The sequence below is a fragment of the Citrus clementina genome, unplaced genomic scaffold (assembly GCF_000493195.1).
Source record: "Citrus clementina cultivar Clemenules unplaced genomic scaffold, Citrus_clementina_v1.0 scaffold_4, whole genome shotgun sequence".
Lineage (NCBI taxonomy): Eukaryota > Viridiplantae > Streptophyta > Magnoliopsida > Sapindales > Rutaceae > Citrus > Citrus x clementina.
The window spans coordinates 13,683,568-13,755,277 of NW_006262274.1; the positions used below are offsets into that span (position 1 = coordinate 13,683,568).

At 33.6% G+C, this 71,710-nt stretch overlaps 4 protein-coding genes across 8 annotated transcripts; all 4 read right to left on the reverse strand.

The window, feature by feature from the left end:
* Positions 1 to 32,239: 32,239 nt before the first annotated feature.
* On the reverse strand, positions 32,240 to 32,855 carry LOC112099117 (cytochrome P450 714C2-like). The gene is made up of 2 exons (XM_024186217.1): positions 32,620 to 32,855; positions 32,240 to 32,534 (listed from the first exon to the last, which is right to left on the reverse strand). Exons 1-2 carry the CDS (start codon positions 32,853 to 32,855, stop codon positions 32,240 to 32,242), a joined length of 531 nt encoding a protein of 176 aa, XP_024041985.1.
* Positions 32,856 to 39,740: 6,885 nt separating this feature from the next.
* LOC18045331 (formin-J) lies at positions 39,741 to 41,285 on the reverse strand. Its single transcript, XM_006436861.2, has one exon. It carries the CDS (start codon positions 41,045 to 41,047, stop codon positions 40,085 to 40,087), a length of 963 nt encoding a protein of 320 aa, XP_006436924.1. The 5' UTR covers positions 41,048 to 41,285; the 3' UTR covers positions 39,741 to 40,084.
* A 666-nt stretch (positions 41,286 to 41,951) lies between these two features.
* LOC18045332 (sialyltransferase-like protein 2) lies at positions 41,952 to 47,374 on the reverse strand. Of its 4 annotated transcripts, none has more exons than XR_002906053.1 (14): positions 47,121 to 47,374; positions 46,953 to 47,023; positions 46,752 to 46,841; positions 46,471 to 46,548; positions 46,271 to 46,371; positions 45,514 to 45,706; positions 45,328 to 45,418; positions 45,188 to 45,252; positions 43,606 to 43,760; positions 43,426 to 43,507; positions 43,015 to 43,124; positions 42,594 to 42,920; positions 42,065 to 42,241; positions 41,952 to 41,966 (listed from the first exon to the last, which is right to left on the reverse strand). XR_002906053.1 is itself a non-coding variant. In XM_006436862.2 (12 exons), exons 1-12 carry the CDS (start codon positions 47,206 to 47,208, stop codon positions 42,734 to 42,736), a joined length of 1,311 nt encoding a protein of 436 aa, XP_006436925.1. In that variant the 5' UTR covers positions 47,209 to 47,374; the 3' UTR covers positions 42,248 to 42,733. The 4 variants fall into 4 exon arrangements, 1 of the variants encoding a protein (XP_006436925.1); XR_002906054.1 differs by having other exon boundaries at positions 42,065 to 42,246; XM_006436862.2 differs by lacking the exons at positions 41,952 to 41,966; positions 42,065 to 42,241 and having other exon boundaries at positions 42,248 to 42,920.
* Positions 47,375 to 67,933: 20,559 nt separating this feature from the next.
* Positions 67,934 to 71,143, reverse strand: LOC18045333 (transcription factor bHLH137). 2 transcript variants are annotated; one of them, XR_002905888.1, is made up of 8 exons: positions 70,399 to 71,143; positions 70,104 to 70,289; positions 69,902 to 69,967; positions 69,693 to 69,761; positions 69,506 to 69,601; positions 69,227 to 69,387; positions 68,935 to 69,063; positions 67,934 to 68,680 (listed from the first exon to the last, which is right to left on the reverse strand). XR_002905888.1 is itself a non-coding variant. In XM_006436866.2 (8 exons), exons 1-7 carry the CDS (start codon positions 70,807 to 70,809, stop codon positions 68,968 to 68,970), a joined length of 1,113 nt encoding a protein of 370 aa, XP_006436929.1. In that variant the 5' UTR covers positions 70,810 to 71,143; the 3' UTR covers positions 67,934 to 68,680; positions 68,935 to 68,967. The 2 variants fall into 2 exon arrangements, 1 of the variants encoding a protein (XP_006436929.1); XM_006436866.2 differs by having other exon boundaries at positions 69,227 to 69,415.
* Between the last annotated feature and the right edge of the window lie 567 nt (positions 71,144 to 71,710).

The window sequence follows — 71,710 nt, forward strand, 5'->3', positions numbered from 1 at the left end:
TGAATAGGTGCACACAATATAGCTAGCTATAAGGTTATATAAGTAATTGTAATTATGGACAATGAGCCAAAATACAGTTTTCAGTCTTTCAACTACAATCATTGAATTGGCAAAGCTTTACAAATATTTTTAAAGAAAACAATTTATGGAAAGACAATCATTTTAAAGTCATTTTTAAAACAATTTAATAAAACATTTTAAATAAGCTTTTAGTAGTTTAATAAGAGTACTTTAACCTACAATAACTGTCAATAGGTGCACACAATACAGCTAGCTATAAGGTTATATAAGTGATTGTAATTATGGACAATGAGCCAAAATACAGTTTTCAGTCTTTCAACTACAATCATTGAATTGGCAAAGCTTTACAAATATTTTTAAAGAAAACAATTTATGGAAAGACAATCATTTTAAAGTCATTTTTAATATAATTTAATAAAATATTTTAAATAAGCTTTTAATCAAAATATAATTTATTATCATAAATTATAGGACTAAAATAACTTCAAAACCATAAAATGCCACTCCATATGAACAACATTCTTCTTTTTATACACATTTACATATATAACTATAATAAACATTATGTATAAATTCACTTACCTAGATTTGAACAATCAATAATAACCCCAATCACATGAGTTCTTGGCCTATATTTATCAAGATAAGATTCTTATCAATATCTTATTCAATTCTAACTTTGATAGGACAACCCAAATATCCTTAAACCACTAACTCTTATTTAAGGACATCAATTCACTAAACTACATTTGATCATCTTTTAGGAATTGATTTCTAACAATTTATAACTATGTTGAAAAACTCACAAGTATCACAAAAAGCTATTATGAACATGTTGGCATTTAATATAAAATTTAGAAGATTAATTAGAGTCCACAAACAACTCTAAAAACTAGTTTTCTATAAAAACATCAAAACTATCCAAAGATGATATAAACAAAGGACTATTGATTTAAAAATTCATAACTTTATTTACACATATGTTCAAAAATAGTAATTCAAGTTTTGTCTATTAGAGGAAACAAATAAGAAATCAGAACTAAAAGTTGTCAGGCATCTAGTGATGAGAAAGTAACCCAAACTCGCTTCAATATCAGCCCTTACAATTCTAGAAAATAGTTTCCAAGATTGCAGTAGCCTAATTCTATGATTTTTAATGATTTTTATATAAAGCCAAAAATTGCAAAATTAAATATATAGAAACTAGAAATATATATGTACAATAATAAAAATTGCTAGAATTTTTAGAGTTTGTTTTTATGAAATAAATTATAGAAGTAAGAATTGCTGTTGAAAATCAAAATTTTCTAACACTAGTGTTCCAACTTCGAAAAATCATTACAATTAATATACAATAAGTTTTAAACAATGAATATATGGGTAAAAAGATAAACATGACTGGTTTATTGAGTTATAAAGTTTTACGGATGAGACTCAATGAAAACAACAGTCGCATAACATTCAATATATACTATTCATAGTTTTCAAGATAACATAATAGCAATATTTTCACTCTTTAACAACATAAATCAATATATAATTATGCTTTCACAATTTTATCAATGTAGCATACATAAAATCATTCAATCAATCACATAAAATTACAAATAGAACTAGAAGTTCAAAGGATTATAAATTCTTACCTACCTTCAAAACAAAATCAAAACTTAAGAATTTCTTTAATGGAAAAATAGAAATACAATCATAATCTTCCCTCATCTTATTCAAAAGCATGAGTTTACTATTGTGCGTGTTGTTGTATTCTTTTTTTTTTTAATTAACCTCTAAGGTTTTTGAAGAACAACTAGTAAGAGGAGTATTTATAAGTCAGGCCTTTTAATACCCTTAGGGATTTATTTTCCTTATTATTTAACTAGGTATCTAATAAATTGGTAAATAGGATAAAAAAATAAATTAAAATATCCTTAAGTATCAATATCGTAAGTACTATATTCTATAAAAGAGATATATAATAATAATGAAAACAAGCACAATGAGTGTTGCATACGAGTCCTCAACTTCACAAACTATTGGAAGATTGAAATCAGCCACCATATGAGAGCCAATTCGTTTTTTCAGTAAGGATATGTGGAAGACAGGATGTATTTTAAAGCCTTCTGGTAACTTCAACTTATATGCCACAGGTCCCACCTTCTGCATGATTTCCTAAGTTCCATAAAAAACCTTGGCGATAACTTAAGGTTTCTTTTAAAGCTTTTATTACTGTGCTTGGCTTCATATTTCTTCTCCATACGATTCTGGGCACAAGACAGCTGCTCGCTTAATTCTTTAGTTACTTCATCTTTGCTCCTTTGCATATGATCAACACCTTCCGCCCGAGTAGTTCATGGAACATAAGTCAATAATGTGAGTGGTGGTTTGCCATATGATCTGCTTTGTTGATGAGTGAATGCTGGTCTTGTATCAAACTTTTGCCTATGGAATTCATTTGACCTATTGCTTTGGTTTGTGGCTAGTGAGGCGCCATAGATACATCTTAATTATCTTGTTCACTACCTCCATTCGTCTGTCGGTTTATGGGTGATAAGCAGAGCTGAAATTGAAGTTGGTTCACTTACAGAGAAGACTTAATCAATTCACTTCGGGGATAAACTTCATGGTGTTATTCTTTTGGAATTTCCTATTCTTTCCAAAACAAGCTTGTAATGTTGAGTCTCAGCCACACACAATACTTTTGACACGCCTTATAATTCTAAGACTTGTTCAAAGCACACTTGAGGACAATGATTGCAGTTGTGTAAGGATGGGATATTGGAATGAAGTGGCTATATTTGGACAATCTATCGCCAACTAGAAAGATGCTTGTCTTCCCTTTAGAATGAGGGAGGGTATCAATGAAATCAATTAAGACGTTAGTGTTAGATTTATTTCTCACATTATGTGGACTGACATAAATCATTCTAATTATTTTTTATATTTTACCGAATTAATACGTGACTAAAGTCAAATATTGTTGAGCAATTTTGACATACCATGTACAGTAGTATATTATGGACAAATATATTTTTAATTGTGTTATTTTCGCCCATAATGGGATGGACAATTTTGTACTAACACATGAGGGGTCCCTGCACTAAACCGCTGTATTTAAGTAACTTCAGCCCATTGGGAGTTAACTGTTGAAAAAATCAGTGGCATGAGTGCAGTGCACCTCTCTCTCTCCCTCTCCCTCTTTTCTCTCCCGTGAGTGTGTGTACAGCAAATTTTGAAGCAAGCCGATCCTTGAACTGAGGCAAGAGAAAGGAATTCAGAAGCTAGATCAAGCAACTAGCAACTCTCTTGAGGCTCCATAACAAGCTTTCAAGGTCGGATTCATGGGAGATCACGGTAATTTTCGAAATTCCCGAAAATATGTGTTTAATTTGGAAATGCACGATTAAGGGCATAAAGTTTGTGTTTGTTTCATCAATTGGTATCAGAGCCCATGGTTATGCGTTTCCTTGTAAACCATAGTTGTTTTGTTGAAGAAATCTCACTCATGGAATTTTTTTTATTATTTTCGGATTTTTCGAATTCTTCGAATTTGGACATATTTCCTCAAACGGTTGTTAAATAATGCATGAGTGATGATTTTGGAGCAAAGATATAATTTTTTCGTGTTTTTTTGGTGGCCAAAATCGGGTTGGTATGGATGTGGATGCTGTAAATGTACTGTACAATACTGTAGCAACAGCCCGAGGTTGAAGATGATGGGACAATTTCATTTGGATCCCTAAATTTTGTGAATTGTCACTATGGCCCAAAATCTTTGCAAACTTTTCAAAAGGGTCCTTGACCGAGGGTCAACTATGTAAAAGATCATTTTGGTCCCTTAAATTTTGGGAAATTATAGTATGGCCCAACAGTTTATTTTATTGTATTTACAATTTGGGCCAAAAGTTTTAATAGTTAAAACAGTAAACATAATTCTGAAAATTGTTCATTTTAGTCCAAAATCCTTTCAATTTTGGCGATTTTTCAGAATTTTAAATTTTAAAATAATCCATCAGTTATTGAATCTTATGGGCATATCATTTATATATTTTATTGAGGCATGTAGATATTTTATTTGATTTAATATCTTGTTAATTTCATTTGACAAAATTTATTTAGCCTCAATTTTGTTAATATACGAAATATATATATGATGCAAAACTACAATTTAGAGTGATTGTGTATCTGCTTATCGTAGGACCAATCATGATAAATTATTTGATGTTTTGCAATTGGTTGTCCATTTATAATTATGAATTATGGATTATGTGATGGATTATTATTGTTATTACCAAGATCCATACGGGTGATGATACTGCCCTGTCGGCAAATCACTACTTGGTAGGATGCTTGGGAAGAGAGAGTTGTTGAGTATTTTCTACTGAGTGGCTTAATTACCCTGTCGGTAATAAGTCAATGTTGGTGTTATATTCAACTTGTCTGCTTTATCTTTAGGTTAGTGCATTCCTATATTGTTAAAGGATGCCTAACATATTGTGTTGCTATTGGAGAAACTTAGAATGAGGAGTAATTGATTATAGCATGATTTTTTAGTTTTGCATGCTTGATAATTCTTTTGTTATTGCTTCCTCAGCTCTAGATATTCTCTCATTTCTCCAAGTAGCCTCCCTCAAGAATTTAACTTGGACAAATTTTGAGGAATGGCGTGAGTCCATTTTGTTTTATTTGTCTACACTGAATAGAGACTTGGCATTAAGAGTTGATGAACCAGCCAAGCCCACAGATAAGAGCACTGCTGCTGAAAAAGCAGAGTGGGCAGCTTGGGATGAATCCAATAGACACTGTCTGGATACAATGAAATACACAATTGATAGAACAACTAGAGATAGCATCCCTGCATGTGATAAGGCCAAAGATTACTTGGCAGCTGTTGGAAGAACTTTTAAGAAGGTAGATAAGGCAGAAAAGGGTAACTATCTGAGGCTGCTTGCTAACACTCAGTATGATGGTGTTTCTGGAGTGAGAGAGCACATCCTTAAGATGACCAGTTACCATAAGAAGTTAAAGGACATGGATGTCAATCTGCCTGATGACTACCTGGTCTTCCAAATCCTTGAATCCCTTCCACCACAATTTGGCAATTTGAGAAGCCAATACAATACTCAGAGAGACACTTGGAATATCACTGAGTTGACTGCTTATGTGGTTCAAGAAGAGGAATCATTGAAGAAGGGGAAATCTCACACTGTCATGGTGGCCACTACTCAAGAGAGTGGGAGTGTGAAGAAAGGCTCTTCAAAGGGCAACAATAAGTTTTTCAAGAAGAAAAAGTTTGGCAAGAAAACTTCACGTGGTACTTCTTCTACCACTTCTGGTTCCACTTCTGAGAGCTTTAAGGGAAAGTGCCACTTTTGTAAGAAACCTGGGCACAAGAGAGCTGACTGCAGGGGATTCAAAGCATGGTTGGAAAAGAAAGGTATTCCTGTAGCCTTTGTAGGCTTTGAATCTAATCTTATTGATGTTCCTTCTGATACTTGGTGGTTGGATACTGGTGCAACCATTAATATAACGAATTCCTTACAGGAATTCAGAAGCAGGAGGGAGCCCAATGAAGGGGAGTTGATAGTTCAGATGGGCAATGGAGTGACAGCCAAAGTTGAAAGCATAGGAGTTGTCAGACTACATCTAGCCACAGGCCATGTTTTGGATCTATTAGATACAGCTTATATTCCTTCTATTAGGAGAAACTTGATATCTGTATCTATTTTGGATAGATGTGGCTATACTTTTCATTTTGGTGATAGAAAAGTTTACTTATTCCGCAATTCAGAGTTAGTTGGTTCTGGCACTCTATATGATGGCTTGTATATGATTGATTTATTTTCTCGTGCTGTTGAATCATCATCCAATGCTCATGTTATGCACGTTGTTAGCTCTAATCGTGTCAGGGTTGATGAAAATTCCTCTATTTTGTGGCATAAACGGTTAGGTCACATTTCTAAACAGAGGATGGAGAGGCTTATTAAAGATAGCATTCTACATAAGTTGGATTTCTCTGATTTTGGCACTTGTGTTGATTGTGTCAAAGGCAAACTTACTGCCAAAACCAGAAAAGAGAGAACTCAGAGGAGTCAACAGGTGCTGGAGTTGGTACATACAGACATTTGTGGGCCATTTACTCCTATTGCCATTGGAGGTTATAAGTACTTCATCACGTTCATCGATGACTTTTCTCGTTATGGTCATGTTGAACTTCTTGCTGAAAAGTCTGAATCCTTATCTGTGTTTCAAGCCTTTAAGGCTAATGTTGAGCTCCAAAAGGGCAAGCAAATTAAAGCAGTAAGGTCAGACAGAGGTGGTGAGTACTATGGGCGATATGATGAAACTGGGCGTAATCCTGGACCTTTTGCTAAATTTCTTCAGGAATGTGGAATAGAAGCCCAGTATACAATGCCCGGAACTCCTGAACAGAATGGAATTGCAGAAAGGAGAAATCGTACCCTTCTTGACATGGTGCGGTGTATGCTGAGTAACTCCACCTTACCAGATTTTCTATGGGGTGAAGCCTTAAGGACTGCAGCTTACGTTTTGAATCAAGTACCTAGTAAGTCAGTGCCCAAAACTCCTTATGAGTTGTGGTCAGGAAAGAGACCGAGTCTTCGTCATTTTCATGTCTGGGGATGCAGAGCAGAAGTGAGGCCCTATAATCCACAATCAAGGAAACTTGATCCGAAAACAATTAGTGGTCATTTTATTGGCTATTGTATCGGCTCAAGGGGTTCTAGATTTTATTGTCCTTCCCACACTACTAGAATCATTGAGTCTGATCGTGCCATTTATTTTGAAGATGATCACAATGGTGGGAGTTCTGAGCCTCGCAGTCTGACATTGAGAGAAGAACGTGTGGTTTTGCCTATTCCATCTTTTCCGACTTCTGCGATGGGATTACCACATATTGATGATTCTTCTGTTGATCCTGAACCTCATCATAATATGGAGCCCATGATTGTAGAGGATGATGGTACTGATGTGCCATTGAGGAGATCAGAGAGGATCAGGAGACCTGCAATTTCTGATGATTATGTTGTTTACTTGCAGGAGCATGATTTTGATACTGACTCTTCATCTGATCCTATTACCTTTCAAGAGGCCATCAGTTGTTCAGAATCATCATCTTGGATACATGCGATGCATGATGAGATGGCATCTATGTATTATAATGGGGTTTGGGATTTAGTTGAGTTACCAGATGGATGCAGACCAATTGGTTGCAAATGGGTTTTCAAAACCAAAAGAGATGCCAGAGGTTAGGTAGAGAGGTATAAGGCCAGGCTTGTGGCTAAGGGTTTCAGTCAAAGAGAAGGCATTGATTACACTGAAACCTACTCTCATGTTTCTACCAAATACTCTTTTCGTATTATCATGGCATTGGTAGCTCATTTCAATTTAGAATTGCATCAGATGGATGTGAAGACAGCTTTTCTCAATGGGAGCTTGTCTGAAGATGTATACATGGTGCAACCTGATGGTTTTGTTGAGTCTGGTAGAGAAAACATGGTGTGTAAGCTTAAAAGGTCCATTTATGGACTTAAACAGGCATCCAGACAGTGGTATTTGAAATTTCACGATATTGTCACCTCTTATGGGTTCCACGAGAATGCCGTTGATCAGTGTATATACTTGAGAATCAATGGGAGCAAATATATCATTTTGGTGCTTTATGTGGATGATATCTTGCTCGCTGCTAATGACACTAATTTGTTACTTGAGACAAAGCAAATGTTGTCATGCAGCTTTGATATGAAGGATCTTGGTGAAGCCCATTATGTATTAGGGATAGAGATTCTTCGTGACAGACCTAGAGGAATTCTAGGTTTGTCTCAAAAGACTTACATTGATCGCGTTTTGAAAAGGTTCAATTTGCAGTCTTGTGCTCCTGGGAAAGCTCCAATTTCGAAAGGTGACAAAATTTCCAAGTCTCAGTGTCCCGATAATGATGTAGACAAAGCTAGAATGCAAACAGTTCCGTATGCATCCGTTGTGGGTAGCTTGATGTATGCTCAAGTCTGTACTCGCCCTGATATTGCCTTTCCAGTGGGAGTACTTGGAAGATACCTGAGCAATCCTGGATTTGAACACTGGAAGGCTGCAAAGAAAGTACTTAGATATTTGCAAGCCACTAAAGATTTTGTGTTGACATATCAGCGATCTGACTATTTGAATATAGTCGGATATTCTGATGCTGATTTTGCAGGGTGCTTGGAAGACAAGAAATCCACATCAGGTTACATCTTTATGATGGCAGGAGGAGCTATATCATGGAAAAGTGTCAAGCAGACACTCATAGCTTCTTCAACAATGGAAGCAGAATATGTAGCATGCTTTGAGGCTACACGTCATGCTTTATGGATGCAAAATTTTATCACAGGGCTAGATTGTATAGTGGCCGTACCGAGGCCATTAAAGATATACTGTGATAATTCTGCTGCTGTTTCTTTTTCTCACAATACAGGGAGTTCTTCACGTTCCAAGCACATTGACATTAAATACTTGTTTGTGAGAGAGAAAATTGCTCTATCTTGTGTATCAGTAGAGTATATCCCTACAGAACTCATGTTAGCCGATCCACTTACTAAAGCTTTAGCTCCAAAGGTATTTAGGGAGCATGTGACGCATATGGGATTATTTCAATCCACTTATATATGCTGAGTCAGTGGGAGTTCTGGTTTGTATTATGAGTTGCAACTTAAATGAGCTTATGTATTACTCATTTTGTTATTAAGCATGCATGTTGTTATGTGAAATGGATATGCCATATATTGTGTACACATTTGGTTGCGTATGGCATTATATATATATATATACTGAGGATATTATGGTCCGAGACATTTTGCTAAGTCTCAATATGGACATTAAAGATTGAAGCATTATGACTTAGCTTCAGTGTGCTTTCTTGAGACATTTTGATTCAGTCTCATTATGATTATAAGAAAGCACGGCTTCTGTGAGACATCTTGGTATTAGTCTCATTATGATTAAAAAGGAAGCTCGCTTCTCGAGACATTTTGCTATAGTCTCATTATGGTTATAAAGAAGCGATGGTCTAGGAGACATATTGTTTTCGTCTCATTTTGCTAGACATCTGGACTTTATGGAAATGAGCATGTTGATCACATTGTCATGTTATTTCCATAATTATACTTGTATACTACTACATGATCACGTGTTTATAAGTGTCTTGTTATATGGAGCATCCTGTCGGTGCACATATGATTTGATATTTATGGCACATTTTGGACTTGTTTATGTTTTGGGTGATTGCTTGTATTTGATCTTTTGTTATTGTCACATATTGATTAATTCGGTTGTTTTCAAAATATTATTTTATTTTAAATTTATCATTAGAGTGATTTCTGTCGTCCAAGTGGGAGATTGTTAGATTTATTTCTCACATTATGTGGACTGACATAAATCATTCTAATTATTTTCTATATTTTACCGAATTAATACGTGACTAAAGTCAAATATTGTTGAGCAATTTTGACATACCATGTACAGTAGTATATTATGGACAAGTATATTCTTAATTGTGTTATTTTCGCCCATAATGGGATGGGCAATTTTGTACTAACACATGAGGGGTCCCTGCACTCAACCGCTGTATTTAAGTAACTTCAGCCCATTGGGAGTTAACTGTTGAAAAAATCAGTGGCATGAGTGCAGTGCACCTCTCTCTCTCCCTCTCCCTCTTTTCTCTCCCGTGAGTGTGTGTACAGCAAATTTTGAAGCAAGCCGATCCTTGAACTGAGGCAAGAGAAATGAATTCAGAAGCTAGATCAAGCAACTAGCAACTCTCTTGAGGCTCCATAACAAGCTTTCAAGGTCGGATTCATGGGAGATCACGGTAATTTTCGAAATTCCCGAAAATATGTGTTTAATTTGGAAATGCACGATTAAGGGCATAAAGTTTGTGTTTGTTTCATCAGTTAGTCCATACCTGCAAAGGTATGGATGGAGAACTCCTGCTGGAGCTACATTTTCAGCCTTTTGTCTTTGACAAGTATTATACTGCTTGATGAATTCTCTTATTTTTTTCTCATTCCTACACAATAAAATACTAATCTCACCCTCTGCAAAGTCTTGTGGTACCCTTCATGTGTGCTTCAATGTATTTTATTTAAAGTTGCAAGCATTAAAGATCAATCTGCTAGCAAATAAATTCGATTCTGAAATAAAGAACTCCATCTTGATATTTCCAGGGCCCTACAGTTTCTCACTGTTCAAATAATTTACCAACTGCAGCAAAGTTGAATTACTTCGCACTTCTTCTTGGATGGACCTTAGCCAATCAGGAACTGAGGCTGAAATTGCATAATTTTACCATTTTCCTTCCGCCTAGATAATGCATCTGCAACCACATTATCCTTTCCCTTCTTATGTTCTCTGGTAAAATTATAGCAAATCAATTTGCCCTTGTAGGATCGTCTGATCCATTGAAGCAAGTGAAATCCAACTTGATTGTTCTAGGGAGATGACTATTGAAGAAAATTTCTTGGCTGCCTCCTCCACTAGTGTTTCTTTTTCCACCGCTATTATGTGCTGCATTATAAGAACATTGACCTTGCTCACGAGCTCGGCTACTAGACATTGGATCAAGTCGGACATTCATTGCTGAGAACATCTCTTGCATTTCCTTGACCATTCGTTCTTCACTAGCTGCAAGGGAGCTTACTTCAGTCTCTAAGCTTTTCAATCGTGGTTTCTCCATGCCTTGCTCTGATACCATTTTGTTACGTGACAATGTTACTGACCTTGTAATTGGTCTATTTAAGGAATTAAAGCCTTCCAGAATCGTTTGCTTTTGTTTCCCAATTGTAGTAGACAACTAAACAAAGAATAAAGAAGTAAACTTGGTCTATTTCAAGGAAGACAAACGCCTCCAATACTAATAAAATCCGAAGGAAATTAATCTGCTGCCTTCATTCACTCCTGGACTCTAAATTTACACAAAAACTTCAACGGAAAATAATGAAAACATAGCTAAAAGATAGCACAAGTGCTGACTTAGTGGACCACTTTTACAAGTAAATAGCAATAAGTCAGCAAGTAAATAAAAACCAAAGATTTATTCTGACTATAACAACTACCCCAGACGAATAAGACTCTAAAACAGCTCGCATGACACATGGTGGAAGAAGTTTAACATACAATGACATCTGCTATGTAACATTTACTTTGCTGTTAATGGTGACTGTTTGTTTCAAATTGATCACTGCCCATGAATTCAAAAATTTGCAATTGAAACTCCTAATTGTTAAAGTGCAAATGTTAAATGTTGTTCACCTACCTACCCTTCTGCGACGGAGAACTTTTGCCGAAACTTAGTATCGTTGCTTAGTGACTGGTGGCTGATTGAGATATAAGATTGAACATGATTCCATTCAAAGCCATAATGCCTTGTATCCCAATGACTCTGCTATAACAATGACCCTATTGGCCTATTTGTACAGTTGACTGTACCCATGGCATGTGTTTGATCAAGAATTTTTGGAACTGCATGGCAGGTGTTTGATCAAGAATTGTTGGTTTTTTGACTTGCTTATCCAGCTTAAGTTAAATTTCTACCGAAGATGATATATTTTTGCAAGGCTTATCGGAAGCCATAAACCAATTAGGTCTCTGTAATTTCATCTAGTTCTGCTTGTGTGGTGCAGAGCATGGAGTCGCAAATATGGCCGACTGACATCAATTGTATTATCATTTTTGGTCAATTGTATTCTTATAGTTTATACCAGCTTTCATAGAAGAGTTTAAAACTTTGGCAATTGTAAATTAGTAGGATTAAAAATTGTATATATAAGATCAATAAAAGTCTAAGATTACTATTTTTATTCAGCTACAATAGAGAAAGAAACAGATACAAGTTCATGGTGAAGGCTTATCAAAATAAAAGAACAACATCAAAAATTAATTAGTTAATTGTTATCTAAAGCAACTGAAAATGAACCAAATACTAAACTGATTAATTAATCTCGGGGCCAAAACTATTCTTTTTCAACTTCAATGCTCTCACTATCTTTTTTTACCAAGTCATATCCTTTTCAAATATTCTGTTGGTCAGCGCTTGCACGTGTCTCCAATTAGATTAGACAAATGGTTATGAATATCATTTTTATCATTTGAAAGAATTGAAAGGTCAATATAAATGAACAGATCATTCACAGCAAGTTGCTTCATCAATAAGCTTCTTGTTTTGATCCCCTCATGACGACGAAGTCTTTGCTTCTTTTTCATTCCGCTTATGCAACATGTCAACACATGAAAGCAGCACCTAGCAAAGAAAAATGCAGAACGAACAATTGATGGATGTTTATTAGTTGGTCCCGTGCGTGTTGTATTCCCAAGAATATATTCGATGCTTCATTAGGTCAATGGGAAAGCAGGGATCCAATCTAATCTCCTCAAAACGTTTTTCTTCATGCATGGCTATAAATACATGTTTGACAATGCAGAAATCGCAAGCAGCAAATTCAAACTTAGTGACATTTGAAATGAATTTAGAGGAAGAGGGGTCTTGTATGAAGATGAAGAGCTTTGCTTTGCTAGCCAAGGATGACTTGCCTACGTCCACCATTGAGGGTTTTCCAAATCAGAAGAATGAGAGCCCCTATGTGGGTTATGTTTGGCAAGTGTCCTAGGCTAATTGAGTGGCTCTTATCTTGCACACTAGACCAAATTCGCTTCCATTAAAATGTAACGTGTGAGCTTTTGAATGCAAGTCTCAACTTCTCTTCCATTTCATTAACTATTTGTGTTGCTTTAGGCTGCGTGCTCAATTAAATTGATCATACTACAACAATTCTACCAAATAAATCGTTTGGTGAATGACCTATTAATTTTTTTTTCCACCTCCTCTCTAAAAATGTTTATTTCTTTCTACAAGAAAAGATTCAAGTGAAATCGACGTATCAAGTCATTTTCACGGTATCCATAGAAAATTTAGGTGAGTTATGAGTATTTGAAAATTGTAATAAACAAAAAGCCATTAGGTCAATTTATGACATAGTTTAATGTGATTCTTCCTACTTGCTACGGTCAATTGTTTTCACGCTTAATTACTAAATATTTAATTGAGTGTTTTTCAAGTATTTTCTACAAATGATTGTCTTGATTCCTATCTCATAGGGTTGAACTATTTTGAGTGACAAATTCTTCAGTTTGGTTTTAGTGTTTGTTTGTACCTAAGAAAGCGAAAGAGTAAGGGTGCGTTCGGTATTATTTTCAAATCTTATTTTCTATTTTCCGAATTCAGAAAACACTAAATACGTGTTCGGTAAATCGTTTTTGAAAATATTCTTGAAAATGTAAAATTCATTTTACATTTTTAACAAATGAAATAGGAAAACAACTTTTTCTTACTTTTCATATTTTCCAATACAGTATTAAGTTTCAAAGTGAATAATTTTCTTCCACCATCTCACAAAATAATAATAATATCAACAACAACAACAACATGATGATGATGATGATGATGATGATATCAACCACATAATAATAATAATAATAATAATAATAATAATAATAATAATAATAATAATAATAATAATAATAATAATAATAATAATAATAATAATAATAATAATAATAATAGCCATAATAATAATAACAACAACAACCAAAAGAATCAACTTCCCCCAGAATAATCTTTTCTTTTTATATACATTTTAATATTTATGTTCTTATATATTAATTAAATCAACTTTGTAGAGTTTATCATTTTTTCTTTAAACAAAAAAATTAACAAGATCACCTAATTTATTCTTAAAATTAAAATAATCAAATGAATTAAATAATAAAAATGATCATCCATTACTTAATTTTAAGTTTATGGAAATAATAATTCTTTAAAATATTTCTACCGAATGTATTTTACTTTTTTTCATCTTCAAGGTTACTTTTGAAAATGACATTGAACACATTTTTTTGTTGGGTCACTGATAACTCTATGAAATGAGAGTTATCATGGCACTTCTAGACTTAAATTAATAATACTTAGAGAGTAAATGATGTGTTTTCATTGCATTTTTGTTATATTTTGCATAATCATCCATCTTAGTTTATTCTTAATAAATTTTATATGATTTAGAATAATTTGTGTGCTTAAACCATATGCATAATTGTAGGTGTCCGAAAGCTCAAATTTCAAGGAAGGAATGCTGATGCAATAGGCTTGCAAAAGATGAAAAAGAACAAGATGATAGAAAAATGGAATCAAGTCTGGAACAGTACAGTTGCTATAGTCGTTGCTGTAGCAATCCTAGAAAAACGACAGAGAAAATTTTGTAGAATATTGTGATCTACGGTTTCCTAATCTGGAAGACACGCGACCTAGGCTTCCGTTTACCCTAATTTTCAACTATAAAAGGAGCACACATCATAAGGAAAGGGGGGAGCCGTCACCCAAAGAGAAAAACCACAAAGAAACAAAAAAAAAAAAAAACAAGATTCAAGAGAGAGATTGAGGGCTGCACAAGAGGAGAATTTGCATAAATCAATTGGGAACTCAGTCATTCTTGTTCTTCTCTTGTTTTCTTGTTTACTTTTAGTCATGAGAATGTGTTTGACGACTGAAAATTTGTTCTTCATTTTTCTTTTGCAAATCATGAACTAAATTTATTTGTGGTTGAGTGATAAACAATCTTGATGGTTTATTGACTGAAAATATGTGTTGCTGCATGTTTGCTATAGCATTTTTTTATAGTATTTATTTTTATTCATTATTTCGGCTGATCACTCATTTAATGATACTAGCTTAGGAAGAGCCACAAAATGACCTATCTTGGTGGAGCATATCATAGCAATACTTAATTTTAGATTGGGTTTCCTAGATTAAGTTTAACTTGATCCCAAAATGTCATGCTTAATATAAAATTAGTGATGAACTAGACATATGGATTCATCTTGTATGGTAAATAGAACCTAAGCGTGTAATGATATATCTTATGCTGGCATAACAACTAATCACTGTTAGGTTGTATAAAGATGTAAGATATCCAACATGCGACAGCTGAGGATACATAAGAATTCTGCCCAGTGCTATAGCAGATGTTGTAGCAACCGAGCCAAACATTAGAAAAATAGTCAAAACCATTAAGAGAGTTTATTCACTCAACTACTCTATATTTCTATTGGTTTTATCTTTGAGTTTGACGTGATAATTTACTTTGTTGCATTTTATTTATTACGTTTTTATTTTAATTAGTATATTAGTTTCATTACTTGTTTTATTTTAATTTAGAACAAAATCTGCACTATTAAAATTGCTATAGCAAATCCGATAGAGTTCTGATATTTGCCCCGGATCAAACCCCAAGTCAAACCCCGAAACTAAACAAAACAACGTCGTTTGGTTTTTTTTTCTTTTTGCTTCTCCAAAACGTTGTTGTTTGACTTACCATTTGCAAAATGACTCTACAGAATCCAGGCGTCTCTCTTCTTCTTTGTTCGACTTAACAACTGCTTTTCTCTTCATCCTCTTCGTCTTAAGCTGTGATCTTTCTCTTACAAAGAATGTACCCATTTAATAAAGAAGGGGATTAATAGCAGCTGCAAAATTTTTCCGTCAAAGCTGAGTTTCGACGGAACAAGATCAACAGCGGCTGTGAAGTTTCGGCAGAACAAGATTAACTGAGTATTTATTTTTATATTGCATTTTGAATGTTGAATAATGAGCTGGACATTTGTTTGTATATCCCAACCTTATACTGCAATGTTTTTACAAAGGTTGAATTTGGACATGCAGAAATCCACTACTCAAAATAAATGAATCTCAAATTAATAATTTTACCGTGAATTAGGAAGTACAATCAACCCAGAAAAAGAATCCAAAACTTTAAACCACCACAATTTCCTCACCTTATCTGCTACAAGCATAGCATGAAGATGAACAAAAGCATGTAAGGCATCACCCATAACAGCCTCTTTAGACAGATTCTGCAGCTACTCATATCAGTTAGATATACATGCACAAGTGCGTGGGTGCATAAACAGAGAGAGAGAGAGAGAGAGGGCTTGAATAACCTCCAAGCCATAACAGCCTGCCTGGCAATTCCCCTTTTGCTCCTCACTTATACATAGAGTAACCAACACAAACTTAATAAAATACATAATATTAATGAAATACTAACTAGGCAACCCAAGAGGGGGGGTGAATTGGGATTTTAAAAATTATCCTAGGCAAACTACACAACAATTTAATCTAATGCCTTAATAAATTAGAAAACAATAAATTCAATAAAAGCACAATAATAAATGAGTAAGGGAAGATAAAACAAACTCAAGGATTTTTACGTGGTTCGGCAATCCCCGCCTACGTCCACGCCTCCAAGCACACCGGGCTTGAGGATTTCACTAAGCTAGCCTCCCAAGGCTTCAAACGCTTACAATTGACTTCCAAGGTGTCAATGGACCTTTACAACAAGAGATTATCTCCAATCTCTTAACCCAAGTGTATCCCAACACTTACAATCTTTTAACTTGATTTTACAAAAAGATTACAAATGAATTCCTCTCACACAATGTGTTTGATCTCAAGTGAAAGCTCAATGTGTGAATGAATGAGATGAATACAAAGATTTAAAGCTCAATGAAAGTTGTATTCTCAATATTTTGCTCAATGATGATCGTTGGAATTCTTCTTGTTTGAATTAGATTGAGCTTATTTATAGTTAGAGCTGAAAAACTAGCCGTTATAGACTGTCTGCTCGAAAACGGTTCGCCGTTAACCATTAACGGTTAACCGTTTAGGCTGGTCAAAGTTACCGTTGGGCCAATTTTCAAATAAACGGTTAGCCGTTTAGGCTTACCCTTTCGCCGTTAATTTCCAGACACCTGCAAAACAAATTTGGTTTAACCGTTCTTACTAAACGGTTCAAGGTTAGCAATCTGGAAATAATCGGTTAACCGTTTTCAGTAAACGGTTCACCGTTAGTTTCCAGAATCATCATTTTAACAATACTTTGCAGAACATGCTTTCTGGAAATTATCGGTTAGCCGTTTGCTACAGTGATTGCTACAGTAACTTGCACAGTGCACTATTTTTTGAAATTATAGTTTGACCCCAAAACTTTACAAAACTATACTATAGCCCAAAACGTTATGAAACGTTGCAAATAGGTCCAATTTCAGAATTTCTAAGTAATGCTTTGTTAATCCCAAAACTTTTTGAAATTATGTTATAGCCCAAAATGCTATGACACTTTTCAAATAAGTCCTTCACCAAAATTTCAAGCAATACTTGTTTATTTCAAAGTTTTCAAAATGCTTTCAATTAAACCATAAACTTTGAAAAATAACCAATTTCATAAAATCATTTTTCCATTAAATATGAAACATTTATAATGTGAAAATAATGATTTATTTAAAAAGAATATTAAATAATTTGGGCTTAAAAGATTAATCATTCTTAATCTTGTTTGTTATCATCAAAATCAATATTATGGAAACATATATGTTAACAATCTCCCCCTTTTTTATGATGACAAACATTTCATGTATTTAAAGAATGATTCCACAAATTGCTCCCCCTAAATATAATCTTCTTTTACAATTTGCCAATTAGCTAAATTAACATATTTAAATACATGGATTTTTCTCCCCCTCATCATCAAAAAGAAAAACTTAATTGGCAAAGAAAAAAAATAGCAAATTTTTATAAATTTGAAAAACATGTATTCTTCTCCCCCTTCATCATAAAAAATAAAACGTAAAGGAAAAGAATAAAAGTAGCAAATTTGTTACCCATGATGTCTGAATAGAAATTTCAACAAAATCTCCCCCTAACAACAAGCATCACCCCAAAAACAAGATTAGTAATATCACATCCAAATTATTATAGATCACGATAAAAGCCAACTCCATACACAAATAATCACACCAAAATATCATGAACCATTATTCCATTAATTACCAAATCAACAACTCATAACATGAAATTATCATATAAAACACCCATGTAATCAAATCGTCATATCTCAAAATTATCAAAATCATCATCATAATCAAATATCAATTATCAAAATAATTACTCAAAATGCATATTATTCAAAATCATATTGTATGCTCCCCCTAAATATATGGCCAATTTAAAATTTTAACCGAAATGATTTTATCCAAAAACATATCATATTTATCTCCCCTTTCATCATACAAAAAAAAAAAGATAGATAGATGCAATCGAAACAAAATCATTAAAAATAATTCAATGAAGATATTACCCATTTTGTGCAAAAAAAAAAAAATTCGACAAAGTCTCCCCTTTAAAAATGAACAAATCCTCAAATACACAACATGATTAAAAATATATAAGCTTCAACAATTATAACAAACCAATAACTCCATCAATTTATCAAGCAATGCACATACAATCATCAATTACCAAAATCATCAAGAAATCTAATCATTCCAAGTTTATGCCGAATTTATGAAAATTCTTCTTCGCAAAGAGGTTTTGATTTCTTTACCAAATTGGCATGCATATTATCAAATATTCAAGCTCCATAATTATCAATCACATTTTATAAATAAAGACAACTAAACTCATCAAATATCTAATGTGACATTCAATATAACAAAAAAAATCTCATAGACTTAAAATTCTCGAAGTATATGTATTTCTCCCTTTTTCGATATCATTTAAAATAAGTAAGACATATTCAACAATACATCGATAAAGTACAAAAAATGCATTCATTCATTAATCATAGATTGCATAAGATTAAAGCTTCATCAAATACAATGTAATCATCAATGCACATTCTTTATCATCAAAACTTAAGTAAAAACATAAGTACGTAATGGCAATATATAAATCATCAAAATCAACATATGCCAATATATAGATCATCAAAATCAACATAACTATTAAGAAAAACCATAATTATGAGTTAAAGAACAAGTGATCAAATCCGTTATTACAAATGCTCACATATATTTTTAAGTGATGATATAGTAGTTACACCTTGTGATGGATCTTTCAAAATTAAGTTCTTAATGTGAGAAGAAACATACCTCCACTCCTTAGGGAGTGTTTGAGAAGTACCTTCATTTTACTCCGCATTTGTTTCTTCATGTTGTTCCTCTTGATTTTCAAGTGGTGCATTCTTTTGGCTATCCTTTGATAATCTTCTTGTAACTTTTCATCTACATTATCATCAACAACAACTTTCTCCGTAGATGAAGAATTAGACTCATCAAATATAACATGTATAAATTCTTCTACAATCAAAGATCTTTTGTTATACACTCCATAAGTTTTGCTTGTGTTTGAATAGCCAAGAAAAATACCAACATCAAATTTTGGATCAAATTTGCCAAGATTATCTTTCGTACTCAAAATAAAACATTTGCATCCAAAAACTTTGCAATAACTAATGTTGGGTTTTCTATAATTCCAAAGCCCATAGAGAGTATTATTGAGATGATGTCTAATCAATGTGGTCCTAGCCATTTTTTGAATAGACCTATTCTTTCTCTTTACAACTCCATTTTGTTGTGGAGTCCTAAGTGATGAAAATTTATGCTCAATGGAAAATCATTACAAAAAAAAATCTCAAATGCATGATTTTCAAATTCTCCACCATGATCATTTATAATACAAGAAATAACATATAACTCATCTATCATGCATATACATCACACAATCATGAAATATGTAAGTATTCAAAGATTGAGAATTAAAGCATATCACTTATTTGTCATGCTTAGGCATTAAATAATCAAAACAAGTCCATCATGATAAGTTGACAAGCTATCATCTTATATATACAACCATGCATCATGATAAAACACTCAATGTTAAACACATTATCCAAATATAAAACATCCAAATATCAACCAATAATCATCATCAATCCACAATGAAAGCAACAATGCATATGAAAATGTAAGTGCATAATATAATAGAAAACTATGGTAAAATCCATAAGGAGAGCTCATTATAAAAGTGGTAATTTGAAATACTCAAAATGCACAAATTCGGATTTTCAAAATAAAGAGTAAGTTTGAATCAATTAAAATGATTTTAGAAATGAAGAGAAATTTGAATGAAAATAGAGGTGAGCAGCTCACGGTTTTGGAGAGAGAAAGAACATGTGAAGACCGAATGAGGAAGAAAGATGAATAGTGCTAATAAACCTCCGAATTCGGCTTGCCGGATTTGTGATCCGGTTGGCCGGATATTGGCCCGAGAGTGAGAAGCACGAATTCGGCTTGCCGGTTTGCATAATCGGCTGGCCGGTTTCAAGACAGATTTGTGACTCCACAAATTCGGCTTGCCGGATTTTGAAGAACCGGAAATCTGGTTATGTTCCAGAGAGGTCTTCACTTGAATCCGGTTATCCGAATGTTGTCCCAAGAGCAACCAAAGCTAATCTGGTTTTCCGGATTGAAAATCCAGTTACCCGGAATTTGACCCGAGAGAAATCAATAAGAAAGCGGTTTTCCGGATTAGAGAAAGTGATAAACCGGTTTAGTCATTGGAAATCTATTTGGCTCTAATTGATTTTTGGCAAGCTTTTATACTTGAACTACACACACCATTTTATTTTTGGCTTTAAAAATTGATTAATTTTTTAATCATTTTGAGATTTAAAACTTTTCAATAAGCCAATTAGTGCATGAAACATATATGCATACAAGACCAAACATATGAAATCATATCAAACAATGATGTCAATTTTATAAATGAATGATGATATAACACAATTAATGGCATATGAATTCACACATATATAAGAGATGGACAATGATGATAGACAATTAAAAAGATGAAATCATAGACTATACAATCATCAAAATCAAACAAAGGCATCATGATAAATCACTCAATATTATACACAATGATAATTCCATCATGTAAACATACAAGCATACTTTCGCAATTTCATTTATCATGATTCATTCAACAAAATTAATATGGCAAGAATTGTTACCAAAACAATTAAATCATCTTGCCTCATCTTTTTCTCCTAGCTCATACTCAAGTGAATATCCTCACAAGCTTTCATCAAGGAACTTCTCCACCATTCCTTGATTGTAGTACCTACAAAACAAATTCAAGTTGTACCCTTTGGTACCCAAATATTCTTGGGTCCTTGAGTGTTAGCAATGGTTCCTTTTGGAACCCAAATACACTTGACTCCATAATATACATGTCTCTTAATTGGACATCTATTCTTCATATGACCATTTTGATTGCAATAATGACAAACAATTTTATGATCACTTGTGGAGGTAGCCTTAACAAAATAATTCTTATAATATTTTTGTTTCAAATAAGGCTTATACCCAAGTCCTCCTTTATCAAACACACATTTTTGAGTGCTTAGTAATTTTTCTAAGTTCTTTTGACCATTTGTGAATTTTAACACAATTTCATTGAGCTCATTACTCTTTTTCTTAAGCACATCATTTTCATTCATCAATTTATCAACATGTGATTTTTCATGCTCATACGAAATACTTTGTTGACATTTAAATGATGCAATCCTATCATGTAACAATTTATTATTCAACTCTAGTCCTTTAATCTTTTCATTTAATGAATCATTGCATTTCTGTAAAGCATCATTTTCATTTTTCAAGTCATCTACATATGATTCTAGATGCTCATGTGAAGTGCTAAATTTCTCATTTGATAATACAACTCTATTATGCAAGGTTTTATTATCTAATTCTAATCCTTTAATCTTCTCATTCAATGGCTCATTGCATTTTTGCATGGCATCCTTTTCATTTGTAGATTCTAGCAATTTCGTTTTAAGGCATTCATTCTTTTTACCAAATTTCATCAACACATCATGCATTTCTTTAAAAGCATCATACAATTCATCATAGGTTGGATCACTTACCTCATCAAGTTCATCATCCGATTCATCTCCAATTGCCATAAGTGCCAAATTCGACACTTCATGAAATTCCTCCTCGTTTGTAGTCTCCTCATACACAATTTCAAGTTTTCTCCAAATTTCATAAGCATTAGAACAATTTGAAACTCTATGAAATTCATTTTTATCTAATGCACAAAATAAAGCATTCATAGCCTTGGAATTTAAAGACATATTTTTCTTATCCAACTCACTTAAAGCATTCTTTCTAGGAATGAATAAATCATTACAAACAACTTCCCAAATTTCATAATCTAAAGCTTGTAAATAAATTCTCATCCTAGTTTTCCAATAAGGATAATCATTTCCATCGAAAAATGGAGGTCTAGTGATAGATTGGCCTTCCATGATGGTTGAGCTAATTTGGGTTGCTATGGATCTTTAACTCTAGACGGTTAAGTCTACACAAGAGCACCTTGCTCTGATACCAAATGAAATACTAACTAGGCAACCCAAGAGGGGGGGTGAATTGGGATTTTAAAAATTATCCTAGGCAAACCACACAATAATTTAATCTAATGCCTTAATAAATTAGAAAACAATAAATTCAATAAAAGCACAATAATAAATGAGTAAGGGAAGAGAAAACAAACTCAAGGATTTTTACGTGGTTCGGCAATCCCCGCCTACGTCCACGCCTCCAAGCACACCGGGCTTGAGGATTTCACTAAGCTAGCCTCCCAAGGCTTCAAACGCTTACAATTGACTTCCAAGGTGTCAATGGACTTTTACAACAAGAGATTATCTCCAATCTCTTAACCCAAGTGTATCCCAACACTTACAATCTTTTAACTTGATTTTACAAAAAGATTACAAATGAATCCCTCTCACACAATGTGTTTGATCTCAAGTGAAAGCTCAATGTGTGAATGAATGAGATGAATACAAAGATTTAAAGTTCAATGAAAGTTGTATTCTCAATATTTTGCTCAATGATGATCGTTGGAATTCTTCTTGTTTGAATTAGATTGAGCTTATTTATAGTTAGAGCTGAAAAACTAGCCGTTATAGACTGTCTGCTCGAAAACGGTTCGCCGTTAACCATTAACGGTTAACCGTTTAGGCTGGTCAAAGTTACCGTTGGGCCAATTTTCAAATAAACGGTTAGCCGTTTAGGCTTACCCTTTCGCCGTTAATTTCCAGACACCTGCAAAACAAATTTGGTTTAACCGTTCTTACTAAACGATTCAAGGTTAGCAATCTGGAAATAATCGGTTAACCGTTTTCAGTAAACGGTTCACCGTTAGTTTCCAGAATCATCATTTTAACAATACTTTGCAGAACATGCTTTCTGGAAATTATCGGTTAGCCGTTTGCTACAGTGATTGCTACAGTAACTTGCACAGTGCACTATTTTTTGAAATTATAGTTTGACCCCAAAACTTTACAAAACTATACTATAGCCCAAAACGTTATGAAACGTTGCAAATAGGTCCAATTTCAGAATTTCTAAGTAATGCTTTGTTAATCCCAAAACTTTTTGAAATTATGTTATAGCCCAAAATGCTATGACACTTTTCAAATAAGTCCTTCACCAAAATTTCAAGCAATACTTGTTTATTTCAAAGTTTTCAAAATGCTTTCAATTAAACCATAAACTTTGAAAAATAACCAATTTCATAAAATCATTTTTCCATTAAATATGAAACATTTATAATGTGAAAATAATGATTTATTTAAAAAGAATATTAAATAATTTGGGCTTAAAAGATTAATCATTCTTAATCTTGTTTGTTATCATCAAAATCAATATTATGGAAACATATATGTTAACAATTAACTGCAACTCAATTTGAATGTTGAGTTGCTTTCGGCAAACAAAACACTGCTTGATCTTCGTTCGGGTGCTAGATAGTAACTAAGACGAAGATTCTTTCCATTATGTCTCGTTCCCTGGTGAAACGAAGAAACAAAGAGGAAGAGAGGCGCAGAATCATTTTGCAAATGCTAAGTCAAACGGCAACGTTTTGGAGAAGCAAAAAGGCAAAAAAAAAAAAAAACCAAACGATGTCGTTTTGTTTAGTTTCGGGGTTTGACTCAGGGCAAACATCATTTTCCAATCTTACTCATTATTATATTACTTGTTGTGTACACTTACACATTGACACTAATAGCATTTGAATTCATACCAACAGTCACACATAAAAGAAAAAATTATGACTCTAAAGGGTCTGAAAACCCTCCTAAGTCTTAGTTGGGTCTGCCCATCCCTGTGACTATTGAGTCCACTACATTATATTGTTACTAGCTTAAAGATTTGTAGGTGATTGAAGATAATTGTTTTTGTCCTGAAAATTGACTATTTACAATGCTTCCAATTAATATATCTTCCTATTGTAATTTTATTGTTTTAGTGTTAATTAACATGATGTTCAAGTTTACTTAATCTTAGTCATATTCGAAATCCTAGTTTAATATTAAATCATATTAGATTAAGTCCTTATTGTCAAAGGATTGAAGCTAGTATATATATGTCTCAATTGTAAGACTAAGGGTATATACAAATAAAAATAAAATAAATCTTTCTTCTCTCCTTTGTCATACATGCTCTGTTTTCTTTTATTTTTCTAGTTTTGTTTGTTCCTTGAAACAAGTTATTCAAGCAAATAACCAACATAAAGTGGTATCAGAGCTTGAAGATAAAAAGGGACTATACCAGAAAAAATTAAAAAGGAAAATCTGTTGTTGGAATAATAATCAACAAAGCAAAATATGAGTGCACCAGGTACACCAATTCAACAACAATCATACGTGCCACTCTTTGAGGGTGAGAACTATGATTTTTTGTGTGTAAGGATGATAACTCTTTTCATCTCTCTTGATTTATGGGACCTAGTAGAGGAAGGATTTGAAGAACCCGAATCAATAGAAGATTTGTCACAAGCGCAGGAAAAAAATATGTTAGGTAAATAAGAGCACCAGCTCGGCCATGCCATCATCACCACCACGGGATGGATCACCTCAGCCGAATGGTACGAGCATAACACTGATAATGAGCCCTGTACAAGCATGGGCCGACCAGAGACGAGTATCAGCCAGAGGAATATACCGACCAGAGACATATACCGAGCTAATACCCATCCCCCAAAGAGCGGGAACACGATCTCACAGAATCACGATAGTTGCGCTTTTCCCAGAACCGTTGAAGGAAACGCGAGATCCCACGTTTGCCCATAACGTAGCAGTTAGAGTCCCATGAGGGGTTGCTACTACCCGAAAAAGGGGGGATGAAGGGTAAACGAAAACGTGGGACAGCGGCTATAAAAGAGGAAGAAATCGATGAAGAAAGGGATGGAAAAATGGAGAGAATGGAAAACTCTGCCCAATTGAAACCAGACCATTTTCAATACAAATTGTGAGCCCATTATAAGCAATATATCGAATCTTAATTGCACCGTTTTCCCGTAAACACTTTGTGTTAACTTAGGCATCGGAGGGTTTACGCCGGTAAAACCACCGGCGTCTCTGATCCACTTTTGTGAACGTAGGCTTAGTGGGAGAAGGAAGGATAATTCTAACTTCAGTGACTAGAGCGATCGTTGAAGTAAGAAGAAATTGACATCCTCACTATTGATAACACAAACGTTGGTGTAAAGATCTGGTCGGGCAAAAGACGAGCAGATTTCAGCATCAACAAAATATTAAAAGAAAAGAAACAAAGAAATGCCGATGCTCTTGGAAAAATTCAACAAGGAGTGTCCAACTCAATTTTTCCAAGAATTATTGGTGCAACAAAAGCGAAGGAGGCATGGGATATTCTTCAAACGAATTTAAAGGGAGTTCAAAAGTAAGAATCTCTAAACTTCAAGATCTCATAAGAGATTTTGAAAATATCAATTTGAAGGAGAATGAAACCATGCAAGAATTTTCAGATAGATTTACAGAACTTGTAAATCAAATGAAAATATATGGTGATCAAATTAAAGATAAGAAAATAGTTGAAAAGGTGCTGATTAGTTTGCCTGAAAAATTTCATCCCATTGTTTTTGTTATAGAGGAGACAAAAGACCTTTCTACAATGATGATTCAAGAATTGATGGGTTCTTTAAAATCTTTTGAACGAAAATTGTTACGACGCTCTAAAAAATCTGTTGAGAGTGCGTTTCAGTCTAATCTTAATTTTAATCAAAGCAATTCTTCAAGAGGTGGAAGACAATGAAGATGAAGAAGAGGAAGACGGAGAGGAAGAGAAGGAAGTGCAGGAAGAGGACAATCTAATTATGATAAAAACTCACAAGATGAAGAAAGGTCACAAAGGCAGCAAAGATGCAATATTTGTAAAAGGAGCAGTCATGTGGAAAAAGATTGTTAGTTCAAAGGCAAACATCAATGTCATAATTGCAAAAAATTTGAACACTTAAAAAAAGACTGTAGAAACAAGAACAACTAGCGAGCAAGTATTGCGGAAGAAAGAAAAGGAGATCATAGTTTATTTTTTGCTTGTCAAAGTGCCTCTGAACATAAAAACAATATTTGGTTTCTTGATAGTGGTTGTAGCAATCATATGACCAGTGATGAAAAAATCTTCTTGGATATGGATACTTCAGTTAACTCACAAGTAAAGATAGGGAATAGTGCTTTGGTGCAAGTAAAAGGAAAAAGGACAATTGGGGTTCAAACTAATGTTTGAACTAAGTATATACAAGATGTGTTACTTGTTCCAGACCTAGAGCAAAATTTGCTCAGTGTTGGACAACTTTTAGAACATGGATACGTGGTTAATTTTGAAGATAATAGCTACTGTATTTATGATAAAAAAGACAATATGCATTTGGTGAAGAAGATAAACATGGAGAAAAATAGAAGCTTTCCGATTCTTTTCAAATATGGGGGAGATATAGCCTTGAAAGTAAACAATCTTGAAGAATCGTGGCTGTGACATAGAAAATTTAGGCATTTAAATTTCCATGGACTGAAATTAGTTTCTCAAAACAATATGGTTGTGGGGCTACCAAGTTGCATTGAAGACAAGGAAGGAGTTTGTGAAGGTTGTGCACTTGGAAAGCATCATCGACAGCCTTTTCCAAAAGGAGTTAGATGGAGGGCAAAGAAAGCACTTGAATTAGTTCACACGGATGTTTGTGGACCTATGTCTACACTTTCTCATGGTAAAAATAGGTACTTCATTCTCTTTATTGATGATTTTACAAGAATGACTTGGGTATTTTTTATGAAGCAAAAATCTGAAGTTTTTACCATTTTCAAGAAATTTAAAAGCTTTGTTGATAAACAAAGTGGAAATTATATAAAGATTTTGAGAAGTGATAGAAGTAAAGAATATAATTCAAGAGAGTTTGATATGTTTTGTGAAGGTAAAAGTGTTGAAAGACAACTTACTATTGGCTATACTCCACAACAAAATGGGGTATCCGAAAAGAAAAATCAAACCGTAATAGAGATGACCAAGTCAATGCTTCATGAAAAGGGGCTGCCTAAAACCTTTTGGGGTGAAGCGGTTCATACAGCTGTATATTTGATAAAAGGTGCCCAACAAAAGCACTTCAAAATCAAACACCAATTAAAGCTTGGAGCGGAAGAAAGCCGTCGGTGAGACATCCCAAAGTATTTGGCTGCATTTGCTACTCACAAGTTCCAAAAGAAAAGAGACATAAACTTGATGAGACAAGCGAAAGTGCATTTTTACAGGTTATAGCTCACAATCTAAAGGTTATAGGTTGTATAGTTTAAAAGTAACAAGATTGTCATAAGTCGCGATGTGTTATTTGATGAAAAAGAAACATGGAATCAGGCGCAAAGCAAAGGTGAACAAAAGGTTATTAATGTGGAAGAAATCAAAAAACAATCGAACCTTGATATTGACAACAATGAAAATTTACCTCAAATATCTCCACCATCAAGTCCATTGTCAGCATCGTGACTCATCAAGTTCATCTACAAGTCCAAGAAAAATAAAGAGTTTGGCTGACATTTATGTGAGATGCAACTTTTGTGTCTTTGAACCTGAAAATTTTGACCAAGCCATAGAAGATGAAGCTTGGAGAAACGCCATGCAAGAAGAAATTGATGCCATTGAGAAGAATAAAACATGGCAACTTATTGAGAGACCAATTAAAAAAGAAATAATTTGAGTAAAATGAGTTTATAGAGTGAAGCATAATTCTAACGAAAGCGTACAAGAAACAAAGCAAGATTGGTGGCCAAGGGTTATTCACAACAACCGGGTATTGATTACAATGAAACTTTTGCTCCGGTTGCTCAGCTTGACACCATACGAACTCTTATTGCAGTGGCTGCACAAAGAGGTTGGTTACTACATCAACTTGATGCTAAAGTAGCATTCTTTAATGGAGAATTGGAAGAAGATATTTATGTTGAACAACCTCAAGGATTTATTGTCAATGGAGAAGAACATAAAGTATATAAGCTAAATAAAGCTTTGTATGGCCTCAAACAAGCTCCAAGAGCTTAGTACACTCAGATTGATGGCTATTTCTTAGAAAAAGGATTCAATAAAAGCAAAACCGAACCCACCTTATATGTGAAATGTCGAGGTATGTCTGACATTCTTATTGTTGCTCTCTATGTTGATGACTTGATTTTTACTGGCAACAATGGGAATATAATTGAAGAATTCAAAATGGAGATGATGAAAAAATATGAAATGAGTGACATGGGGATGCTACATTATTTTCTTCGGATTGAAATTTTTTAAGAAGATAATGGAGTATTTATTTGCCAAAATAAATATGTTGAACGTATTCTTAAGAAATTTGGGATGTATGGCTGCAATTCAGTTTCAACACCTCTGATAGTAACTGAAAAATTAACAAAGGAAGATAAAGGGAAGAAGATTGATGAGACCCGTTATAGAAGCTTAATTGGAAACTTATTTTATCTCACAGCCACAAGATCTGACATCACTTTTTCTGCAAGTTTGCTGTCAAGATTTGTGCAAGCACCAAGCCATATTCATCTTGGAGCAGCAAGAAGAATGCTAAGATACTTACAAGGCACAATTAATTATGACTTAAAATTTAATAGAGATATAGATGTAAAGTTAATTGGTTTTTGTGATAGTGATTGGGGTGGTTGTCTTGATGATATGAAAAGCACTTCGGGTTATGCTTTTTCACTTGGTTCTGGCATAATTTCTTGGGCATCAAAGAAGCAACAAACAGTGGCATTATCCACAGCTGAAGCTGAATATATTTCAGCATCATTGGCAACTTCTCAAGCTATTTGGCTACGAAGAATTTTACAAGATATTTAGGAAAAGCAAAATGAAGGTACAAAATTGTTTTGTGACAACAAATCAGGATATTTCCCTGTAGAGCATTTCTTCAATAAGTCAATAATGAAAAACTTTGTATTCCAATCTTTTAATAGGATCATTTTCTTCTTGTTTATCATAGTAGAACAAGGCACATAAGTATCAAGTATTATTTCATACGAGAAGCAATTGGCAATGGAGACATTCTTCTCAAGCATTGCAAGTCTGAAGAGCAGGTTGCTGATATATTCACAAAGGCTCTGCCAAAAGTGAAATTACATCAACTAAGAAAGCTTTTGGGAGTTGAAGATCATCACATTAAGAGGGAGAATGTTAATTAACGTGATGTTCAGGTTTACTTAATCTTAGTCATATTCGGAATCCTAGTTTAATATTAAGTCAGATTAGATTAATTCCTTATTGTCAAAGGATTGAAGCTAGTATATATATGTCTCAATTGTAAGACTAAGGGTGTATACAAATAAAAATAAATAAATCTTTCTCTCCTCTGTCATACGCGCTCTGTTTTCTTTTATTTTTCTGGTTTTGTTTGTTCCTTGACACAAGTTATTCAAGCAAATAACCAACATTTAGTTTATGGTGTATCAAGCTGACTAGCACATGCGTCTTTTCCTTGCTCTTAAACATGGTCAGGAGAAGGTTAATGGTGGGGAAAGCAGCAAGTTCTGAGGCGAAGGCTGTTTCAGAGTACGAGTGGCCGGAGAAGTTGGCAAAGTACAAAGATGAACTATTACTAACTAAGGATGTGCGGGTTACTGGGAGATAGAGGCATGGAAGTCGCCTGGCATCAGTGCTTGTCGTAGAGCCAGACTCTGCAACGGCAAGGCAAGATTGGCTATTTGGCCCTATGATCCGGAGATGAAAGAAATGAAAACCGAGAAGAAAGGGACAAGGTTGATAGAATAGCTGCGGAAAAAAAAAACAAACACAGCCAAATTGGTAGAGAAAATGCCTGAAATGTTGTTGGACTACAAGAGGGATAAGTGGGAGAAGAAAATGAACGAAGAGGATAAAGCAAAATAAAAATAAGTAAATGTTCAGTTGTCGATCTTTTGTTCAATTTTCGTAGGTTGAATGTTCTTGTTTTCAAGGGAACTAAGGATAATGTGCATCCATGTTATTTTCTTGCTTGGTTTAATTAGCTTAAAAGACTGGATAAGAGCTAAACTATGTTCTTACTGCATTTCTTGCACAATATACAACTAGGCCGGCAAAGTTAATAAAGAAATTTTGTATTTGTCATGAGATGTGAAATGTTGTAGGTCTCTGAGTAAATCAAGTATGTTGTTAAGAGTTGCAATGCTGATATGTTTAGGGTGTTTTTGGTACAAATGAGAAGGCAAGAGATTTGTTTATTAGGGTTGTTATAATTCCAACCCCATGTTACACTCCATGTGGTTTTGATGCTGAGGTTCTTGTTGGCAATGGTGAATGCAATGGTGGTGAAAAAGCTTTTCAGCAGCTCTTTTGGCGAAGATGAAGCTAAGAATCTTATAATGAAGAATTACAGGTCGGTAGTGACAGGTATTGACAATGCATGTGAAAATGGTGGTCTGGATTTCGCTGGTGATTTATTTGAGGTTTTATTTGGTGACGCCCGCGTGCAGAAACGGGCATGAAGCTGAAGGAATTGGCAGCCTTTTTGAAGTCAATGGGGACTTGGAATTTTCTGATTTGGTCGTGGTAATGGAATTCAAGGCCGGGTTGGTCAATAGCTAGTGGAAATGGATGTGGAGCTTCATGCAAAAAAGGAAATGGAGATGGTCTTTTTGCTGAATGGGAATGCAAATGGAGATGAATATCTGGTAGTGCATACCAATTTACATACAACATTTGTTTTGTCGTTGATTTGGGTGAATTTGCGATATCGCCGAACCGGTAACTAATTAGATGTATGTTGTAACTACCATCATTACGCAATAAGGTTTTAAGAATCAATACTTAATACAAAATAAGTGCATCATAATCTTCGATCCCATTTAGGCCATTAGAACTCCTTTCTCAATATTCAATCATATATATAGAGCCTCGTACATCTATTTTAATTCTAGTTAAGTTATTTACAATTTTATTAAGAAATTAAAAAATGTCAAAGAGTCTCAGTTTCATCATCTTGACTTTACTTGTACGGCAAACACTGAAAAGCATGTTTATTTCAGCCACTAAATCCTGGCCATGGATCTACACATATGCTTTACTTTCTCCTAATCCTACAGCATCACCTTGCAGTGTCTATTGTTAAGGGCTTACAAGTGAAGAGTGCTCGACCAAGAAGACTAAGAATGCTCAAAATGACTGTATCTATCCATGCCCTCCAGGAGGATGTAAACGATTTTGCTAATTAATCATTTCTTTTATGTTGTATTTGTACATACTTTCGCAATAATTATCAGCTGCTAGAAAAATGATCAGGATCCTTTCCTGATCTAATCTTTATCTGAGCAAATGCTATTAATATGATTAGTGGTTAATAAATGAAAAAGAAAAAATAGTTAAATCTTAACCATTCACTAATATTAAAATACAGGTGGCACAAGATCTGTAAAAGATCATGAGTGCTCAGATCAGGAGAGGATTTCAATCCCTAAAAAAATCGAAATCATGATTTAATAAAAATGATAAATATATTAATTCAATATGAGTGTGTGATGTCATGTTATATGTCATTGTGAATCAATCTATTTAAGAGGAGTGTGTTGAATGCTAATTATTAACAAACGATTACATCTAGTTCCTTAGTGTCCTTATTTTTATTTTATGTCGATTTCCTTCCTTCTAGGATAGGGGAAATTTACAAAAATAATCATAAAATTTTTGTTATTTTTACAATTAATCCTCTCAATTTTTTTCTATCAACATTAGCCAAACACACGCTTTTCTCCCCAAATTACCCTTCTGAACTTGATCGAGAGTTTCAGAACTGAGAGTCGTGAGTGAATCTGACGACAGACTGCCTGTCGAACGAAGCTTGGTGCGACAGATTGCATGTCGCACCAAAACTTAGAGCGACAGGCGCCTGTCGCACGAAACTTGGTGCGACAGGCAATTTTAGACACCATAAATCCGTTTAATGTCGCTTGGACAAAGCTAGAAACTGCAGAAACTTTTCATGCTCCTGCTGCTTATCCTTGAGCTGACTGGATACCATGGACAAAATCTCAGCACCTCTAGTTGTTGTCCGTATATACTGGTGCAATTCATTATCGGCATCAGCACTTTCAAGTATCATCTGTAGTAAGTCCTTGGAATTTTTGCCATCCTTCAGACTCTCTTCTTGACGATCTTTGACCACTTTGAGTATCAAATTCTCCACCTCTTTCTTCAACCTCCGTATTTCTCTGTTACTTTTTGTAGGAAGCCATCTGCACAAGCAGATTATAAATTCTTTTTAAATTCGCATTTTAAAAAGAGCAAAAGTCAGTTAGAAAAACTACTATAAATGTTTACCTGATGTTGGGAAGTCCGAAAAGTAAACTGGGTTTGGACATGACCTCTTGCATGGCCCTCAACTTTACAAAAGTACTTTTTCCTTGGGCATAAGAGCTACCAAAACAAGCTCTAGAGATGATATAAGCCGAAAGGCTTCTCAAATCTTGATCAATTAACAAGTCCAGAACTCCTCCTTTGCTTTCTGTTAACAGGCTCTCCCATTTACTAATCATTGACATGGTACATTCTTCCATTAGTCCAATCATGCCCTAGAATACAATTCAACTTATATTATTTGGCCATCTGTGAATGCCAAAGTGCCAAACTAGCTTGCATTAAATTTGTATAACAAGTACCTTAACCTTGTGGGGAAAGAACTCCGGAGCAATAAGTCAAAAGGGTTTCAAATGCAAGTTCTTGCATGATTTGAATATTTAGAGAAAGGGTGGAAAGATAGATATTTACAGTGATAAGCGTGATGGAGAAACAATGGAGGATTGGGACTAGGAGACACTGGAGAAGGTTGTTGAGTCAAAAAAGATGGAGTATAACTAGAATAAACCAACTGAGATTGTTTGCAAAGCTTGGTTCTTCGGTTTGGGAGAGATGGGAGAAAGAGAGATTGTTGGGGGAGAGATGAGAGAGAGGGGTATTTTGGTCTCAAATATTTTTTTATGGCTAATGTTGATAGAAGTTTGTTTGGGGGGTTAAGAAGGAAAAAGTCAAAATTTTTATGGTTATTAGTGTAAATTTCCCCTAAGATAGGACTATCTGCATCTTTAAAATAGCTTTTTGAATGATGACATTTTACCCAAAACTTATATTATTTAATTGCCTATGAAAGTAAAGTAATTAATATAAAAAAAAATTCCTTTTACTTTAAACATTTATTTACCTCATCCACTAAACATACAATCATCTTTCTCTAATTTTAATAACTAATAGTTAAAACTAGCAAATATTTACTTATTCTGAAAAACTGAACCTTAGCGTATGATCATATTTTTATCTAAGTCCTTTTAATTTCTTTCCAAGAGATGGACTAGAACCCAGTCGAAGCACGCATAATGATCGGACGTTTATAATGCATTAACCTAAAATAATTCATCATCTATGCTAATTTCTTGCATAATCAAATTAACTAGAAGTCGAGTATCGAAACGTTTTGTTGCGGACGATTCTCATGTATCTCTTGCTAAAATAGAGATATGCCACTAAGAATATTAATGTATGGGAAGGACTCGTCATCCCTAGATTATTAAAACAGTAACGAATCGTATATTTGGAAGGGAAATCAAATTGCAAGACTATTGTTGGGTAGGTCTAAATACCAGTCAATTTAGTGTGCATGCTCACATGAACACACTGTTTCTAATTTTTTTTTTTTAAATGTTAAACTTATCATTGTTGATGAGTAGGAGAAATCTGTGGTGCAAATGTGGTATCGTGCTACAGTTGGATCCAGTCGTTAGATGTCAATAGACCCCACCAATCTAAGTGCATCCAACGGCTGGATACAACTGTGGCAACTATTACCACAGTTGCACCGTAGCCTGATCCCGATGAGTAATGCAAAATTCTCATAAATTTTCTTTCATTTTATTAATTAAGTATCCCAATGTATTATAGTTTCTTACAAATATAATCAAAACTCTATCGAATTTAATTGGAGGATACTACCCATAGCAATACCTTTAAATAGTAAAAAAAAAAAATTGGTTTAACTATTGATAAAAAGAGATAAAATCGAATAACTAAACTAAACAAAAAGTAAAACAAAAATAAAATAAAATCAATTGAATGTATGCTCCAACTACCATCACAACCCTACCAGATATTAAAAATTGGGGACAAATTCAAAAGATATAATATTAAGCATAATTTTAAACACACATCTTTTACAATTAGAATATAATACATTTAAGAGTTGAGATTAAATGCGACATGGAATATATTAATTCTAAAAATTAATTAACTAATGTGGGTCTCCTATGGTAATAAATGGTATACCAATTCTTCTCTTTTTTAGTTAAGGTGTTCCTCTACTTTTGTCTGTTAGCTCTTTACGATAAGAGAATAGAAAAATTTCTATCGCAAATGGATTTACAGTTTATAAGTGCTCAAAACTTCATTTTTTAATTGATTTACGGTGAATCCAACTTCTTTTTATAATTATTATTATAATTATTATCTTGAACAAATCTTTCTCAAATTTCAAGAACTAAAACCATGCTGTACATTGCCTCAGAATGAATTTTAAATGATTTGCATCAAGAAATCTAATTTATGAATAAACGAATAAATTGGTTTTGCTAGAAATTAATATTATGTGAATTTCATGTTTAACCAACATGCAAAATGAATTAACAGCGCATGTAAGATTAAAAGCCGATCTTGGTGGAGATACTAAAAATGGATCAGCCCATCCAATTTTGTGAGTTTGGAATTTGGATCCTAAGGCCATCTCCAATGCATAACACTATTTTGCTCTAACACCAACACCAAAAATGTACCTTTTTCACACCAAATTACTATTTCATCTTAAACCCATTTACGTCAAATTTTAAACCAAAAAGAATATTCTTCTTTTTATTCTTTTAATTCTCAAGAATTAATTCAATTAATACAATAAATATTACTATTAATATAGATAATTAAGTAATAAGTAATTTTATATCGATTAACAAAAAAAATATAGAAAATTATTAAATTTGCATTTAATTAACTAAATTAGTACATTATGAAAATTAAACATTACATTAATATAGAAAAATACAATAACAATAAATAACAACAATAATATAGAAAAATACAATATAATAACAATAATACTCTAGTTATTCGAATTATTAAATTCATCACATAAATGATCAATTAGTGCATTTCGGAGTGCAATGTGAGCCTCTTTATCCTTAATTTGTTTGTGTCGAGTAAGAAATTCTTGAAATCTAGTATTCTCATCTACGCTCATATCAACGGTTGGTATTGGGACTTGCATCCAATCATTAATTGTTGCATTAACATCACGTTCATCTTCGATTATTATATTGTGCATAATAATGCAAGCAAATTAATATTTAATATCATCATATTGGAGATGGTCACATATCGTGAAGAAAACAAAATTTTACTTAAAAATTTAAATTCGATCAGTGATCCGAGCTTACGTCAATATTTTCAAAATGAACAAATTAAGATTTTGCAGAGAAGATCTCAGCAAGGCCAAGCATATCAAAATACTTCCAATAATATTGGCCAATATTTTAATGATATTGGAGGATCTAATAATGATCTCCCACATTACTCAATAATTGTTCTAATTTATGCTAGTAGTAGTAGCTTTTTTAATTTGTGTTAATTTAATTTTGTATTTTTAATTTTGTAATATGTAATCTAGTAATTAATGTTATTGGCACTTTATTTTTATTATTAATTTTTGTGTTGAATATTTTTTATTTAAAATATTAGTATAATATTCAAAAATTAAAAAATGAAATTAAAAAAATAACAATAATAATAATAACTTAAAATATTATATAAAATAAGACATATATGTAAATAAGATAAAATAATAAGGATATTTGAGACTTTTTTTCCTAGCACCAAATATGGTGTAAGGAATAGTACTGCACCATATTTGGTGCAATACTATTCATTACACGATTTTAGTGTTGATTTTGGTGTTACATTGGAAAAGTATTTTACACAAAAAATGGTGTAAAAGGTGATTTAGTGTTAGATTTAGTACTACATTGGAGATGCCCTAAATCATCCTTCTCTTCGATAAGACTGAAAACTTAGTGGGAGATGTGGTTTTACTCCTCCTCCTCTCATGGTTTTGTTCCTCCTCCAATTATTCATCCCATAATCTATATTTTGAATAAAATTAATTCAATTAATCTGCACAATGTGCTTTCTGGATCTTGCAAGCATAAATAAAAGTGGAAATTGCATCTTCATGAACTAGAAGTCTTATATTTTCTCTTAAGCAACAAGCGAGAAAGAGAGAGAAACGAAAAAGAAAAACGTAAAATAATAAAGAGAAAAATGTCCTAAATAATTTATTACCGTAATAAGACCCACGTTAATTAATTAGTTTTTAGAATTAAAATATCTCGTGTTAACTTTAATCGCAATCCTTAAATGAATTATAATCTAGTGGTCAAAAGAATATGTTTAATTTTGTGTCTCTTCAACCTGTCCTTTAAAAACTATTAGTTAACACAAATAAATGCATCATGATTAATTTAATGCTCAAATTTTCAATTCAATCAAAGTCATCACAACTCATTTCTGAGTACCAATTGTACATATAGAGCCACAAGTCATCCTAATTCTTGCACATCCAATTTTAATTCTAGTTAAATTTTTTTGCAGTTCTTTAAGAAATTGAAAAATGTAGGAAGAGCCCTAGTTTCATCATCTTGATTTTACTTGTAGTGGCAAACACTAAAAGCATGCTTATTTCAACTACCACTACCAACCAAGAATCTAATACAAATGCTTTACTTTCTCCGAATCCGGCAGCATCACCTAGCAGCATCGATTGCTCAGGACTTATAAGTGAAGGGTGCCTGACCAAAAAGACTAAGAATGCTCACGCTGACTATACCAACCTTCGGAAGGATGCAAATGATTACATTAATTAATTATTTCTCTTATGTTGTATGTTTACGTTTACAATAATGAATCAATTGTTAGAGAAATTGACACTATGTTTTAGTGAAAATATATATATATATTAATCAAATATATGTGATGTGATGAGTCGTGTGTGTACTACTTGACTATTTGTTTCTTCTTTGTTGTATGTATACCATTAAATCAAACCATAAGAAGGCAATTTGTTGAATGCTAATGATGATCAAGCTATTAAAATTACATTGTCGATACCCATTTGTTCTATTTCTATTTCACGTCCATAAAGAATTTCATAAGCAAGGCCAGGCAATCGCAGTTGATGAATATCTGAGAGTGCAAATTTGCTTAGAACAGGCATCCACTAACAATTTATAGAACATATTCGAGCAAAATACTTGTAACCTTCTCTCATCAATCCTTAATACCCGGGTAGATCATTGTATACCTATTCTAAAAACAAACTAGAAGATCATGAAATCTAGATATGCATAAACAATTCACCAAACTTCTGATCAGGAAATGAGATAATATTGTCAGACAGACGTGCATAGCTTAATAATTTCAATGTTCTGCTATCAACCACCACTTACAAATGTGATGTTCTTCTCTTAAAATATATAGAAATGATATTTGCATTAATTTATTTATTCCGAGGAATATCCATAGCAAATCTATTCATAGAAATGAAATATGAACCCGAAAAGGAAAATGTCAGCACAAAATCCTGAGCACGATCTAATACACATTCAAACATATGCATCTATGAACTCAAAAAAGTTTTAAGATAATTCACATGCTACACAAACACCTTCAAGCAAAAATATGGATTATGATTGAATTCATGCATCAGTAAAGTCGAGGCAAGGAATAAAGAATTCATCCTCTCAAAACAATACAAAAGGACTTCATGTATAACATTAAACTCATGCATAACAACTTCTCTGTTCCCTATCAAGGGCGTCCTACAACTGTAGTTGGAAGGCCTGAGAATCAACAATGCAAATGTATCAGCATCCGGTCTTGACTCAGCAATAAGGCACATACATTAGGACACCGAAACCTGTTACCATGTCTTGTATAAAATTCTCCACAAGGATACATATCATACACCCTCAACAAAACATGAGACATGGCAACAGGAATTCCTCATATACTGACTCCCTCCTTTGAATAAGCAAACTATAATCCTTAGGCTTAACAACTGACTCAAGAACTTTTAAAATAACTCCTTGTAAAAAAATGGACTATCCCTTCAATACAATTACCTTTTCTTCATAAAACTGAAGTAAGCAAAAATAAACTAAGAACCCAGTAGCATTTGAAATTCGAATGTTTAAGTTGTCTTCCACCTGATGACCTCAATATCCTAACAATCTTTCTTTGTTTCACCAAGTTGACCAGAAGTACTAATGTTCAGCTTAACACAAAACACTAGTATTGGTTTTACCAGAACTTCCCTAGAATTATTAGAAAGCATCAACCACCAAACGAGTTAAATCCCAGTTGAGTGAGATGGCATCCGCTCCATGTGCCCACAAAAAATTAGAAAAAGAAAGAGGCACACCAAATCCGCCAAAATGCCGGTGAAAACCAGAATCCCCCCCCCCAAAACAAAAAAAAAACCAAAAGCCAAACACTTAGAATTTGATTTTCCCATTATAATGAAAAATGAGCATACACAGTCTAATTCGTTTAGAGCATACAAATGCCAAGCACTTAAAAATTGATTATGAGCGAGTAAAGATCAGCCCAACTGACATAAAATGAAACTCATGAAATGGAAGTCAGTCATCGAAAAAACACAAATATAATCATCATCCATATAACGATGTCCCCCAATGCAAACAAAAGTTCAATTGTAGAGCACTTTAGAAAAACACCAGCAACATCTATGGTTTGTTATTATTACTCAACACTGAAAATTACTGCACAACTATTTGCTCAATCAAACATGTTTCTCCAAGCAAAGCTTGCTGTACTAAAAGAAAGCACTTTGATTGAGTAAATACAGATCAACAGGACCCACAGAGCATGCAGCTCATGAAACAAAAGTCAGTAGTGAAAAGACATGTAATTATCACCCACCATTTCCATGTACACACTGGTCAGGTTGACATAGAATGTACAGAACTGAATTAGATCAGGTAAGGTTGGAGGCCTCAAAGCAGAATCAGAAATTTTTTAAATCATTGGCAAAGCAGAATAGCTCACAATATTAACTATTTAATATAGATGGCTGTCTTAAGTCATAACAAACTAAATCTTCTATATATGACTACTTTGATTCACAATTATCATTATTAGAGCACAGGGATGCCAATTGAGGAACATTCAATAGCTCCAATTCAATGAAGAATATACTCGTGTTAGGAAGAGGGAGGAAAAAAAACTTCTAGATTGAACAATTTATCATTCTAACAACTCCCATTTCACTCTTAGAAGTATGAGAAAACTAAAAGAAACGTATCTGAAATTAGCATTCTTTATTAAGCATGATCCTCAAAATCCAAGTCAATCTAGATTTTCCCTCAATGTTGACCACACTTATCAAAACTGATAAGCAAAACTACTCCAGCAAAATCATAAAAAAGAAACTACTATTTACCAGGAAATTGCACTTAATTAAAACACATATAAGCGCAAAAATATAATCGCTAACAAGAAAATCTACTATTTCAATATCTAACACTGGGGCCACATAAAGAGAAAAAAAAATACAAAACAGAGAAGAAAACAAATACTAAAAGGCTCAAAATATTTCAGTCATTGCATTGCACCTTAGGTTGCCATGGCAGTGAACTCGAAATCTCCTCAAATACCACAACCCCACAGACCAAAAACCTCAAGAAAAACCTTTCCCAAGTTTCTGTATCGCGCAGTACATCTTCCTCCTCGACCCCACTGCATTTATCCCCATATCCTTCAAATCCTCTAATGTCAACATTGGCAACACCTCATCATCCACCTCATGTACTTCAAAAACTGGCGCATATCTCCCTAACCCCAAACTATTCAACCAAATTCTTACCCCATCTTCATTACCTCCCCTATTCCACTCCCTTGCATCATTATCCGACGGCCCAGATAACTCCATTCCATCATTGTGGTCCCTACTTCCTCTAATGGGTCCCCTTCTATTGCAATAAAATTCCTCCCTTCCATGGCCATCAACAGCTAAATTGTCAAGAGAATGAAGCGGGCTCTGCTCTTTCAAAGGACTCTCCGAATTTTCCATATTAAATTCGCGATACCCATCTTCCAAATCTTCTTCATAGTCTGCAACTTCAAAATTGTTGCTGTTGTTAACGTCGTCGTTTTTGTTATTGTTCTCTCCACCGGTTTCGTTATTTTTGGATACCCAATTAGTCCTGGCCCTTTTAGTAGATCCCCTCTTCTTCGAATCCTTCACTTTCCAGCTCCCAATCGCGATACTATCGAGATTCTCATCTAGGGTTTCGTTCAATTCTCCAGAATTAGAGTTCAGATTAGTTAAAGCTCGAACCTTTGACGACTTACTAGCGTCCTTTTTGTGATCGAAAACATTCGCCACGTAGTGGTGGCTCCTGAATTGCTTGGCCGCGGCGTTAGAGGTGGTGGTGCTGGTGATTCTCCGCACGTGCGATTCGTATGGCTGCTGGTGGTGGTGGTCGCCGCCAATGTCACCTAATCTAACGCTTGGCCTTCGCTGACGCTTTGATCCAACGGTTTCAGAAGCAGCTACAAGCATCAGTCCTCCTCCTCCTCCTCCTCCGCCGCCGCCCCCCAATACGGCGCCGTTTAATTGACCCTCCGGTGGCTCACCCATTTTATAATGAGACAAATAACCAAAAGCTTTCGTCTCTCTCTAAAATCGAACTTCAATTTTCTAAATAATAATAATAATAGAAACTAGGGTTTGTGATTATATATGTTTATAGAGATAAAACAAAATATAATTAAAAATAAGAAAAAAGGATGAGAAAATAAATAAATAAAAAAGCTTCAAGAACTGCTGGTTCTGAAAGAGAAAAAAGACGAGCAAGTTTTTATTTTTCTTTTTTCTTTTTTTGAGTGAGAGTGTGAGTGGAAGAGTGTAGCGTTGTGTCGTGAGTTATTTCATTCTATGTTCTCTGTTGTTTAGGCATTGGACGCGTGTTCACATATCGGAACTTTTTGAAGCGTTCCACGCGCTGATAAGCGAGTGTGACATACTTGCTGCGATCCCAAAATTATTGAGCCACTCGTGAATCATGATTCATTTATTATCACAACATTTACTTATTTTAATGTTCTAGTTTTTATTCTGTGTTGACACATTAAATTCAGGAACTTACTTTTTTTTTTTTTCATTATTTGCTGGTCCATGTTAATCCATAAGGACCACACCCATTCAAAGTGCTTATAACATTAATGACACTTTTTTTTTTAATTTTTTCCCCCAAAAAAATATAGTAGAAGAAGACTCCTTAATTATGCTCAAACCACCTCTTAACACATTATAAATACAGGTATCTATACCTTCTATTAACCAATTTTTCAGAAATTCTAAATCAAATAAATTAACACCACTATAAGTGTACTTAACATAAACTCAATCCTTAAAATCCTCGGATGAATGGGATCTTAAAATAATATATCTCAAATTGTAATATCCATGCACGTTGTATCAATTTAAAACAATCTCCAACGATTTAATTGAATAATTTTTAAGTAATTTTATTTGACTAGCTACCGCAATTCGAATCCTGAAACAAGAAGACTAAAAAATTAATTTAAGTTTTACACACCCATAAAACTAATAATAGTAGCTTTCAAAATATTTGATAAAGAATTCAATTATTACCTCGCTAATCAAATTATCAAGCTCTTTATATTCGTTCCTTAAGGGAAAGTGATTCCATAAAACACTGAAATGCAGAGTCTCCTGTCCGCATGTCGGCTGATGTTTTGCACTCAAGACATGTGATTGCAAAAGTAATGCAGAGATAAGGTGATCACTATAACACTCACTTTCACGAAGCTGTCCTGGCGTAGGATTATAAAAAATGCAAACAAACAAATAATGAATCTTCCTGTGTTTAAAGTTTGGTACAAAAGTTTACATAATTTGGACTCTCTGTATCACTTAGGAAACTGCCAGCTAGAAAGTCTAGTTTGGTCAGTCACAAACACATCATAAACTATAACACCTAAATTCCATGATCCATTTCCCCAAAAAAAGAAAAAAAAATCATGTATTATAGGCACTGCTGGCACTTGCTAAGAAAAATGAAGAAATGAGTGATGTCAACAAGTTATTCCCAAATCTGGATTTTGAATTTTCCAGTAGAAAACCGAGTCTGCAAATGTGCAAGAGAGCACGAAATACTTACAATTGTATCAGCAATACCCGTAAGCTGCCTCTTCTTTTTCACCACTAACTAGTGTACAATGATGTGAGGATCTAAAAATTTCACAGATTTATCCACCTGGCCTTTCAGAAAAAAGATAAAGTCTAGCTGCCTCAATTCGATTAAGATGACACCATGCAAAGCTGACCGTGTCCAGGGTTGTGATCCAAAGGGTACATGGTCGTATCTTCCACAAATTTTTTATGGTCAATGGCAGCCTTTCTGAGGCTTGAAATCAATGCAGGCTTCACTCGCTTCTTTATCAATGAACATGTATCAAGTGGGTTCGAAGACCCTGCTCCAACCATCCTAAAGAGCATTAAAAAAGAATAGTAAAAGCATCATATACATGTCCAAGAAGATAGTTCAGAATAAAAAATTGCAGAAAAGAAGGGATACTTACCCCAACAGTTTCTCTGATGCAGCTCTAGCGGCTCTAATTTTATCACGACTCGGTACCCATTTCACAATGCGGTTTGGGTTAGCTCGCATTGGGGAATGGATTTTGACCAGCTGCAAAAGATAAACAGCAAAGGTTGTTGACCTATGTTAATTATCAGACTCGTAGTAAATTATGAAAGAATTCCACTTGAATCACAAAGGGATAATTAGAACCAAAGATTTATAACTACATGATTTATCTAATTCTGATGTTTACCATCAAATGCAAAACTCTGTAATAGATTAAAGAGTCAAAGAATGCATTTTAGAACCCTAGGATACTCTCAATTGTTTACAACGATGCTGAGTTGATCTCCCAACCTAAGATAAGGCTGCTTTGCAATTCAGAAGGAGAGAGCACTTCTAGACTTACACCTAAACATTCCATCATCTGGTAGTAAGCCCTTCCATGCAGAGGAGTATGACCCTTTCGAGATTCAGAAAAATATCTGGTCCTGAAAAAAATATTATAAAATGACTCAGTCAGCTAAACATAAAAAAATTGGTAGAAATGAAAAATTGAGGAATACTAATTGTCAAAAGAAAAATATACCATTCTTTATAACCTGGATCCACCGTGAAACCATACATATCTACCGAATCACATATAGAAAGAGCAAATTCTAGAGCCTTGAGTCCAGTTCCCTTTGCCGCTGAACCAAAGGCTGCCCCTAGCATGAGATATACAGGATTTTTTATTGGGATTTCCTGCATAAGAGGAGCCATATTGAAAAAGAAATGCTAAGAAAATAACCACAGAGGAAAGCAAGAAATGTTTCTGAAAACTTCCAGTTGGATAATTTTGGCCACAAGCAACACGACAATATCTTGCTATGATTGTATGATAACCCGTTACACAGAGATTCTGACATCTCCTTTTAGTCTCTACTTAAACAAACAAAAGAAATCCAAACTTTTGGCGATGGGTTAACCTGATAACCAATGAGAAAACAAAGTTTGGCTACTGTGATTTTGGACTCTCAAGAGAATCCCAGTGCTCAAATATGAATATGAAACCTATTGCTATTCAAAACAAGAAAAATAAACAAGAGAAAGGGCCAAAATGAAGGGGAAAAAACAGAATTAAGAAATGGTAACAGTGTGGTTTGATGGCCACAATTTAATGTAGATTCATTTCAGTGAAGAAAAAGCCTACTCCCTTTCAGCTTCTGAAATACAAGTTCTCCTCAATAGCAATAGCTATCCAAGTCTAAATCAAAACAGCATCTCAGATATCTCTTTGATTGATTCCAAAATTATACTGAAAGAATCCTGAATTGAGTGCACTTGTGTAGCCACATAGATTCTAGGATTCCCACAATCCGAACTCAATCAATCCAATGGGCAGAAATCAACTTAAAATGTATGAGACAAAAGATGACAATTTTGTGACTATGTATTCTGCACTTGAACAGAGCCTAACAGCAACATTCACCTTTCTGAAGCCTATAGTTCATCAAAAATTTGGAGGCAAAATCATAAAGATATGAAAGGCTGGTTCATAAATTACAACCGAAAGCATTTGTCAAAAAAATATTTCATAATTGAATGACACAATTTTAAAAAGATACAATGTCATTCGGGAGTCAAAATAAAGAATTTTCATAAGAATAGAATGTAAATTAAGGCACAATACAAGGTCTACAGACACAATTCAAGGTCTTCATCATGAGCTGTTGTGGAGAAAACATAATCTCTACAGCGTTTAGGAAAAAGGAAGAAAGAGATATATGGTCTCATTTCCGACCAATAAGAGCAATAAAAGCACGAGAGCCAACATTAAAAACATTATAAACACAGAATCATTATGAACAAGTCCCAATTGGAAAGGCAAATACAAAAATAAAAGTCGGAAGGACTGCAATATGGTCTCATATCAACAAAAATTTCTAACAAATCTGATTGAGTGTCTACTAAAAGAGATAAAAGATGATTGCACCTTATAACAAATATTTAACTCAGGATATACATATACAAGATGTCAAAAAAAGGCATCCAAAAATAAAAATAAAAATAAAAGAAAATGAAAAAGAATGTTGGTTGCATACTTAAACACATCAGTTGGCAAAAGAAGAACAAGTTTGTTAGAAAAATCTATCCGATACAAAGAAATACTTTGAGAACAATGTGCATACCTGAATCATCTTGCTCATGATGTCATGAATAGTGGTTTTAACTATCAGGACCTCCTTCCTTGTTTCTACAGTATATGAGATATTTAGTGCACAGCTCGTAATATGCAATACGTATAATAACAAGTGGACAATGTTCATACCATCTAACTCTACAACTTTATCAAGAGCTTTGGCAGATCCCCTGTTAAGAAGACGAAATGTACTTTTCTTGCCCACATAGTCAGTATAGTTCTGCAATAAAACAGCAAGAAAAATGTAACTAAAAGATATATTCTCAGTGAGGCAAAAGCAGCAAAATTGCTGGTCGAATATAAGAACATATTAACCTGAATTGGTGCCCCATTCTCTCTAATAACAACATCATAACCATCTATCTCCTTTCCAAACCTCGTTTTTAGGAGATCTCCAGAATTACCAATAACAGCACACCTACCAAACTGTCGGGGAGAATATGGTGGTGTTTCAGGAAGTACTAGGGAAAGCTTCTCCATACATAAAGTTTTATTCTGACAGCGGTTGCTGCAAAAAAATGTGAACCGCATCAAACTACATGTAACTAGCTTATAAATCCCAGCTCATCAAGTAACACATAACAAAGAATCGAGAGAGAAGCTTTAACTTTTGAAGAACTTTTTCTTTTTTTCCTTTATTATAAAAGGTAAGCGGGTGGGCAAAGCCCAAATTCATATTTTAGCCCCTTACCTCCCCCAAGAGTCAAACCCATGTGGGCAGCCAAATAAAACTGCTTGAAAACCATTTGGCCACGCCCCTGGGGGCAACTTTTGAAGAACTTTCTACCAGAAAGAAAACATGTATATGTGCATGTGTGTGTGTGTGTGTGTGTGTGTGTGTGTACACATACATACATATACATACACACTTTTTCAAGCCTTCCAAATAATTTAATGAAGAAAATAAAATTTTACGTGCGTTATATATATGAATAGCAACTATCAATTCATAGTTCTTATCAAAAATAAATTTTAATTCATAGTCTTCTCATTTTCAGATGTTATTCATCAATACATTGGACGGTATATAAATAATACTTTATCCAGATAGATGTCACAGAAGACTACTTACAGAAGTACTCCTTTATTAATCCTACGCCACGCATATTCCTCCCAGCCATTTGGTAAAGCATCAATGTATTCCTTAGTGAGAATTGTAGTACTGTTCCTCACCTGGCCAATCAAATTACTGAATGACAAATCAATTGCAGAGAATGAAACACAACCAAAACAAGTACATCAAAAGGGTGCAACACTAAGTAGCAAACTCACCCGTTCCCATGCAGCTACAGCCTCGCAGAGATTAAAGTCAAACGATAAACTTTCAAGCTCTCCAGTATTAGGATCTCTCTGTTTAAATTTCAAACGGAACCAAGTCACAACATACTTTTGCACATAACCACGAAAAATTTTGTGTATAGATGGAAGTAAATAATAATTGCGGAGCTTCTTGAAAATCATATCCCCACCTCACACAAACCACACATTTCCAAAAGTCAAAAAGAACGTGAGCTTCAAAAAAATAACTTATAAAATAAAAAATTAACACCTACCCATTTAGGCACAGTATCTTTGGGAAAGTTAATCTTCACTTGGCAGTAATCTTCACCACTGACAGCTTCTAAACCTAATCCATTTGCACTCTGTACCAAACCAAATTCATTGCATAAAATATGAATATCTTGATCATTAAACTACAAATCAAATCTTAATAGCATGGGAAAAAATAAAAATAAAAAAAGAACCCCACTAACCACACACTTGCGGAAAGCATTCTGAAGAGACTCTAAGGCCTCATAATCTTCATCTGAAATCCGATTATAATCTACAAAAGCAAATCAAATTAAAAAATAATAATAATAATACAAATAAAAATCACATGAAGTTGTTTACAGAGAGAGAGAGAGAGAGAGATACATTACATAAATTGGAGACACCAGTGATGTAAATGAGGATAGCAGCGAATCCTGATGCCAAAGCAAGTAGAAAAGCAAACTGCAGTAGCCTCATCTCATCTATTTTCCAATTTTGTTGAAGCTGAAATAATAATAATAATAAACTTCAAATTTATTTTATGACTTATGGCTACGCAGTTCTTAGTAACACTATTGAGTTTGGTTAGTGAATAATGATCATCGGCACAGCAACAAATTTTGATGCCTTGGATCTGGACAGCTTCGCGATTTCAATCAGTGAAATTATATAACGCAACCATGCTTTTTCATTTTTGTTGTCTTCGATTTTAATGAAACGCACCGTCTTAGACTACTTGGGCTTTTAGCCAAAATGAGCCCGGCCTACCGAACAGAGTTTAATGATTCTGGTCCAAAACTCCAAGTTCAATATCTTCTAGAGTTTCCCCTCAGATGATCTTCACGATTGAGCTTTCCTAAATCTAAGTAGGCTCGTCGGCCTTAGCATCGAGGGAAGAAAAGGGCAAGTGCTCGCTAAGCCAGCAGCCTTTGCTTTTAACACCCCTTCAATTTCCTGATAGAACCTCTCTACTGATAAAATTACGATTAAGGACAAATTAAACCTTATTAGACCATCTATCTTTTTTTTAGAGTAATGATATAGCCACAAACTCTTGTACAAACTTATTTTGTACAAACTGATGTGGCGTTAATTCATTGGTTGAATTAAATATCTCTTGGTCTACATGATTTATTTCTATTATTTTATATTTCCATTCAACCAATGAATTAATGTCACATCAATTTGTACAAAATAAATTTGTACAAGAGTTTGTGGCTGTATCATTACTCTTTTTTTTGTCGTCAATTATTCACCGATCACCTGTTTTTTACCTTTTTAAAAATACACAATTCTTAATTTTTTTTGCTGAACTCCACTCGAAATTATATTATTTTGCACATGTCCACTTACGTCTTTAAATTGTTAAGAGAACTAACAAAATATTATATAAATGATTTTTTTTACCCTCAAATGTAAAAGGGCAATTATCCACTAACCACTTGTTTTTTTTCGCATTTTTTGAAAAATACGCAATTCTTAATTTTTTTTTTTTGCTGAATTTCATTTGAAATTATATTGTTTTGCACATGTCCACTTCTGTCTTCAAACAATGTCGTTGTGAAATGACAATTTTACTCTTATGATGTCAGCAAAGTTCTAACAATATTATAACGGGAGTGCACTAGTGAAAAAAATGTTAAGTTCAGGTGGAGCGCTACCAAAAGAAAAAAAAATTGTGTATTTTTAAAAAACTTAAAAAAAACAGGTGGTCAATAGATAATTATCTTTTTTTATCATTATTGTTATTCAAATTCTACAAACAAGACAAGCATTTTGTAATTTTATTTTTCTGCAAAATCAACAATCAATTTAATTGATCTCCACAAATTTGTAACAATCTATCTTTCTTGCTCCTTATTTCGATATGTGAAGGTTTCTAGAGTATAACTTTTTAATAATTTAAAACTAGAATATAGAAATATATTTTTATTTAATTAATTATTGGCGTTCAAATCCTTCTCGCTTAGAATTTGAATTGAGAAGAAATGATAGTCCAACTAGAGATAATTTGTCGTTAAATATAATTTAGTGAACAAAGAGTTTTGTTTAAGATATTGAAAGGGTTGTTAATGGCACGACGCTTATCTTCTAGGTGGCAAGAAGCATACCTATCTCCGTATGTGGACAAAAGCCCTTATAAGCTTTGGGCTATGGCATTGTTTGAGCCCTCTGGACCACTTTAAGATAGCCATGCGAGCGAAGAGATGATGTTCACAATTAAAGAGGTGAATGAAAGCGAATCTACTGACTATGATTTGAAAATAAAAATTATAATGACAACACTACTTATATGCAGCATTTGATCATCAGAGATGTGTTAGGATCCATTGACATCAATTTTTTAATGGCGCAACCCAAAATAATGGGACTTATAATAAAGTTGAAACTATTCCCATTTAAAGAGATTTCAGGTACAAGAACTCACTCCCCATAAAATTGTTGAGCCCCAAGTAATACTGAATATGAATCTTGAACATTAGAACGTTGCATAATTACACAAGCACACTGTCTTTGTGGGACAAAGTCTGATCTTGAACAAACATCTCAACCAAATGATTCAAACCAAACACAGCCTTCTTATCCAAAATTGTAGAAAATATAGATAGTAGAATGAGAGAACATTCGAGTCCACGATCAAGTTGCTAATTTTTATTATTATTAATTTCTTTTCCCCCTTTTGAAAAGGAACCAAGGGTATTCAAACGATTTATAATCACATTGTATGGATTGAATTTTGTTCTTTTGCTTGTTCTCGACAAGTTGAACAAGTTGCCCGTATTGAATCTGCGCCATAATCTCACATCCAAACACATCACGATGACCAAATTGGGAATATAATATATGAAATTTGTCCAATCTCGAGACCGAACTGTACTAGGATCTACCTTTTGTCTATTATCTCCATCTCTCTCTCTTTATATTTACACAAATATAAAAGGGGGTCCAGCTATCTTGCAACAGTGATGTGTAAAATTAAAAACCTTCACTTGGTAGAACCAAATAACATGTCACGGTTGATTGGTCTGAAGCAAGAACAAGTAACATGTTAGGGTTAAAGAATTGTAGCTCTAGTAGTACAAAACATGAAACAAGTGGGTATCAGTTCGTTTTCTTAGGACAGCCCATGAGGAGCAGGGTGAGGCATGGCTACAAATACAATATATAGCATAGATCAGATCAGATGAAGACACCATCAACCATACACACACACAAACACACACACATATAAAGTTTTCTTCTAATGAGGAAACCAAACCAAAAGAGAGAAAAATCCGAAGTCCAATCTGCAAAAGAACAAAAAATATCGTTTTGAGAAATACGAGTTTTTCTCCTCTTTTATTTTGGTTCTCGTCTTACTTAAATGACATGAAGGATTGCTCGTCCAAAATATATTTTGTATATATATGAGATAGATGTTAAAAAGCTATTCAAATATATATAAAGTAATGATTTAGTATGCGATGATATTTATGTTACGGTGAGTGACATTGACATGTGGTGCCATATGTTTCAAGATTATGTATAAAGAATCACAGAATTGTGCCGCATGTTCTGCTGCTCATACATATGAAAGGCATTGATGTTTATTAGATCGTTTTCCTTTATATATATGCATCTAATCTATTCAATATTGCAGACAAAAAGAGACAGTTAAAGGCAATTCAATGGAGAAGTAGAGGCGGACTTTGTCATGCATGCAGCTAGCAACTAGCAAGCTTTGGCTGCAATGGTCCCGCATCCAAATGGGGTAGGTGATGAATACATATGCATATACCCATCAATATGAAAATAATCACCGTCTTTTAGCTAAGGTGAAGCAACCAAAGTACCAAACAAAAGAAAAAGAATTGAAACTGATAGAATATTTTGAGCAATTAATGCATTATCTTTTTTTGTTGTATTTTAGCACATATCATATATATATCAGACTCAGTCCGGTTGAAGCAAAGCAACCGGAAACATGAACCCGATGTGTTTTCTGTCGTCTTCACGATGTTTCCAAGAAGCATCACTGATATTTTTATTTGTAGCTACTCTCTGTTCTAAGGTTAATTTATTATTTTTTCGCCCTTTTCATCTGTTTATTGTAATTAGGTAAGGAATCAGCAGGTAGAAGAAAGCCTTGCATTAAGATTGAGAATATTTCAATTCAACCTTGACCTTCTTTTCTTTTTATCATCATTAGAATTTTGTCAATATTTATGTTTTGTTAATTACTTGAGTTTTTAATTCATAAAATTATAAACTTTATTACATATGTATTGTATATGATGAAAGCGAAATGCTTTGGTTGAAGCAAAAACGAATTTTGCTTGCTTATAATGTACATAAAAAACTATTTAATGGTTTTGTCCGTTATGTAATTTGCTACAGTTTTTTTCCCAGTTATATAAAAAGAATAGACGTATTGATCATGAATTCAATTTACACGGTATTGTTGTATATTTACTGCTGACAGTGTCCGTTGTTCACGTTACCACCATAGAAATTTATCTTCTAGTTGGCTTTCTATTTACTTCCAAATTAATACTAAGTCATTATTAGAGAGTTGATATAGAAGATTCTGGAAGTATGATAGCATTCTGTATATAAGTTAAAAAATTAAAAAGCTCAGCTCAATGCTAAGCTAATCTCCTTTAAAATAGATAAATAACTACGGTGCAGTACAAGAAAAAATAATAATTATTATTATTCATAGCAGAAACCTAATGGATAGTCAAATCAATCAGTTACGTTCGTAGTCATATTTAGTGTAATAAGGACTAGACGATATCCAGATGATTAATGGCAAGACTTAGCAATCAAAGTAATTAAGGCCAGAGGCCAAATTTGAGATCAAATGTGACCATACATACATGATTGTCGGCCAACTAGATAACGACGCGTCATGCATGCAGTCAAGCTTATTATGATGGATGCCCTACATGTCCCATGCATGATCCTTTTTACCCATCACATAAGATGGGGACTGCCATGCATGGTGGGTACCGTGGGTTCATCAAAGCAATATACCACTTATCCCTTTACATTGATGGTTACAGTGCCTTAACACGTTAACAAGACCATTGTACATTTTTTTTGCATGTGGAAGCTTGGCTCGGCTACGACGAATACAAGTAGTGATGTATCTCCAATTTAAGATTTTGATGGGACATGCATTGGCTTTATATGATATGGTATGATCACGATATGATATGAACATCATGATATATAATTAATTAATTAGAAGTCTCCGGGTATAGTTTTTATACGAATTGATCTTGTATCATAATATAAGTTTGAGGCAACCATCAACTTTAAAGTTAGTTTTTGAGCATAAGTTAAACCAGTACAACAATACTTTTTATAAATTGAATTAAGAGGTTTAGTTAGTATGACATAGTTTTGAATTAAGTTAGATGTGTAATTTGATTAATTTAGATGTATAGATCGTGCTATTATGAGCTCATATATTTCTCCCAAGCCATTATTAATGAGTTGATATGCGAGATTATGATAGTGTAACATGCTATATTTATTATAATATTATATACAATTACTATACATATAGTTTGTATCTTAAGTGATGTGTCGTGTGTTAACATGAATATGTTAATAATATTGATTTTGATGATAACAAACTTTAAATGGATTTTGATGATAACAAACTTTAAATGGAGATATTCCTTAATAAACGAGAGCCTTATAAAACATTCCAATTATATTCATAAAAGATGGATCACTGTTAAATTTTAAATTGGAAAATGATTCTTAGCAAAATCTGGCTTAAACTGTGATTCTGAAAATAAACGGTGAACTGTGTATTTAAACGGTTAACCGACTAAAAACAGAGAGCAACATATTGCCTAAGCTCTAACCGATTAAGAAAAACGAAAAACACAAAAAGCTGGGAAGGCTATTGGAATTTAACGGCGAACCGTTTATTGAAACAGTTAACTGATAAAATTCAGAATGAAATATTGTACCTAGAAACAAACGGCAAAAGCTTAACTAAAATGGATAAAGCTAACTTGTTTTGCAAGTTACTGGAAACAAACGGCGAACCGTTAATTACAAACGGCTAACCGATAAGTTCCAGAGAGGTCATTTCATGCAAATCCTTAACCGTTTAATGTAAACGGATAACTGATATTCATCTTACAGGTCTCTAGGAATTAACGGCGAAAGGGTAACCATAAACGGCAAACCATTTATTTTAAAATTGGTCCAACGGTAATTTGACCAAGCCTAAACGGTTAACCGTTAATGGTTAACGGCGAACTGTTTGCAAACAGACAGTCTATACCGGCTAGTTTGTCAGCTCCAACTATAAATAAGCTCATTCAAATTCAAACAAAATTCATCACAACACGACCATTGAGCTTATATTCGAGAATACAATCTTCATAAAGCTTTAAAACACATTCTTGCTTCATCTATTCACACATTGGGTATTGATTTGTAATCTTAAATATTGTGTGAGAGAAAAATAATTTTTAATCTTTTACTTTGAGTGATTGTAAGTGTTGGGATAATCTTTTACTTTGAGTGATTGTAAGTGTTGGGATATACTTAGGTTAAGAGATTGGGGATAATCTCTTGTTGTAAAGGTTCATTGACACCTTGGAAGTCAAGTGTAAGTATTTGAAGCCTTGGAGGCGTGGATGTAGGCGAGGTTGGCCGAACCACGTAAAAATCTCCGTGTTTGAATCTCTCTTCCCTTATCTTTTTATATTGTAATTGATTTAATTGTTATTCCATTAAATTCATTTTAGATTTGCTTGATAATTTGTTTTAAAATCAAATAATTTTTAGAATCCCAATTCACCCCCCCTCATGGGTTGCGCACTTGTATTTCATTTGGTATCAGACCTTGATTCTCTTGTTAGGACTTAACCGTCTAGAGTAAAAGATCCATGGCAACCCAAAATGACTCAACCTTTAGGGAAGGACAGTCCACAACTAGACCACCGTTCTTTGACGGAAATGACTACCCATATTGAAAAACTAGGATGAGAATTTATTTACAAGCACTAGATTATGAAATTTGGGAAGTTGTATGTGATGGTCCGTTTTTGGCCCTAAATAAAAATGAAGTCGGGGAAGATATTCCAAAACCTTCAAATGAATGGAATGAATTGGAAAAGAGAAAAGTTTCTCTAAATTTCAAAGTTATGAATGCTTTATTTTGTGCACTTGATAAGAAAGAATTTCATCGAGTATCTAATTGTGAAAGTGCTGATGAAATTTGGTACAAACTTGAAGTAGTCTATGAAGGCATAAATCAAGTGAAATAGTCAAAAATTAGTAGGTACACTCGATAATATAAGTTGTTCCAAATGGAACAAAATGAGAGTGTGTACTCTATATATACGAGATTTACGGACATAGTAAACACCCTATGAGTCCTAAGAAAGGTCTTCTCAAATAGCAAGAAAGTTAAGAAAATCATTAGGTCACTTCCAAAAGAATAGAGACCTAAAAGAACCGCTATTGAAGAGGCCAAAGATTTAAATACTTTACCTCTTGATGATTTAATTGGTTCTCTCATTTCATATAAAGAAGATTTGGCCGCAGAAAAAGGGCATGAGGAGAAGAAGAAAAGCATTGCTTTCAAAACTTCAAAATATGAGAGTGATGAAGAGAGTGAACCAGATGATGAAGAGCTGGCCATGCTAGCAAGGAGGTTCAGAAAATTCTTCAAGAAAATCGGAGAGCGAAGAAATTTCAGAAACTTCAAGAACCAAAGGGAGAAGAAAAGAGGTAATCACATGCTATGAATGCAAGAAGCCTGGCCATATAAGATCGGAGTGCCCACTTATCAACAAACTCAAGAAGAAAGCCATGGTTGCAACTTGGGATGATAGCGAGGAAGATTCAAGTGATGAAGAAGGGTCGTAAGGAGTATCAATCCTAGCGCTTGTGGCAATAGGAGGGGATGATGATCTCAATGAGGTAAGTTATCCCACCTATGATGAATTGTATGATACTTTTAAAGAATTACATAATGAGTTGATGAAGATTGGTAAAAAGAATGTATGTCTTAAAAAGAAAATGACAAAGCTTAAAAATGAAAATAAATCCCTAAATGCAAGAATTGCATACCTAGAAGTAGAGAACAAAACATTGCATGATGAAATTACATTATCAAATGAGAAACCTAGCATCTCACATGAGCATTTAGAATCACACATAGATGATTTGAAAAATGAAAACCAAATGCTTAAGAAAAAGAGCAACGAGTTGAATGAGATTGTTTTGAAATTTACAAATGGGTAAAAGATGTTGGATAATATGCTTAACTCACAAAAATATGTTTTTGATAAAGAAGGACTTGGGTATAAGCTTAACTTGAAGTAAAAGTATTATAAGAATTATTTTGTTAAAGCTACCTCCACAAGTGATCATAAAATTGTATGTCATTTTTGTAATCAAGATGGTCATATGAAAAATAGGTGTCCAATAAAAAGAAATGTATATTATGGTATGAAATGCATTTGGGTTCCAAAAGGAATCACTACTAACTCTCAAGGACCCAAAAAGCTTTGGGTACCTAAAACTTGAGATTTTCTTTGTAAGGCTTGAAGAAGAAGAAAAATAAATGGTACTTGGACAGTGGTTGTTCAAGGCACATGACTGGAAACTATGCATGGTTCTCAAGCTTCACCAAAATTGAAAATGGTGGAGACATATCTTTTGGAGACAACTTAAAAGGAAAAATTCTTGGAATTGGAAATGTTGGTAAAGTTTCCTCAACTCTAATTGAGAATGTATGTTTGGTTGAGAACTTGAAACACAACTTAATTAGTATTAGTCAATTATGTGACAAAGGTTATAAAGTTATCTTTGATAAATTTAGTTGTGTTATTGAGAATTCATGTGATGGCAAGATCTTATTTGTTGGGAATAGATGTGGTAATGTTTATATCATTGACATAGAATGTGCATCTACTCTTGATAAATATTTTTCGGCACTGCATGATGATAGTTGGTTATGGCATAGAAGGTTAGGACATGCAAGTATCGATTTGATTTCGAAAATTTCGAAAAATGATTTAGTTAAAGGTCTTCCAAAAATTGATTTTCAAGAAGATAAGATTTGTGAAGCTTGTCAATTTAGAAAACAAATCAAAACATCTTTCAAAAATAAAAATCATATTTCTACTTCAAAACCACTTCAACTTCTTCACATAAATTTATTTGGGCCTTCTAGATATGCTAGTCTAAATGGAAAATATTATGCATTTGTGATAGTGGATGATTATTCTAGATATACATGGGTATTATTCTTAGCTAATAAGGATGATGCTATTGATGCCTTTAAAGTGCTTTGTAAGAAAATTCAAAATGAAAAAGGGTATGGTATTGCATGCATTAGGAGTGATCATGGAGGAGAGTTTGAAAATCATGCATTTGAGACTTTTTGTAATGATTTTGGTATTGAGCATCAATTTTCATCACCTAGAACTCCACAACAAAATGGAGTTGTCGAGAGAAAGAATAGATCCATTATAGAAATGGCTAGGACTGTGTTGAATGAAAATTCATTGCCTAAGTATTTTTGGGCCGAGGCTGTCAACACCGCTTGTTATGTTTTAAATCGTGTGTTGATTAGACCTAACCTTAACAAAACTCTATATGAGCTTTAGAAACATAGAAAACCCAATATTGATTATTTCAAAGTTTTTGAATGCAAATGTTTTATTTTGAACACAAAAGACAATCTTGGCAAATTTGATCCAAAATCTAATGTTGGTATTTTTCTTGGTTATTCAAACTTAAGTAAAGCTTATAGAGTTTATAACAAAAATACACTAGTTGTAGAAGAATCTATGCATGTTACATTTGATAAGTCTAACCCCTCCTCTGCAGAGAAAGGAATAAATTATGATGATGCAGATCGAGAGTTACAAGAAGAACCATCAAAGGATGATCAAGAGAATACACCATAAAGAAATCAAGAGGATGAACAAGAAGAGCAAACAAATATAGAGCAACATGAAGGTACTTCTCAAGCACTCCCCAAGGAGTAGAGGTATGTTTCTTCTCACCCTAAAGATGTAATTTTAGGAGATCCATCACGAGATGTTACAACTAGATCATCACTTAGGAATACTTGTGAGCATAATGCATTCATTTCTCAAATTGAACCCAAATCCTTTACGGATGCGGAAAATGATGAATCTTGGATTATAGCAATGCAAGAAGAGTTAAATCAATTTGAAAGAAACAATGTGTGGAAATTAGTTTCTAAACCGGAACACTAATCCGTCATAAGTACTAAATGGATATTTAGAAATAAGATGAATGAATCCGGTGTGGTTGTAAAAAATAAAGCTAGATTAGTGGCTTAAGGTTACAACTAAGAAGAAGAAATTGATTTTGATGAAACTTTTGCACCCGTTGCTAGACTAGAATCAATTAGAATGTTGTTGGCATTTGCATGTCATAAAAATTTCATTTTATTTCAAATGGACGTGAAAAGTACTTTCTTAAATGGGTATATTATGGAAGAAGTGTATGTAAAACAACCCCTTGGTTTTGAAAATGAAAAATTTTCAAATCATGTTTATAAGTTGTTTAAAGCCTAGTATGGATTAAAACAAGCACCTAGAGTATGATATGATAGGCTTAAGAATTTCTTATTAGAAAATGATTTTTCTATGGGCAAAGCGGATACTACTCTCTTTGTCAAACATAAGGACAAAAACATACTTGTTGTTCAAATTTATGTTGATGATATTATTTTTGGTTCTACTAATGAATTGTTGTGTAAAGAATTTTCATCTTGCATAAATAATGAATTTGAAATGAGTATGATGAGAGAGTTGAAGTACTTCCTTAGGCTGCAAATAAAACAAAATGAAGAAGGAATTTTCATAAATCAAGCCAAGTATGTAAAAGATCTACTCAAAAGATTTGGCATTGATGACTCAAAGACCAAAAACACTCCAATGAGCACAACAATCAAACTTGACAAAGATGAAAAAGGCAAAGAACTGGATATCAAAATGTATCGAGGTATGATCGGATCTTTACTTTATTTAACTGCAAGTAGACCCGATATCATGTTTAGTGTATGTTTGTGCGCAAGATTTCAATCATGTCCCAAGGAATCCAATTTGCTTGCTGTTAAAAGAATTTTCCGTTATTTGAGTGGAACCATATATATCGGCCTTTGGTATCCTAGGGGAACTCATATAGATTTAACATGTTATTCGGATGCGGACTTTTCCGGTTATAAAGTTGATAAGAAAAGCACTAGTGGAACTTGCTATATTCTAGGTCACTCATTTGTTTAATAGTTTAGCAAGAAACAAAATTCTGTTGCACTTTCAACTACCGAGACTGAATATATAGCTGCAGGAAGTTGTTGTGCGCAAGCTCTTTGAATGAAACAAACACTTAGAGACTATGGTATTAACCTAGAACAAATTCCTATTAAGTGTGATAATACTAGTGCTATAAATCTTTCAAAGAATCCCATTCAACACTCTAGAACCAAGCATATAGAAATAAGACATCATTTCTTGAGAGATCATGTTCAAAAGGGAGATATTGCATTAGAGTTTATTTCTACAGAAAAACAACTCGCCGATATTTTTACCAAACCCCTTGGCGAAGAATAATTTTCGAAAATTCGGCATGAACTTGGGATGATGAAATTTTCGCATTAACGTATCTATTCATACTATTGAGTGTATTGAATTGATTGACTTATTGGTGATTTAATATTTATGAAATGCTTAAGCTTGATATTCAAATGATGTGTTTGCTTTGTTAATTCTTGATTGATTATATGAATTAATTGCTTGAATACATGTTCATGAATTATGCATTAAAATGACTCATAAAACATTTTTAGATCAATTAAATGATCTTGAAATGTATTATTTGCTGGCCAAAAATTAAATCAAATGTGCGAAATTATAGATAAAATAAACGGATAACCGTTTCCAATAAACGGTGAACCATTTTATTCCAGAAACGAGATTATGATGTCTGTCTTTTTACCCTTTCACCGTTTGATGCAATCGGTAAACCGTTTAAAAACATAGAGCTCTCTAACAGTTACTCCTTAGCCGTTAAGAGCTTAACCTTTCACCGTTTCCCATTCTTTAGCCTCTGGAAGTTACCCCTTAACCGTTTAAATAAACAGTTAACCGTTTTTGTGATTATGAAACTGTTCAAAGGTTTTTTTTCTTCTTCTCCAGTTGCCATTTCACCGTTTCGGCCATTATTGTGCAGCCGAAGCTTCCTCTGCCCTCAAACCTTCATTTTTCTTGTTTTTCTTGCCAAATCAACCCTATAACATCATTTCTTATCACCTTTAGAACACTTTCACTGATTTAAATCTTCAAATCAAGCCCAAAATTGAAAAATCCCAAATCTAAACCCTAAGTGCAGCCGTTCGGGTTTCTTCTTTTTTAACCTGATTCTTACCCTTCTTCAACCAAATTGAGCCTCAAAATCACATCCTTTCCTCATTCCTAAACAAATAATCAGTTCATCTTCTTCTCATCACATTTCTCCCGAAATTTTCAAACTCCCTTATTCTTCACCATGGCTGCACCCCCTCGGAGAAATCTCAGGCGAAAATATGTGCCTCCAAGGAATCCTATACCACCACGGGAAGTCTCTGAATTCGCAAGAATTCATTTCCCCATGCCTTCCTTGGCCAAGCAGTTCGAGGATCGCTTCAATGGTCGCAAGGTACTTGACTCTTCCTATGTTGAAATAGATGATTTCAGTACCTTAGTTGTATGTGGTAAAAGCATTAGGGATATGCTTCAGCCTTAGGAGTCTACCATTGACTTTGATGACCGAGTTTATCCCAATTTAGTGCGAGTATTTTATTCGAACATGAAAATCTCCGCAACTCGCCTAGATAGGATAGTTACTCAAGTCGGTAGTGTGCCTATAGAATTTGATGATAAGGACCTAAATAGCTTTCTAGGTATCTCTAGTGAGGGTCATGAAATTTATACATCTAAGAAAGCCTTTTCTTTTGACGGTTTTAGTTATGTTGATGGAGTTCGTAATATTTGTCGCCGTTGAGACTTGTCTAATGAGATCTGTAATCTACCTTTTCAGTCTCAACTTTTACCTCTCCAAGTTCGCATTCTTCACACTATTTTATAGCACATAGTGACTCCTATGAAGGGTCACTCGGATGAGGTTACAAGGTTGGACGTGGGCCTATTACACAGCCTCATTACAGGTCGTCCCATTAACCTCGACTATGTTATTGTGCGGCACATATTGAGTGCTCCCGCGGTTAACCACCGCTTGCTTCCATATGGCAGTATCATTACTAAGATACTGCGATATTTTGAGGTGCCTCTTCTCGATACCGGTTATATGGAGACTAGACGGATTGGTCCAGAGGCCATGACTAGTATCGATTTTTCTAGGAAGAATGGAGAGTGGATAAAGACTAAAACCCCCAAAAATCGGGATACCTTGATTGCTCCAGAGGACGATCGGATGCTCAACGATGTCTATCCTCCTGATAAGCTTCCAAATTTTAGATTAGGAGCTCATTTTCATCCTCTGCGTTGCCGTTTTGTCCCCCGGCCTCCAGCTAACTCTGACTCTGAGGAGCATGCGATGGATGCTGACATTCCATCCTCTTCCGAGCCGCCTCTGGCTCCCGAGCAGCCTCCTGCTCCTGGGCCATCTGCTGTTCCTGAGCAGCCCTCTACCTCTGAGCCACCTCCAGCTCCAATTCAGTCCCCTGCTTCAGACGTTGTGCAGCAGTTGATTGCTGATGTTCACCGGATTTCGAAGCGGTAGCAGCTGATTCTAGATAGGTTGGACACTTTTTCCTGTGACCACCAGCAGCTACGTTCTGACTTTTAAACCTTCCAACAGCAGAGCATTGATCAGCAGCTTGAGCTTATAGCTGGACAGCGCACTCTTCTTCGCTATTTTGGTTATGATCCGGGGAGCACATCTTCTCCACCTCCATAGTTTCTGAGTTCTATTTTCGCACATACATTTCATATTTTGTTTGTTTGTGTGTTGCTATTTATATTTTTATATACATTGCTACCTATATATGATCTTGCTGGATTTTGATGACATGTTTTTGTGATGTTCTTGATGTTGGATGACTTGATATTGGTTGATGAAATTGTTGGTTTATTGGTTGATGGAGTTGTTGTTTGTTGGTTGATGGAGTTGTTGGTTTGTTGGATGATGGAGGTGTTGTTAATATATTTTGGAAGTGTTTTAATGTCATTTTGTATTAGTGGTTTTGCTCCATTTTAAGGGGAAACTCTGCCAAATTTTTTGCTCGTCAAAACTGGGTAACTTTTTTATTCTTCGGATTTACAAATTTCTTTTCTCTCTTTTCTTTTTTATGATAAAGGGGGAGATAATTATGGGGAGATTTGAAATGAATTTTGTTTTTAAAATGTTTCCCTTGAGCAAAAATCATTTTATTGGACATTTTTTAATTGGGTCATATATTAAGGGGGAGCATATATTAAGAGAGCAAAATATTAATTGAAGTTTGTCATCATCAAAATGGGGGAGATTGTTAACATGAATATGTTAATAATATTGACTTTGATGATAACAAACTTTAAATGGATTTTGATTAAAATGTTAGAGCTATTCCTTAATAAATGAGAGCCTTATAAAACATTCCAATTATATTCATAAAAGATGGATCACTGTTAAATTTCAAATTGGAAAATGATTCTCAACAAAATCTGGCTTAAACTGTGATTCTGAAAATAAACGGTGAACCATTTATTTAAACGGTTAACTGACTAAAAACAGAGAGCAACATATTGCCTAAGCTCTTACCGATTAAGAAAAACGAAAAACACAAAAAGCTGGGAAGACTACTAGAATTTAACGGCGAACCGTTTATTGAAACGGTTAACCGATAAAATCCAGAATGAAAGATTGTACCTAGAAACAAATGGCAAAAGCTTAACTGAAACGGATAAAGCTAACTTATTTTGCAGGTTACTGGAAACAAACGGCGAACCGTTAACTCAAACGGCAAACCGTTAATTACAAACGGTGAACCGTTAATTACAAACAGCTAACCGATAAGTTCCAGAGAGGTCGTTTCATGCAAATCCTTAACCGTTTAATGTAAACGGATAACTGATGTTCATTTTGCAGGTCTCTGGGAATTAACGGCGAAAGGGTAACCATAAACGGCAAACTGTTTATTTGAAAATTGGTCAAACGGTAACTTTGACCAAGCCTAAACGGTTAACCGTTAATGGTTAACGGCGAACCATTTGTGAGCAGACAGTCTATAACGGCTAGTTTTTCAGCTCCAACTATAAATAAGCTCATTCAAATTCAAACAAGATTCATCACAACATGACCATTGAGCTTATATTCGAGAATACAATCTTCATAAAGCTTTAAAACACATTCTTGCTTTATCTATTCATACATTGGGCATTGATTTGTAATCTTAAATATTGTATGAGAGAAAAATAATTTTTAATCTTTTACTTTGAGTGATTGTAAGTGTTGGGATACACTTGGGTTAAGAGATTGGGGATAATCTCTTGTTGTAAAGGTTCATTGATACCTTGGAAGTCAAGTGCAAGCATTTGAAGCCTTGGAGGCTTGCTTAGTGAAATCCTCAAGCCCGGAAAGCTTGGAGGTGTGGACGTAGGCGAGGTTGGCCGAACCACGTAAAAATCTATGTGTTTGAATCTCTTTTCCCTTATCTTTTTATATTGTAATTGATTTAATTGTTATTCCATTAAATTCATTTTAGATTTGCTTGATAATTTGTTTTAAAATCAAATAATTTTTAGAATCCCAATTCACCCCCCCTCTTGGGTTGCACACTTATATTTCATCGGGAATCAAAAAATATTTTATGTTAGTTTTTATTGATTTTATTTTTCACCATTAGTATGATAATCTTATATCACCCATCAATAAATGACAAATCATGTACCATGTACATTGGTTAATATACAAAGGGGAAATAAGTATAACCACCCTACTACTAGTTGATGAAACTAAACAAACCCCCATGATGATTTATAATAGGTCGAAACCCCTATGATTATAATAATGTTAATTTTATTAATCATTTGAAATATTTTGGGAACATAAATAAAGTAAAATAACTTATATGTCCTTAATCATTGAATTAATTTAATAATAAATATAAATTATTTGAGAAAAAAGCAATTGAATATGTCTGCACCAAAAAAATTCTCATGAATAAAATAAATATTTTTAAATGATATAATTTAACTTGGGGACAAATTGTCGCATATGGCCAAATGTGACATATTGCAATTTTAATTAATATTTAATACAATTAATAGGGGTATTTATGACATTTTCTCTACCTATAACTATGACTATTTTAATAATTTCTTTATATATTGTCAAACTAACACAAGCAGTAAGAGTATATAAGTTTATTTGCTTTATTAATATTCTCAAAGATTTAAACTCTATGGCTAACATCAACAGACGGGTATAATAGTAAAATAATGAATAAAGTTAAAATGTCATAATGGTAGAGGTTCAACTTATTTTAAAATACCAGGGGAATTTTGCTTGGTTTCGACAAACAAGAGGAAGTTATGCTAATTTTTTCATATACAAAATATCTATCCCAACTATGTGCGTATAATATTACTCTAATATTATCCAAAACCTAACTAAATATACCTTAGTTTCATATCTGTTATGTGACTCCCATCACAATATCAAATGATTTCTTTTTCATATCAGATTCGCTTAGGACTAGATGGAAAGATTCTACAACAATTAATTGCATGAACCTGTCCAAGTAGGATTTGAAATTTTATCTCATTCTAAGTAATTAGAATCTCGGGGAAACAACATGTCCGGGTACGACTTCCTTGCATCACTATTAGTAGAGTTACAGAATGTTTTCTGTTCCAATCGATATGGGGAGAAAACACCATAAGTCCATAACCACTGATATGTCACCCTTCTTTTCATTGCTTTTAGGAGAATCTTTCCCATATAATTTCTCATTAAGTATATATCATATCAATCAAATTCCATTTCCAGTGCATGATTTCTCAACCATGCTTAATTGAAATTTTAAATATTTGGTCCTCGTGATCAGTATCCATCTTTAAAACACACGTTAATTTTTTTTTTTAAATCTCTTTAGAATGAATTTTAATTTGATCTACTGCTAGGTTGAGCCGTGCTAAGCATTTTATAATTTTTCTGGTACTTCTGCCTTGTGTGCATTATAGCAGCTTATAATGACTGTAAATTAGCCATTAAAAAATGACTAACAATCATAAATAATATCATAAAAAAATTAAAAAATTGAAAAACTCAGTACAAACTAAATCCAAATTCCGATGAACGTTGTAGTATCCACAAAATTGACTAATCATTGGAAGAAATCTCTCAGATATAGAGAGAATCAAATCAATATAGGTGACATTGCCATGGCCAGATGATTAATGACAAGACTTCTTAATCGACTAATCCAGTGACTAAATTATCATATCAAGTGTGACCATATACATACATGCATGATTTTCGCCCAACTAGACAACATGTGCATGCAGTCAAGCTTATTATGCATGCTCTACATGTCCCATGCGTAAGCCTTTTTGTCTATCACATGCCATGTATGGTGGGTTCATCAAGACACATTATACTATTGATCCCTTTGCATTGACGGTTATTATGCCTTAACACTTTAATTTACACGTTAACAAGACCTTTATATATATTTTATGCATGTGAAAGAGCTCGGGTTAGGCCACGACGGGTACAATTGATGATATATGTATCTCCAATTCAAGATTTGATGGGTCAAGCATATGTCTTTATATGATATGATATATCATGATTATATATAAAAGCAAATTAAATTAATTAATTTAGGAAGTCTCCAGGGTTGCTCACCTGGAAATCCCCTGTTCAGAATGGTATTTTTTTCAAGTGGTTTCTTTGCATGCATGATTGTTGTATTGAGGTGAACTTTGACATGTGTCAAGCTTAGGGAACGTTGCTTTTTTGTACTACAAGCTTTTGATCTTTTGCTTTACTCGAATCATCATGATCTCTTGGCTTGGGATGCAGACTTATCATGGGAAAGGTACTGGACCATTTCTTTGCTTGTAAGTTTGGGAGACACTCATCTAAATGTTCATTCCCAAGGGAACAGTCGTATATCATAGCATAAGAAAGGATCAAAATTTAATTCAAAATATTATGTCCGAGAAACTGCTTGACTAAAAAATTAGGCTTTAAGGTAAAGGGTTTATGTAATAATTCGGCCTAGATTCAACTATTAAGGGAATATTTTTTGATTTGGGATATCATGCTCCGACATTAGTATTAAAGATAAATAATTATTAACAGGCTCCCTCAAGAGGTTTTCGATTTTAAAGTCATGCGGATCCAAAAGGCTAAGGATGGCTGCAAAACAATCATTGGCGCAAAAATTGAAATACTTAAGTAAGGGCTCAACATTTGTATTAAAGATAAGTCTTTATTATATAAAATCTTTAATAGTCTTGGACGTAGTCCCTTTTATTTTATAAATTGGTTATTTTATATATTTATCTCAAAAGTTAGGCTTTTAAGTAAGGATTTATGTAATAATTCGACCTAGATCTAACAATTAAGGAAATTATTTTTATTTGGCATATCATGCTCTGGCATTAGTATCAAAGATAAATATCAACAGGCTCCTCAGCTATTCGATTTTAAAGTCATGTGGCTCCAAAGCAATTATTGGCGAAATTGAATATTTAAGTAAGGGCTCAACATTTGTATTAAACGGAATCTCTTATATTTTATAGAGCGGTTATTTTATTTATTTATCCTCCCTCACAATGTCTGTTTCGAAAATATACTTCCGATGAGAATTATTTCCATAATCAGAAAGGAGCTAGGACTTTCTACATATCAAAAAAATGGTTAGCCTTCATCAATCAAAGAGAGGATACTCAATTAAATTATTACTTACAAAATGGATTGGACTGATTTATCTAACTAACTAGAGAGTAACATAAGCTGCCAGAATGGCTAAAAGAAACCAGTTTCAAAATAAATATGTGCTTCACGAGCAATCAACATGGGGACCCAAAATAATAATTTAAAAAAAAAATTGATCAAACACAGAACAAAGGGGACCCTAAAAGAACAGATTGATCAGTTGGTGAGCTGCAGGTGTCTTGAAACATTTACTAAGTTGTAAGCTAATAGCTATAGCATGTAGTTCAGAAGTAGGGCCGGTTTTAGAGTCTGAAGGGCCTTAGGCGAAATTTTTTATGAGGCCTCTCTTTATTTTATAATTTCAATACTCAAAGACATATAAAAAGAATTAAAATTTATTTCATCTTTAATTTTTGAATTTCAATAATAAAAAAAAAAGATAAAAAATCTTTAAAATAAAACCTAAAAAAATAGTCAAGAAGGTATTTTTTTATTCCATTAAAAACGTTAAAAACAAACAAACAAATAAATAAAAATAATATTTTTTTCAAATAGAATATTTAAAATGATAGAGTACAAAATTTTGAAATGATGAATTGATGTTCAAAAACAAAAATGGACTTTATATTTTAAGAAACTAATTATTTTACATGAACCAATGAATATAATAATTTTCTTTGTAGAGAAAAGAACAAGAATTTTTTTTCATTTACTAATTCTTGAGATTATAAGGTGTTTAATATAAATTAAAAGATAAACTAAAAATCAAAGATTCTAACATTGAATAATTAAAAAGGTAAATAATTTTTTGGAAATAATAATAATGAATCAACTAATGGTTAAATAATATTATTAATTATATTTATTTAAAATTAAGGTTTCCAAAAATAGATTTTTTTATTAAAAATAACTCTTAATTTCTTAAAATACGTATTAAAAAAATTTATTAATTAGAGAATTATTAAGGAAATACTCAAAAAATAATACCTTCTTAAAATATGAGGCCTTAGGCGACTGTCTTTTTCGCCTATAGCTAAAGCCACCCTTGTTGAGAAGACAATTTTGATAATTTGAGTTCCAATTGTCTAACAAAGAGGACAGCAACCTGAAGCATGGTCACCTCAATCCATTTCCAAAACAAATGGCAATGCATTGTGTGATCAATTTATTAACACATTTGCCGCGCTAAGAGAAGAACGCAAAAGAAACCAAGATGAAACCGGTTCTTTCTAGAGAACCAAGGATTAAGCCCACTTGTAATTAATACCCCTTTAGCCTTTTTTGCAATGGATGAAATTCCAAATATGCTAAAAGAGGATTGAATTTTCTTGCTTGATCATTTAGATAAATTATTTTCGCCAATTGAGAAAATAAAAATCAACATGTGGGTCAACATTAAAGAACAGATGGACTTCTAAAACCACATGGATTGTCTGTTTTATACAACTGTGGAAACTCATAAATATTGTTTAATAAATGGATGCTTAATGCTTACACTAAAGGAAGATATAAATTATACACGATTATTCCAATGAGATTGATGTACATCTAACAAAATGTCTTGTTCTTTCAGTATTGTGTGTTTCCTTTGGTTGATTGTTTTGAATGAGTAGACAGATGGGACCTTGAATGTATTCAGTAAATGACTTATTGTTTTGCAAGCTGGGAGGGGGGGCCTCAGCAACCTTTTTGCCGACTGAAACTTTCATGCTTAGCAAATCATTAGCAATCATTAAATGTAATTATCGGAATGTAATTAACCAACCTCCTAATTGCCTTTTAGCTCGGAAATCATACTGCAATAGACTAAAAGCAATCATATTGAGATTTGTAATTACTGTATTTAAAAGTCATTTACGTTGCAAAACATTGGAGTAATTATAACTTGTTTACTATCACACAATTTTTAATTGCTAAGAGAGTGCTCTTGTTTTGAGGTCTTTATGAGTACGACTAGTGCTCTAAATCCTGACCACCTCCAATTACATCATAATTAATGAGGTTCAACTCGGGGGAAAAAAAAAGAAAATCTTTTGTTTAGTTAATTTTTCTTGCGCGAGTGAGAAAGGAAGTTGGTAGAATTTTTATTCTGTTTTATATGTAATTAAAAATCTTATTTTCCATACACTGTTAGGTCTTTTATAAATGTACACGTCAAATAGTCTTTAAAAGATCAATACATTTTTTGTCAGCAATGCCGGCAGGCTGATGGCCTAATTCATATTATTTGAGTTATCATATATTAAAAACATAAGTTGGGCTAATTAGAGAAGGGTTTAAAAAAGAACAATTTGCACGATATGATTCCTTGATGCAAAGTACAACTATTCCAACTTGTAAGAGGAAAAATGCCCAAAGGAGTGGCTGCAAATTAAATAAATATTACACAAGGAGAATTCCAGATGTTGATGCTCTGTCTGCTGAATTTGATCCAGGGGGAAGGGAATTGAATCAGTTGATCATCTCAGTCACCATAAAGCCAAGACACAAAGATTCCACCACTCACATGATACAACCAAACTGGTAACAAATGCATAACTAGTCATATCAACTACAAGCTACATTGCATCTTTATTTATTATTTTAACATAGAGAGGAGGGTAAAAATAACAGAAATAACTGTAACCAACAAGAATTCACTTCAGATTTAATGGCTACCTCATCATATTACAACATAATATATTAATATATTACATGAGGGAAGAAATAAATTAACTAGTGTGTCTCTGTTTACCAACCATAGCCACAGGCTCTAGGAATTTGTGCATGGGCGACTTTTAGAGTCAAAACAATGGACAAGGAACAAGGGATCTACTAAAAGATCTGGTCGTAATTAATTTGGTCGGTTATATCTGTCCCCTGCGTTCTTCATATTCATTGCTTTTGCTGCTGCCCCTCTTTAATTATTATTATATATATATATGTTCAATTCACCCTCAGATACCCCTTCTTTACACTCCATTGAAACTGATACGCCAGAACATAAATTTAAAGAAGCTTTTGTAATCTCCTTCCTTGCAAGCTGCAAGAGATTAAAAAAAAAAAAAAAAGAAGGTGATATATAATATGTACAAATATATAGCAGTCTTCTTCGAAATAAAGTATGAATTGGACATTTTTACAATTTTTAAAAGTATTGTAAAAAAAATTGTCTGCATTGTAAAATACAGAATTCATATTTAATAAAATACGGACGTCCGCTTGTTATTTAAACTATTCAGTGGACATTGTTAATTTTGGAACATAAGATAGTTGAGACAGGACATGAGGGCTTACCAGATGTTTTGTAGGGCAGCTCAATGTCACATATTAATTGAAAGAACACAAGTTGCTGGTGAACCCAGATGGGTTAAGAAACCTTTGTTTTTGGTCTTCAACATCCCAAAGGAGACTATTCCCATTATCCTGAAAATGACAACACATTTGACACATTTGTCACATACTTAGAAGCATAGAACCATGTATTTTTTTTTGTTGAACATTTTGTAATTTGATAATGGATTAATGGTCTAAAATGGTTTGCATATTCATGCAAATAAGTAACTAGCTAGTTAAATTGATAATATACCTGATAGATTAAGGCATTTGGCCTCTGCCCTTGTTGAAGTAAAAGTGCAGTATCAAGAACAGGATAGTTATTGCGATGATCAGCTGGGGCAAAGGCAGTGGTTGTGTCAGCAAAAGCTGTGAGCTGGGCTGTGGGGCTGCATTGCACTTGAGGTGCTGAAGCTGAAGCAGCAATAATGCTATTCAAATTCTGGATTTTAATTCATGTCAGAGACAAAGATTCATTACATTTAATCATAAATTATAATTAACTAGACCCTATAAATGAAGGCTCTTTTACCTGCTGATCATCTGGCCTGACCATGAATGTGTTATCTAGGTCCATTCCAAAATCATAGAACATGGGATTCACAGAAGCAAGCTTCATTGAGAGGAACTGAAAAACAAAAACACATTAATAATGTATTAAAGAAGAATTAAATCATTATAACTGTGTTTGAGTTTTTTTTTTCCAATAGCAATGTTACCTCCACTTGGTTTTGTAAGAACTGTACATAGTTGATAATTTCATCCAACATGAAGGCCTTACCAGTTACCTAATTTTATGTCAAACCATATGAAATTTATAAGAATCATTATAACCAATAAAATTCCTTATTTGCTTTAAGAAAAGAAAAAGTGAATAAAGAGACCACAAAAAAAAGAAAATAGTAACTCAAATTACTTAATTATATACCTTGTCACAGCCAGGAACAAGCTTTTGCAAAATTTTCATCCTCTCACTAATTTTCTCTCTTCTTACCTGAAACCAAAATGACAAGACAACAAGTCAACAACCCATTAGACTTCAACAAAAGTTGAAAATTAAAATAATAGAATAGGTAGTTAGTAGGGATAAAATGGGGAAAAAAGTTTGAATTTGCAACAACATTACTCACCCTTTCTGCTAAGCTGTGGCTGTCAGTTGCTTGACCCCTCCTTGCTCTAACATGAATGTAATCTTTTGGAGGTTCTTTAGCAACTTTCTTCTCACTATCAGCTTTAGGACTATTTTCCTTTTCTTCTTTCTTGGCATCATTAACATTGCCTTTCTTTTGCTTCTTGCTTTTCACTTCTCTTGGATCCTGTTTTAAGAAATAATGGACACCGAAAATCAGAAACCAAGTAGAAAACTAAAATTTCAAAAAATCAACTCCATGAACAGATTTAAGAGAAAAATTTGTGTATATGTACCTTTGACTGAGCAGAATTGAAAGAAGAGGAAGCATTAGTTCTGTTCTTCCTTTTCTTGTCCATACGAGTAGTAGTAGCGGTAGTCGTCACAGTACTCTGAGTGACCTGCTGCTCAGTTGAAGACACTGCAGTGCTTTGGTTTTTGGTGGCTAAAGAATTATTATTAGAAGGCTCATTACAATTATCATCACTGTGATGATCATGATTGTCACCACAGCTAGTTTCAAAAACTGCAGCTGCATCAAGAAGATTATTGCTGTTATTATTAACAACAATCATCTCTTGATGATCATCATGAGTAGGAAATTTTGGTGGGTAATAAAGTTGAGAGAAAAAACTGCCTTCCTCAATGAACTCTGACGAGTCTAAAAGAAAAGGGTGGTGGTGTTGTTGGTATGAAAAGGCTGCCATTTTTTTCACTATTTTTTTTGTTTTGAAAAGCTCTGGAATTGAAAATGCTAGTTTTCGAGAAAGTGATCTGGAAACTGGAAAGAGAAGCTAAGCAAGAGAGAGAGAGCTCAAGCTTTGGCTAGTCAAGAAAAGTGGGTCTGTTGTCACAAACTGTGAGGCCAATTGGTTTATATAAAAGATCAGGTAAGGAGGGAGATGAGTGAATCATCACTAATTAAATTTGCCAAAATAATGATAATAACTTTGGTAACTAATTCCCATGGAAAAATAAAAGAGAAAAAAATTCAGTGCATTTGACTGGTCTTTATCTTTTCTTCCTGTAGATGAAGTTGTCATGATAAAGAAGATAGTGATAATTTAAAGACACATATAATCATATCTCAGACTTTTTTCATTTACTCTGATGAAGAAAATAACAAGTCCTTTCTTATTATATTCATTTGCTGAAAACAAATAATATATATATAATAACTTCACTGTCAATTTTCTCTTTTTAAGATAAAAGCCTCAGTGATTCAGAATTTCAGATATAGATACTCTGCTCTCGCTAAGTGTATGATACTCCATACATGACAGTGATTTGGCATCCATTTTTTTTTTAATTTTTTAATTGGGTCAAAAATTAAGTGCTTTTGCACTAAATAAGATATTCATGCTCCGTGTGTTGTTGTCATTTTTATTAAGGAAATTTACAATGGTCCACCTATTTGTTTTGTCTTTTTTTTTTCAGCGCGCCACCTGAAGTTTGCTTTTTGTTACATTCGTCCACTTCCGTCTAATTTCCGTTAGTGAATTTAACGGAATGTTAACGAAATGACCTTTTTACCCCTCAAAATTACAATTTAACCCAAAATAAATGAAAATTGGAGATAAATTGGATGGATTTAATTTTTTTCAAAGG

Coding starts and splice junctions, on each gene's coding strand:
- LOC18045332 (XM_006436862.2), bottom strand. CDS start 47,208: ATGAGGCTACTGCAGTTTGCTTTTCTACTTGCTTTGGCATCAGGATTC. Junction 45,419..45,513: donor AGAATGGGGCACCAATTCAG/GTTAATATGTTC, acceptor GTTTTATTGCAG/AACTATACTGACTATGTGGG. Junction 43,761..45,187: donor TCATGAGCAAGATGATTCAG/GTATGCACATTG, acceptor CCTCTTATGCAG/GAAATCCCAATAAAAAATCC.
- LOC112099117 (XM_024186217.1), bottom strand. CDS start 32,855: ATGGAAGAATGTACCATGTCAATGATTAGTAAATGGGAGAGCCTGTTA. Junction 32,535..32,619: donor TTCGGACTTCCCAACATCAG/GTAAACATTTAT, acceptor CTGCTTGTGCAG/ATGGCTTCCTACAAAAAGTA.
- LOC18045333 (XM_006436866.2), bottom strand. CDS start 70,809: ATGGCAGCCTTTTCATACCAACAACACCACCACCCTTTTCTTTTAGAC. Junction 69,602..69,692: donor TCTTACAAAACCAAGTGGAG/GTAACATTGCTA, acceptor TTTGTTTTTCAG/TTCCTCTCAATGAAGCTTGC. Junction 69,064..69,226: donor CAAATGCCTTAATCTATCAG/GTATATTATCAA, acceptor TGTCATTTTCAG/GATAATGGGAATAGTCTCCT.
- LOC18045331 (XM_006436861.2), bottom strand. CDS start 41,047: ATGGGTGAGCCACCGGAGGGTCAATTAAACGGCGCCGTATTGGGGGGC.